Source organism: Nicotiana tabacum, chromosome 13 (assembly GCF_000715075.1).
Source record: "Nicotiana tabacum cultivar K326 chromosome 13, ASM71507v2, whole genome shotgun sequence".
Lineage (NCBI taxonomy): Eukaryota > Viridiplantae > Streptophyta > Magnoliopsida > Solanales > Solanaceae > Nicotiana > Nicotiana tabacum.
Genome location: NC_134092.1, coordinates 33,114,940 through 33,187,028, shown reverse-complemented (window position 1 = coordinate 33,187,028; position 72,089 = coordinate 33,114,940). Strand labels below are relative to the sequence as shown.

At 37.4% G+C, this 72,089-nt stretch overlaps 2 protein-coding genes across 8 annotated transcripts; one reads left to right on the top strand and one right to left on the bottom strand.

Annotated features, from left to right (window-relative positions):
- The first annotated feature begins 18,662 nt into the window (after positions 1-18,662).
- Positions 18,663-33,832, top strand: LOC107759344 (uncharacterized). 6 transcript variants are annotated; one of them, XR_012697983.1, is made up of 21 exons: positions 18,670-18,927; positions 19,078-20,544; positions 20,863-21,174; positions 21,261-21,419; positions 21,554-21,671; positions 21,742-21,899; positions 22,027-22,660; positions 23,527-23,591; positions 23,747-23,848; positions 24,061-24,203; positions 24,393-24,448; positions 25,739-26,400; positions 26,493-26,683; positions 26,840-27,134; positions 29,001-29,270; positions 29,350-29,459; positions 29,558-31,272; positions 31,682-31,991; positions 32,625-33,032; positions 33,139-33,379; positions 33,457-33,832. XR_012697983.1 is itself a non-coding variant. In XM_016577250.2 (20 exons), the coding sequence occupies exons 2-20, from the start codon at positions 19,138-19,140 to the stop codon at positions 33,480-33,482; spliced, it is 5,646 nt and encodes a 1,881-aa protein (XP_016432736.2). In that variant the 5' UTR covers positions 18,663-18,927; positions 19,078-19,137; the 3' UTR covers positions 33,483-33,832. The 6 variants fall into 6 exon arrangements, 5 of the variants coding, with proteins under 5 accessions (XP_016432736.2, XP_075084002.1, XP_016432737.2 ...); XM_016577250.2 differs by lacking the exon at positions 29,558-31,272 and having other exon boundaries at positions 18,663-18,927; positions 21,554-21,647; positions 21,739-21,899; XM_075227901.1 differs by lacking the exon at positions 29,558-31,272 and having other exon boundaries at positions 18,663-18,927; positions 20,844-21,174; positions 21,554-21,647; positions 21,739-21,899.
- A 19,080-nt stretch (positions 33,833-52,912) lies between these two features.
- Positions 52,913-56,127, bottom strand: LOC107759343 (nifU-like protein 3, chloroplastic). Of its 2 annotated transcripts, none has more exons than XM_016577240.2 (5): positions 55,983-56,127; positions 54,753-54,895; positions 54,198-54,300; positions 53,457-53,755; positions 52,913-53,335 (listed from the first exon to the last, which is right to left on the bottom strand). In XM_016577240.2, exons 2-5 carry the CDS (start codon positions 54,840-54,842, stop codon positions 53,144-53,146), a joined length of 684 nt encoding a protein of 227 aa, XP_016432726.1. In that variant the 5' UTR covers positions 54,843-54,895; positions 55,983-56,127; the 3' UTR covers positions 52,913-53,143. The 2 variants fall into 2 exon arrangements, with proteins under 2 accessions (XP_016432726.1, XP_075084001.1); XM_075227900.1 differs by lacking the exon at positions 55,983-56,127 and adding an exon at positions 55,899-55,922.
- Positions 56,128-72,089: the final 15,962 nt, after the last annotated feature.

Sequence of the window (72,089 nt, the reverse complement as noted above, 5' to 3'; positions counted from 1 at the left end):
AGTAGTACGTACTAGCATAAATATTATTTGTTGATGTGTTAGAATTTCTTATTTGTTTGGACTTTAAGGCCCGGTGGTTGCTCATAGAGCTCGAAGCTGGTGTTAGCTAGTGCGTCGAATGGACTCATTTGAGATATTAGTAACTTGGTGGAGTGGGTGAATGCATGAACATTGGAGATTAATTATATTGTTTTGCTGGATAAAATGGAAGGTTTTCTATATATAGGTGCTGGTATGTAAGGAAAGATTTAGGGATGTTGTAATAGTGAGGAAGGGCTTGGTTCATCCCCAACTACGGGCCGGGGACTAAGACATATATTGCCCATTTAATTTATACTGCCCATAAAAGTTTCAAGGCTAGTCTTATCCCCTATCTGCAGTGGCGAACCCAGGATTTTGTGCAAGCGGGTTCAATCTAAGAAGTATATAAATTTAGTCGTAAAATAGTAGTTGTCAAGTGGATTCAAATAAAATATTTATGCAAAATTTACACAATTTTAATCCTAATTTATACATATACACAGTATTATTTTTTTGTGAAGCGGGTTCAGTTGAACCCGCTAGCCGCCACCACTTGGGTCCGCCACTGCTCAGTACCATGTAGACTTGCTGATAAGCACAGTTTGATTATCAACTCTTGGTTGTTCACCATCATTGTGAACGTGAGAACATATATGATTCTGGAAATCTAGCAGCTTGAGCCACTCCTTGGATTTGATGATTTAAGTTCTATAGGAATCAGAAGAAGATCAGTTAAGCATGTAAGTGTGTAAGTTTAGGAGGAAGCTAGTAAATGCAGGACAAGGAAGAATTGTTTTAAAGAGAGGGAGGAGACCCATTTCACTCTGCATGTTAAATAATTGATAAGTCATTGATCATTGTTATTTCTGATGAACAAACATATATTTAATTTAATCAAGAAATAAAATACGGGATTTGATTTTAAAGACTAATCTATGATTTTTATGCAGGTAATTAGACAAGAAAAAATAATTATGAAAAAGGTCTAAAATCACATTTCGACGAATTGGATATAGAAAATAATAAAAGTAAAGACTAATATAGTGACCTAACTTTTGTTTAAATGTTGATTAAGCATAAAAATTACATGCTACTTATCCCAGAATTTCATTGAATGGGATAAAAATCATTCAGCTCATACTTGTCTACTAAAAAGGAAAAAAAGGGGAGGAGAGGGTGACGGGTAGACCGAAAAGGAGGGGGCTAGGAACTATATATATATATATATATATACGAGATATTTTTTAATGCATGCGCACATCAGGGTGTACATGGACCAGGTTGGTTTTTTTATCAAAACCAAACCAAACCAACTATATCGGTTTGGATTGGTTCGGTTTTGTCGGGTTTTTCGGGTTTTCGGCTTTTTTGTTACTTAAATATTATTTCAATCTTACTTTGTTAAATATTTGATAAGTAAATATATATTTAGTACAAATATAAAAAAATTGACAAACATATTATCGATTAAAATATTTTTATGGGAGAATTCTATTAGTAACACATAATAGTTATTTTTTTAGTTGTCGACAATAATTTTTCGTTGATGTACACTTTCAGGTTAACTGAATTTAGTAATAAAACATAAAAATTAAAATGATATATAAATATTTATAATCAGTTCACATTTGAGAAAGATATAAGAATTTAATAGATCTTAGCATATGATATTAATATGGAAGAACAAAGAGATAGACGCATTTCAGTAACACTTGATAAGAAAGTGATCATACAACCCATTATTTAAGGTCAATAAATATGGAGCACTTCATATTCTATTAAAATTTATATCCCGCAAGAGAATCCCAAATATTTTTAGATATTTTTTAAAGAAAATTCTATATAAAATCTTAAAAGTATATATAAAAATTATATATTTATATGTCGGGTTGGTTCGAGTTTTTTTACTCAATATCAAACCAAATCAAGTCGTATTTTTTAATCGGTTTGGTTGACTTTTCGGTTTGGTCAGATTTTTCGGTTCGATTTGTACACCGCTACGCACATGTATATATGTATGCATTATTTACTTTGTTCTACTAATGTGTCTGTTTGAATATATTCGTTGGCTTCATTTTTCATAATCAAAAGGATTGAATTTGTCTTTTTACTAGGCGAAAAGGTTTAATTTTATCCTCTGTTATGCTATCCGCACGAAAATACCTCTATTATTATCCAAGTGAGTTAAATATACCCCTCCTCCATTAGGGCTGTATAAGCTGGATGTTCAATCTCATGTGGTACTAGCATTCAAATCCCAGTAAATGTCACGTGACATGTCATCTCATTGCCTCCAACTCACTTACTCCTCCTCTTCACTTCTTCTTCTATCGTTAGTACCTCATGCTTCCCACTATTACTACTGTTAGGGGCTGGCTCTTTGAACATTAGAAGGTAATGAGAGTGTTGTCACGAGAAACAAAAGTATTGCTAAGTTGAGGTGTGTGAGCTAATTAACATTATGGCACAAAGGGAAAGCGGGCAAGAATAACCGAAGTCTTGAGGGAGACAAGGCAGCTTGAAAAAGACTTGACAAACGAGTAGGGCTACAGCAGCATAATGGCATACCATTGGTGCAGGGGCATCAGGCATGCGACAAACGAGTTGGCAAGACAAGTGGCATCAATGTATGGCGCAACAATGCCAGGGCATGACAAAGCAGCTGATAACTGGGACAAGACAAGTTCGATCAAGACATGTGCAAGATCAGTTCGTGGCTATGTTTTAGGCTGTATGCTTGTATTATTTGATCATGACCAAGTAGTTGTGGATTTTCAACTGCATTCGTATGGCACCGTCAGACAGAGTCGATTCGGCGCGTACGACTGGCCAACAGAAAGCAAACATCAAGGAGGACCAAGCTGGGGATCTCAATCAAACAAAAAGATCTTCTGCTATGACTATTACTACAACAACTCCGACGCCTACCCCCAATATGAGACACCCTAGGGAATCAGTAATCGCCAAGCATACCACCCACAATGGAATGCCAACAGTGATTTTTAAAGTCAAAGACTACTACGGAATCATGGAGGATGAATGTAGATTGACAATTGTGGGTCGATTCTTGAAACCTCAGCCCCAAATTGAAAAAAATGGGTCTACCTTCATAGAAAGATTTCCGGTAAAAGATAGAGCCAAAATTGGTGTTTATGATAACTATAATATCTTTCTTGACTTCACAAATGAGGATGATTAACATCTCGTATAGAAGAGTTGTAAAAATCGACGGCCTTCAAATATGGCTGCAAAAGTGGACTTCGGACTTCAAGCCGGACGAAGATATCCCAATAGTTCTGGTATAGATTTTACTTCCTGGGCTCCCTTTTAACATGCATAATTGGCATTATGCTAAATAAATTTGTAGTGAAATTGAAACCCCTTTGGCGCTGGATGTTGCGACTGGTGGTAAAACGAGACCGAGTATGGCAAAAATTAGAGTGGAGATAGATCTCCTAAAACTTCTTGTTAAGAGTGTGTTTGTAGGATCTGAAGATGCGAATGCTCCTCTTAAAAGATTCACTCAAAAAATTGAATATGAAAATATTCCTAAGTATTGTAAGCAATGCAAGAAGTTGGGGCACAATTTGATGAACTGTAGGGTCCTTGAAAGAATGAAAGCTACTGAAACAGGGAAAACAGAGAAGTTGATAAACAAGAATGAGTATAACAGTGGAATCCAAAAAGAGGAAAAAGAAGGGCAAGGAAAGGAAAAACAAGAGAACCATCTATCTTTGGAAAAACAAGAAGGCTATTACTACTCAAAGTCAGAACAAAGGCAAGGAAAAAAAGAAGCAACTGTGATTATACTAATGAGGAAAGACAAGTAAAGACACAACATAGATTGGAGACTACTCAAGGACACTATATTCCAAAAAATAAAGAGGGAAACCAAACCTCCATTAAGGATAGAACAAATAAGAAAAAGAAGAAGAATAAGAGTAAGCAAAAGAAGATTCCAAAGAAAAAGAGCAAAGTAGTTTCAAACCTGCTCAATTTCAAAGAAATACTAAACAATATACTAGTTCCAGGAACTCTACCAATCAGGAGCAGACAATAGAAATAGGGAACAAGGAGACTAATAACAATTACAATAAAGAAAGATAAGAGACCAATAATCATAGCAATCTCTATGGTTAAGGAAAGCTATATAAATGAGAATGCTCAAGAAGATCAGTGTCACAAGGTTGTTATCGACGGTGAAGAGTCCAGTAATGTGAAAGAACCATCGGTCATAGTGGTTAACCAACAGACTAATCACAATACTCAAACAAGAGAGGAAAACATGAATGCAGAAGTTGTACATATTGATAGCACATGCTCGACATGTTTGCCAACCAATATCATTGAACAACCTGGTATTCAACTGATGGTGGAACTTTATGCAATTCAGGAACAAGGCTTACACAATAAATTGGATGGAGTCATTACACATCCAGAGCAAGATCCTACTTTAAATCAGAATAAGAAAGAGTCTGAGCAACAAAAAAAATTACAATCAAGAAAACAAAATTTTTGAGGAGGACTACATTCGTACTAGAAGGGGAAGAAGCAGAGCAAGACAATCAAACAAGAAAAATAAAGTCAGAAATACATCCTCTGTAAAGAGGAAATAATAGATAGACACCTCCCCTAAAATTGTTCCATGATTAGTACAATGTTCTCGAATATTAGAGGGGTAAGATCAAAAAAGTCCATTCAAAGGCTTAAAAAGCCTATAGACACCAACAACATTATCTTTACAGCAATCATGGAACTTATGGTTGACAAAAACAATATCGAAGGCTATAAGAAATTCTTGGAATTTAAAAATTGTATCTCCAATGACAATAGGTAGATATGGTGTTTCTGGAAGAACATTAGTAATGCCATAGTCACTTTCAACGATGAACAGTAAATCATTATACAGGTTGAAGATGGTACTAAAAATTCTCCCATCAGTATCACATCTATTTATGCTAAATGCACTATTGCGGAAAGAAGAGATCTTTGGTGCAATCTTGAGGAAATAAGTCTAGATGTTAAGGGTCCTTGGTGCATTGGAGGAGACTTCAATGTCATCTTAGATCCGAAGGAAAAACTGGGTGGCAAACTTCACATAATGCACATGAGTCTTGAATTCAACAATTGTATGGACAATTGTGGCTACTGATTTAGGATACGCTGGTCCTAAATTCACTTGGTGGAATAATAAGTATACAAGAAAGAGAATTTGGAAAAGACTTGACAGAATATTCATCAACAACATGTGGAGTCAAAAATTCCAAATAACTAATGTCAAACATTTGATGAGGACTGGCTCAAACCACAGACCCTTACTCATGAAAGCCTTTGACCAAGCAGGTAAGCACACTTCTTACTTCAAATTCCTTAATTTCTGGACTAAGCAGGAAGACTTCTACAATATTGTTAAGGAAGTCTGGAGTACCAATATAAATAGGAACAACATGTGAAGACTCCAATCCAAGCTAAAGCTCCTGAGCAGAAGACTAAGTCAAGTCTAGAGAGGAAGTAAGTGACATTCATAAATATATTCTTAAATGGGAATAAAAAATTCAATGCCTTAGTAGAGATTGAGCTAACCAATAACTCTGAATATGACAGAGAAGAAACAAATAAGGCTCATGCGGAGTACATGAGATGGCTTCATATGCAAGACTCCCATCTTCTTCAAAAAATCAATATAAAATGGTTTGAGGAAGGACATAGAAATATGAGGTACTTCCATAGTATGCTTAAAGAAAGAAGAAGAAGAAAGCTTCATATGAACATGATACAAAATCATAAGGATAAATGGATTTAGGAAGAGGAGAAAATAGAAAAAGTAGTTATCAGATACTTCAACAAAATTTTCAATCTCCCAACTCCATGTCTTGATCCTACTATTCTAAATTGCATTACCAAAAGGATCACTGATGAAGATATATACATGATGGATGAGATTCCTAGTGAGGAAGAGATAAAAAATGCAATCTTTGATCTGTCGGCTACAAGTACTGCTGGGCCAGATAGATTCAATGGTACATTCTTCCAAAACTGTTGGGACATCATCAAGGAAGACATCAATGTTTTTGTGTAGGATTTCTTCGAAGGCATTCCTCTTACTATATTCTATACGCATACTTGTTTGGTTCTAATTCCCAAAACAGATGCCACTACCACTTTTAATGAATTTAGACCTATTAGTCTCTCTAAGTTTGCTAACAAGATTATTTCTAAAATACTCTCTCTTAGACTAAATCCCCTGTTAACAAGATTAATTTCTCCAAACCAGAGTGGTTTTGTTAAAGAAAGGCTTATTTATGAAAATGTATTGTTAACTCAAGAGATTATTCAATCTATTTCTCAAGTCAATAATGGTGGGCAATATTGTTATAAAATTGGATATGGCCAAAGCATATGATAGAATTTCTTGGAACTTTATCATTGTTGTGCTTAGGAGATTTGGTTTCTCATAGTATTGGATTAATTTGATAATGAGCATTCTCTCTGGTGTTTGGTACTCTCTGATAATTAATGAAAATAGAAATGGTTTCTTCACATCTAGTCAAGGATTAAAATAAAGTAATCCATTAGCACCATCACTTTTTAACATTGCTGCAGAAGTTTTCACATGTTCCTTAAATAATCTGTTTTTTGATAGCTCTTATACCCCCTTCTCTATGCCTTCCAATGGTACTAGTATTAATCATCTTGCATATGCAGATGACATTGTTATATTCACCAGTGATAACAATAATTCTATTAATCTCATTATGGATGTCATTAGGAAGTATGAAGATAGCTCTGGGCAAAAATTCAATAATGATAAGAGTTTCTTTTTAACTGCTCCTAATACTTGTGCCAATAGAATTAATAGAATTAGAAATATCACAGACTTCATGGATAAGAATTACCCTTTTGATTACTTAGATTGTACAATTTATATTGGTAGGAAGAAGATTGCTTATTTTGATTATTTGTTAAACAAAATTGTTAAGAAATTGAATGGTTGGTATGGAAAAAATCTTTTCTATGGAGGTAGAATTATCTTAATAAAGCATGTTAAGAATGTCCTACAATCATTACCTATCAATACTCTTTTTGCTATGTCCCCTCCCAAAGGTACTTTTAATCTCATTGAAAAATATTTTGCTAATTTTTTATGGGTCTCTCTGGTGAGAAAAAGAATTTTCATTGGAGATCTTGGAAGAAGCTATGCTATCCTTTAGATGAGGGAGGTATAGGTATTAAGAGGATGAAAACTTTTGATAACACGTTAGCTGCTAAAAGATGATGGAGAATTAGAACAATTCTTTTTTTGTGGGCAGCTGATTATATGAAGCATAAATATTGTCCGAGGTCTCATTTGGTGAGTAAAAAAAATCTAATAAGGACTCACATGAATGACAAAAATTGAGAAAAAATAGAGACAAAACAGAATCCTATATACTGTGGCTTATAAACTCTGGGAACTCGAGCATTTGATGGGATAACTGGACAGGTAAGGGCCCTTTGGCAACTTTACATGAGGATAACAATACTAATCCTAAGGTGCAGGTTAAAGAGTATATTCAAAATGGAGAGTGGAACATGAATAAACTAGGAGGCATCTTCTTTGAAAAGACTATGGAACATATCATGAAGATTAACATTGGGGACCAGAACATTCTTGATCAACCTATTTGGGACCTCGTAGAGGATGGTAAGTACTCAAATAAAACCACTTACAATTTGCTCATAAACAACAGAAATAAAGATCAATTCCTACACAAGATATGGCACTCTAGCATCCCTTTTAAAATATCATTCTTTGTTTGGAGATTATGGTTATCTAAACTTCCATTTGATGAAATTATTCTTAAATTTGGAAAGCACATTGTTTCTAAATGTTCATGTTGTACTAACCATGTCAATGAGTCTATACAACATGTCTTTATGGAAAGTGATGTAGCTAAAGATATTTGGAAAGACATTGGTGACCCGACGAGGATAAAACATGTGCAAATGCCTGTCAAAGGATGGTTCAATCACTGGTGGAAAATAAAATACAATAATGAAGTCCACAAACAGATTCTTTAAATTACTCCAACCATCATTTGTTGGGAAATTTGGAAGGCTAGATATTCTTGGAGATATGGAGATCAAAAGAATTTAACTATTACAAGATGAAGCAACAAATAGTTTGGAATATTCAAGAAGTTTTACAAAGAGCTTCCCTAAATGCAAACCGATATTGCCCTGGGTCAAATTCTGTGATGATATGACAAAACTAAACAGCATGTTCAAGAGGCTATCATTGTCATTTGGTTGAAGCCTCCTCAGGGAACACTCAAGTTAAATACTGATGGTAGTTATATCCAAGGTAATGGTAAAGTAGGTCTCGGTGGCACTCTGAGAGATGATCAAGGTGACTTTTGTATGGCCTATGATATCCCAGCTAAATGTGAAAGCCACACTGAAGCTAACACTCAGGCAACATTGTTCGGGATTAAATGGTGCATACAAAATGGGTCACTGATTTTACAATCAAACTTGACTCTCTTTTAGTGACAAACATGCTGAAGAACAACCATACTCAACTCTACAAATTGTGAAGAACTATGGAGAAGATCTCACAATACATGAACCATGCCAATATCACTCCTACTCATTGTTATATGGAAGCTAACCAAGTGGCGGATTTTGTAGCAAAGTATGCAACTAATGCTAAGGAGGATAATATCTACCTCTACTATAATCAAATGCCAAGGGGAGAAAAATGCCCCTTTCTTTTGGACAAATTCCAAGTTCCTAGTATTAGAACTAGGTATGAAAAATCTGTTTTCCAGATTTGCAGCAATCTCAGAGATTTCTTCAGATGTAATTTTAGGGGCAGATGTTACTTGCTTTGTTTCAGAAGAAACAGTTTCTTCCCCCTCAGTTGCAGACTTAAAAGAATCTTCAGATTTTTGGGGTTCATCTGCCTGACTTGCCTTCAGTGGCTCATTGATTTTCTTGATTTGTTCTCCTCCGATGACTACTTTGCGAGCAAGCATCTTAAATCTTCCTTTATTAGACATAGGTGTGATTGAGGGTGTGGTTGAAGGAGTGGGTACGGATGTTTTGGGTGGTGATGAGGGATTTTCAGAAGTATTATCCATTTATGGTTAGAGGATGAGAGAAGATGATTATGTGTTTTTGGAAGATGGGAGAAGACTAGAGAGAATTGTTTGGCGGTTGTGAATTAGAAGTGAAGAAATGACTTAGGCCAAATTAATTTAAAGAGAGATGCTTCGATTAGGTAACAACCACCTTTGCAGAAGTTCAGGAGTCTAATCAAACTGGGAGTTAGTTTGAAGAGACGTTGACGACTCTCCCTAGATTCTAGGCATTTATTGCGTTTTTGGGACTCTTTTGGATGAAACTGGTTCATTTCGTAACGGATAAGCTCAAGGAGGTTAGGATAAAATGGGACTCTCCTTTTGATCATAATCCAAATATAATTATTTTAAAATATTCAGAGTAGAGAGTACGTACCATGTAATCTGGATGAACCAGGTTCTTCACTAAGAAATCTCTTGTGTAAGTCTGAATTTTTCAAGAAAATAAAGATAATATCATTAGAGATAAATGAGATATTTTAGCACATGGTACAAGAGTATACTGATGAAAGTATGAGACTGAGCAAAATCTAATATGTACAAAAATTCACAAATTTTCTAACTAATTCTTTTGAGTTAGAACTCATTTCTTTTAGATGATCTAATCATCCTTAATTCTAACCTGTTCCTTTTAAAGTGATCTCTACTTAGAGATTTTGTAAAGATGTCATCTATTTGCTTGTCAGTAGTACAAAATTTCACAACGATCAAACCTTTTTCATACTTGTCCCTAAAAAAGTGATGCCTAACATCTATGTGTTTAGTTCTTTTGTGATGAACTGAGTTCTTGGTTATACTAATTGCACTGGTGTTATCACAAAAGATGAGGATACAACCTACATCAATTTCAAAGTCCATTAATTATTGTTTGATCCACAATAATTGAGAACAACATGAGGCATCAGCAACATACTCAACTTCAGCAGCAGATAAGGCCATATAATTTTGCTTTTTGATGGCCCAAGATACAAGACATGAGCTAAGAAAGTGTGCCATACCTGAGATGATATTTCTATCCACAAGAAAACCTACATAATCAGCATCATCATATCCTACTAAGTTGAAATTACTACCTTTCGGATACCATAGATAGAGGTTAGTGGTGCCTTTTAGGTATCTCAAGATCCTCTTGACAGCGTCAAGTGAGACTCCTTTGGATTTGCCTGAAATCTAGTACAAAGGTATACACTAAAAATAATGTATACTACCACAGAGTCTCCGGTGATTGATTCAATGCCCGTAGTCCGGGAGTTCTCAGATATGTTTCCTTCTGATTTTCTAGGTATGCCACTAGATCGTGATATCGAATTCTGTATTGACTTGGCTCCAGGTACCCAACCTATATTTATCCCACCGTACCGTATGGCTCCGAAATAGTTGAAGGAGCAGCTTGAGGAGTTGCTAGCAAAGGGGTTCATCAGACCAAGTGTATCACCTTGGGGTGCACCGGTATTATTTGTGAAGAAGAAAGATAGGACTATGAAGATATGCATTGATTACCGCCAGTTGAACAGAGTTACCATAAAGAACAAGTACCCGCTGTCGCGTATTGATGATTTGTTTGACCAGTTGCATGGTGCTAGGGTATTCTCTAAGACCGACTTGAGATCGGGGTACCATCAGTTGAAGATTCGGGACTCGGATGTTCTGAAGACTGCTTTCCGTACTAGATATGGCCATTATGAGTTTCTAGTGATGTCCTTCGGCTTGACTAATGCCCCAACGACGTTTATAGATTTGATGAACATGGTGTTCAGGCCATACATTGACTTGTTTGTCATTGTCTTCATTGATGACATTTTGATCTACTCACGTAGCACGGAGGAGCACGAACAATAATTGAGAGTGGTGCTTCAGACCTTGCGGAAAGAGAAACTATATGCTAAGTTCTCTAAGTGTGAGTTTTGGCTATATTCTGTAGCATTCTTGGGGCATGTTGTATCAGGCGAGGGTATTAAGGTGGGTCCCAAGAAGATTGATGTAGTTCAGAGTTGGCCTCGTCCTACTACGGCGACTGAGATCAGGAGCTTCTTGGGGTTAGCAGGTTATTATTGCCGGTTTGTAAAGGGCTTCTCATCTATTGCAGCACCTTTGAATAGATTGACCCAGAAGGGTGCTCCGTTCCGTTGGTCCGACGATTGTGAGGCGAGCTTTCAGAAGCTCAAGACATATTTGACTACAGCACCAGTTTCAGTGTTACCTTCTCTGGAATATATACTGTATATTGCGATGCTTCACATGTTGGTTTAGGTTATATGTAGGAGGGGCGAGTTATTGCATATGCTTTACGTCAGCTGAAGCCCCATGCGAAGAATTATCATGTGCACGATTTGGAGTTGGCCGCGATTGTTCATGCTCTTAAGATCTAGATGCATTATCTTTATGGGGTATCCTGTGAGGTTTACACTGATCATCGCAGCTTGCAACATTTGTTCAAACAAATGGATCTCAATTTGAGGTAGCGCGGATGGCTTGAGTTACTGAAGGATTATGACTTTACCATTCTTTATCATCCGGGCAAGGCGAATGTAGCCACGAATGCCTTGAGCAGAAAGGCAGAGAGTATGGGTAGCTTGGCCTTCATTTCAGTAGAGGAGCGACCACTAGCTTTGGACATTCAGTCTTTGGCTAACAGACTTGTAAGGTTGGATATTTCAGAGCTCAACCAAGTTCTTGCATGCGTCGTTGCCCAGTCTTCACTATTGGAGCAGATCAAGGATCGATATCTTGATGATCCGCACTTGTTGGTCCTCAGAGAGACGGTACTACAGGATGGTGCCAAAGAGGTTACTATCGGCGAGGATAGTGTTCTGCGACTCCAGGGTCATCTATGTGTTCCTAATGTCGATGGCTTGAGGGAGAGGATTTTAGAGGAGACACACAGTTCTTGATATTACATTCACCTAAGTGCTACGAAGAAGTATCGCGACCTGAGGTAGCATTATTGGTGGCGGTGGATGAAGAAAGACATAGTTGAGTATGTAGCTAGGTGCCTAAATTGCCAGCAGGTTAAATATAAGCACCAGAGGCTAGGTGGTCTACTCCAACAGATGACTATACCTGAGTGGAAGTGGGAGAGCATTACTATGGATTTCATAGTTGGGTTGCCGCAGAACTTGCAAAATTTTGATGCAGTTTGGGTCATTGTTGATAGATTGACCAAGTTGGCACACTTCATTCCGGTTGTGACTACGTATACTTCAGAAAGGTTAGCCCAGATTTATATTCAGGAGATAGTTCGGTTGCATGGTGTGCCAATTTCCATCATATCAGATAGAGGCCCTCAGTTTACTTCACAGTTCTGGAGAGCAGTACAGAGTGAGTTAGGGACCTGTGTAGAGCTCAGCACAACCTTTCATCCGCAGACCGATGGGTAGTCAGAGCGGACAATTCAGATTTTGGAGGATATGCTCAGGGCATGTATGATTGACTTCGGAGGTCAGTGCGATCATTTCTTGACTTTGGCCGAGTTTTCTTATAACAATAGTTACCAATCCAGCATCGATATGGCTCTATTTGAAGCTTTGTATGGTCGGCGATGTCGTTTGCCTATCAGATGGTTTGATCCTGGTGAGGCTAAGTTATATGGTACTGATTTGGTGAAGGATGCCTTAGAAAAGGTAAAGTTGATTCAGGAGCGACTTTGTACAGTAAAGTTGAGACAGAAGAGTTACGTGGATCAAAAAGTGCGTGATTTATCATTTATGGTGGCAGAGAAAGTTCTCTTGAAGGTTTCGCTGATGAAGGGAATCATGAGATTCTGGAAGGAGGGCAAGTTGAGCCCAAGGTTTATAGGCCCATTTGAGGTGTTGAGATGAGTTGGGAAGGTCACTTACGAGCTTGTCTTACCTCCCAGTCTATCGAGAGTTCATCCGGTTTTCCACGTGTCTATGCTCCGAAGATATCATGCCGACTTGTCACATGTGTTAGACTTCAGCACAATTCAGCTAGATAAGAGCTTGGGTTACGAAAAGAAACCAGTTTCCATTGTTGATAGACAGGTTCGCCAGTTGAGGTTCAAAAATATTTCTGAAGTGGAGGGCCGAGGAAGACATGCGGAGCAGATATCCACACTTATTCAACACTCTAGGTATGATTCTAGACCCGTTCGGGGACGAACGTTTGTTTAAGAGGTGGAGAATGTAACGACCTGACATGTCGTTTTGCTTTTTAGAACCCTGTTCCTCTAAATAAGACTCCATGCACGTGCTTTTACTCTTTTATGACTTGCGGGGATAGTTAGTTCGAGATTTGGAAGGGTTCGGGCTGAAATTAGAATACTTGGTTCCTTAAGTTAGCCTTAAAAGGATAAGTTTGACTTCGGTCAATGTTTTAAGTAAACAACCTCATAATTGAGATTTGACAGTTCCAGTAGGCTCCTATGATAATTTCAGACTTGGGCGTATGCTCGGGTCGGGTTTTGGATGACCCGGGAGCGTTTCGGCGCCTAATAGTGAAAGTTGGTTCTTTGAAGGTTGTTGAAGTTCTTTAAATTTGGTTTGGAGTAGGTTTTGGTGATTTCAAGTCCAAATAGAATTCCGAGACCGGGAATAGTTCCGTAATGTCATTTAAGACTTGCACGCAAAATTTGGCGTCATTCCGAGTTGATTTGATAGGAATCGAATGTGCGAAAGTATTTTTAGACGTTTTTGAGTTCATGAGTTAATCCATGCGTTTTGGCGTCCGATTCGTGGTTTTTTTTATATATTATTTCAGTATTTCGATCGCTCGAGTGAGTTTGTATGATGTTGTTAGACTTGTGTGGGTATTTGGTGTGGAGCCTCGAGGGCTCGGGTGAGTTTCGGACATTCGAGAGGATGAGAAAAACTTCAGTTTTTCTAGTGTTTCTTGCTAGTTGTTGCAGGTCTCACAAATGCGAGAATTTGTTTGCATTTGTGAACCTCGCATTTGCGAGGAAGGCTTCGCAATTGCGAAGAAGCCTGAGTTAGGCAGTGTTCACATTTGCGACACTTTGGTCGCATTTGCGACCTCAGCAGTGTTTGCATTTGCAACCCCTTGGTCGTATTTGCGAACCAGGTATCGCAAATGCGACATTTGCGACATGTACACAGCCTTATTAAATGCGGGACTTAGGTCATTTAGCTCATTTTCTTTCATCTCTTGGGCGATTTTGGAGCTCTTGGAAGGGGGGGGTTTCACCTAGCACTTTGAGGTAAGTAATTTCTACACAACATGAGTTAAATACAGATTATGGGTAGATTAACATATAAAATTTAGTAAAATCAAGGGTTTAGATGAAAACCTAGATTTTGGATAAAAATAGGATTTGACCACGAAATTGGTTATGGAATGTAGTAAAAATTATATATTTGAGTTCGTGAGGTTATGGGTAATAACTTTCTTCAAAGTTTTTCAAAAATCCGGGCACGTGGGCCTAGGGGTGAATTTTAGGAATCTTACATTTAGGGTTGGGTAATCACTTTAATAGTTGGAATATGAACTTTTGAACATGTATTGATTAGTTTATATACTATTTGATTAGTTTTGGATTGTTCGGTACCAAATTGAGGATTTGAGCATAATCTTGGATCGGAAAGTAGACTTTGAGGCGAGGTAAGTCTCTTTTCTAACCTTGCAAGAGGGAACTAACCCCATAGGTGAATTGAATTAAAAATGTTCTTCTATTTATGGGGGCTACGTACGCACGAGGTGACGAGAGTCCGTGCGTAGCTACTATTCATGCTTATGCCCAGGTAGATTTAGATTCACAATATGCTTTGTTAATACTGCTGCTTGTTTATGCTTACTAATTGTCTAGTATAAAGTTGAGGTTGAGGATTTCAATACTTTAGAAGCTTCTAGTTGAATTTCTTATTTTAGAAAGAATTGAGAGATATTTTGATAACTTTAGAAAAGTCTATGTTCAACCGCGTCGCAAGTATATTCCGCGAGCGGTATAAATTTTTACTACTCTCATGGGAGCGGGTCGTTCACCTCGACAGATTAATAGATGCATTTATGGTTCGTGTCGTTCGACCCTCGATAGTGCACAATATATGTATATGTATATTTGGATCGGACCGTATGTTCACGACATAATTCGTGCGTAAAGATATTGGAATCCTTTCTATATATTTAATATTGTTTCATGGGCTTGAGAGGTGAAATGGTTAGATGAGAGAAATGACTTGGTTCCTACTCGCGATAAAAGAAATTATTTATTTGCTTCCTGCTCGGAGTTCTATTATTATTTTTATGTATCATGTTTAATTAGAAATTTATATTTTTATATTGTTGGGCCACAGTAAGTGTCGAAGTCGACCCCTCGTCACTACTTCTTCGAGGTAAGACTAGATACTCACTGGGTACACGTTGTTTATGTATTCACGCTACACTTCTGCACTTAATGTGCAGGATCTAAGGTGGGTGCATCTGGATATCAGTCCGGCGCGCACGCTTGACTCCTAGTACGACACTACTCGGTGAGCTGCCCTTCTGAGCCGTTCTGCAGCAGCCGAAGTCTTTTTATTGTTATTATTCTGTCTATTTTATTTCAGATAGTAGAGTAGTAAATCTTATGTATATTCTACTAGTAACCCGTACTCTTGTGACACCAGGTCTTGAAAATTTATGTTAGTAGGCACTTGATGGTTTTGGGTTATATATCTTATCTTACTCGTTTTAAAATTTTGATCTCTCATTTTTTATAAAACTTTCATTTTTTATTATGTGCATAAATTAAAAATCAACTATTTTAAACCGTTAAAAGAAAGATCGCGGAGTTAGCTTAAGGTTGGCTTGCCTATCGGTAAATGTTGGGCGCCATCACGACCTATTGGAGAAATTGGGCCGTGACATGTTTAACCAATAAATTGGTATAAAAATATTTAAACAAGGATCATCATGAACTTAGATCTTATTGTTACATAAATTATTTATAATAAAATCAATTTATAGTGGTTCAAGATAAGACAAATCTCAATGGAAGTAATAATTAGTTTAATCTCCGACTCCTTTGATTACCATGAAGACTTGGAGGAGATAAAAAAGAAAAAATGATAAGAAGGAAAAAAAAAATAGAATTAAAACAAAAAAAGAGCTACGAAGTACAAACTAAATACGTAGTATTATATTAATGTGTCTCCATGGGGTCTTGACCGGAGGCACCAGTGCCAATATTTGAGCATGGGTGCCATCTACTCTATATGGCTAAATCAATAAAAATTTATACATAAAATCTGCTTTTACTTGGCAAGAGGATGGGTGCATATGCCCCACATTTGCTAACATAGATACGCCCTTGTTTATAATCCGATAACCGATAAGACGAACTGTTAAGCGTAATTATCCGTCCGATAAGCACCCTTATTCCAAACACATTCTTTGTTGTAGTTCAAACAAAACAATGATATCATTTGCATTAACATACTAAAATAAAGCAACTTATAAATACTTAATAACACATTTAATGTAAACCTATATATAAGTTAAACTTTAATTAGTTAAGTAAATTATTTAGAGAAGCATGGTTTTAATAAAGAAAACTTCCAAACTAATCATTTTACAAGGCATAAAGTTTCATCCATCATAACATAATCGATAAATTCAAGATGTACTCCTACAAATGAAGGAATTTCAAATAGAGATTGGTTGTGCCCGAAAAATTATGAATATATTTACAAGTCCAATGCCTATATCGTGGTTGTACACATTAATCTAAAATTTCAACTTTAATCTAAAACTACACAAATAGTGTAAATCAACTCTGCATCGGTAGCATTTAAAATTATAATCAAGATAAGGGATGTATATTGTAGCCCCAGCAATTACTGTAAACTTATCAAAACACTTAACTTAATTAAAGTAGTAAAAAAGAAGAAATAGTAATAAATGCTTCTCATTCTTTGAACATTAGCTACAGTCCGATAGTAAGCCCAGGCTTTTATTTCTTTATATAATTAGCCTACAAGATTTCTTATTTATTTTAGTCGGTATACATAAATTATATATTAATTATATTAATAATATTTTAAAAATAAATTATACTTATATTATATACCTGTTGGCTATCTTTACCTTAACGGTTGGGTAGACGGCCATTTGGTTTAATTCGTCTCTATAATAATAGAGGAAAAAATATAATTGTCCAATATTTTAAAAACTTTTACAATGTCATAGCAATAGCACTGATTAACATTTCTAGCAATTACATATTTATATTTATAATAAAAATTCGTAACAGTTATCCTACCCATGTTCCTAAATTTTAGGAAATTACTATGTATTTAAATGCTCAACTGACTTTTCCTTGTCTTTTATCTCTATTCCGAAGAATGATTTTGTCATAGATGATTTATTGATGAATGTGATTTTAGTTTCTCTCTCTCTTCCAACTATGCTTCGATAAAAATGTCTACTTGGATAAATAGTTGAAATATTGACATTATAACTATTACATACCGTATGTGTAAATGGTATATGCATGCTAAACAATTATTTTATGAAGTATATAGTATTAAAATATTATTGGTATAAATTATAATATTTGAATATATTATACTAGAAATATAAATGGCATATAAAGTTACATTGTTAGTTTTGCTTTGTGTCTTTTATATTCAGAACTCTATGAGGTGCTAATTATACCCTATGTATACATCGCATATATTTGAATTGAAATAAATATATATAGATCCAAATCAGATGTTATATAAATCTAAAATACCGAATCCTGCAAGGCTAAAAAATATACTATATGTATCTAGGGTACAATCACTTTATAATCCGTATAAAATATGTATAAATTTTAAAAACTTACACCGATAACACCTTCCAATTCTGAAAAATACACACAAATATTTCAATTATATGTTGTGAATATAACATGTATGGTAAAAATAAGTCATCACCAAATGGTATTCAGAGATACAGAAATATACCAATAATATATTGTATATATAACATGCATGGTATAATTCACATTTTATACAAGTACGTTCTTTTCTCGCCAAAAGTTTTGCTAGAAAGCTTCCATGGTTTCTCACTTATAATTTGAATTTTGTAATGATTTTGGTGAACCTAATTATGGTCATGAAGAAAGGATGGTGGTGTCTAGAAGGAGTGGGGAGAGACATGGAGAGACTTTGATAGAATATTGAAAGCAAGTGATATGGATGAATAATAAAGAAAAAAACGAAAGTTGTTAGGGGTGATGAGAGAGAAAGTATAAATTGATCCCTTAATTTGTGGATAATTGATTTTTAAATTTGTTAGTCATTTAATGTCTAAACCTTTAATGTGCTAGACTTGTAAATGAATTTGCTATTTTATAATAAATCAAAAGTGATGTTATTTAAACAAATAAATTTACATAAGTGACTTATTGTGTAAAAATCTCTTTGAAGGATAGCTATATAAATACTAAGGCCCATTTCAGAGAGGGGCTACCTTGGGCTGACGAAACGGTCTGGTCCCATTTCATCAGTTGTGAAAGTCCGCCTTGTTTTGGCTGAAGAATGAAGTATTTTTAGCCCCGGAATTCCTGACAAATTTCATTTTTATTCTTCTTTTTGCTCTTTTCACATTGTTTTCACATATATATTGAAAGAAGAAAAACGAAAAACCCAACTAGGGATAAATAGATTATTTTGGTATACCAGTTAAGGAAACAATTTCACCTTATTAGAAAGGAGAAGGCCGAAGGAACCGGGTTGAAACATACACCCATTGCTATTCTCTAACTTGGCAATACTCTTCTTCTCCTTACTTATTCTGGAAAATAAACCGAAGAAGAATAAATTTATGAGTTCTTGTTCCAATCAAGGTAATCTCTTGCTTCAATTTCTTAGTTTTATGGTAGAATTTTGGTATTTAGTAGATTAATTTCAGTTATTCACAATAGACCTGCGATAGCATTGTAGACATAGTACCTTGTATAAATCTCCTTTATAATTTCACTGGACCTTGTTTACAGGGACAAAGAGCTAATCGGTTTTGCAACATAGATAAAAGCAGTAGTGAGTGAAGACTTGAAATGGAGCTTGACCTCGATTCGTTTTTAGAGTCACATGCTGATGACGACGACGATGATCACTTACTACATCATCGCACTGTTGATGAAATTCTCCTCAACCACTCCTCCTCTTCTTCTTCTTCTTCTTCTTCTTCTTCTTCACCTTCTCCTCCTTCTTCGCCATCTGCTGCACATGGACACAATTATCTAGATCGTCGCAGTCGCTCTGTAGACTCGTCTTCCCAATCTGCAGAGCCAAGACCTGAGTCAATTAGTAGCAAACAATCCAGTGAATTTTTTTCACCACCGGCAGGCCAGACTGTGTTGCCACCATTTTTTAATGGGGTCATCAGATCAAATTCAAAGCCCGGGGATGCCTTCGCTGCGGCAGCTGCTGCATCACGCTCCATTCCTGCACCTCGTGCAGCAGCCATCAAATCCAGAAGAGCAAGCTCTGCAGTGTTGCAAAGGGCTTTGGAAACTGATGCATCGGCTTCCATAGCTCCTCCATCCCGTAATGATACCAACGTTTCGGACAAAAATCTTGATACGTTTGGGCGCTCAGGGTTTTTACACGAGATTGGTTCTGAGAATATTGACTTGACTAGTAAGGAGGTTTCTACAGTGGATGCAGGTCAGGATAATACGAGCGTTGCTGGAGATGATGTTTCTGAGATGGATGAATTTTCAAATAAAAGTAATTTGAAGGAAGCTCCAAATTATACTGGATCTCTAGTGGAATTTCCTACTAGAACTGAAAAAGACTTTATTTTTAATGAGAGCTCTCGGCTGGATGAGATTGAAGATAGGCAAGTTCAATCTTTATCTGGAGGTGAAGATAATGTTACAAGTGCTGATAGCAGTGAAGAAGCTGCTACAAATGAGATACTCTCTTCTCCAGTTTATGGCAGTCCTTCTGACAAAACTGAAAAGGATGGTGTTAAACATGAGCTTGAGAATGTAATTTCTCAATCTAAAGAGGAAGAGACCTGTTCCCCTAGAGATGAAAACGATTCTCTAGATGATGCTGCAAGTATCATTGAGGAGTTAGTTCTACAAGGGGAAAGTATGAGGGATAGTACAACGCCTCTGAAAAAATACCACTCTGCCTTGAAGCCCTTAGAATTGGCTGAGGAAGCTGAAAAGAAGCAGGCCTTCACGGCTATGCACTTGGAAGAAGGTGCTGCTGCTCAACCAATGAGGCTTGATGGAGTTCATAGGGGTTCTAATGTCTTGGGTTACTTTGATGTAGATGATAATAACACTATTACTCAAACCCTGTTATCTCAAGCTTTCAGGCGAGAACATGGATCTTCGCAGGCCTTGGCTGTTCACCTCAACTACATTGCTGTGGGAATGTCCAGAGGATCAATTCTTGTGATGCCAAGCAGATACTCTCCACATCATGCTGATGACATGGATGCTAAGGTTTGTTTTTCTGCTAATTAGCTTTGTGCACCAGTACCTTATTACAGTGACTGACCACATTCTCAGTTAGGTTTCAACAAAAAGTATTGGTCTATTCCAAAATATATTATTCTTTCTTTCTTCTTTGAACTTATGTGAATGTAATTTAACAAATATTTAGCTATATGCACTTCTGAGAAGGAAATTACTCATTGCTTATTGTAGAATCTCTATATCTGTATTGTGGATTTTTTCTTGTTACTTAAGTTAAAGGTTTTAGATGCTACTGAATTATTAAATATGTTTCTTTCTGATGGCAGAAATGTCTATATATTTCAGATGTTGATTTTTGGGTTGCCGAGAGATAGACCTCAAGTCCCTGTAACTTCCTTGAGCTTTAATCAGCAAGGGGACTTGCTCTTTGCAGGATATGGTGATGGGCATTATACTGTATGGGATGTGCAAAGGGCCTCTGTGCTTAAAGTTGTCACTGAACATAAAGCTCCAGTGGTGCACCTTTTATATTTAGGGCAGGATTCTCAAGTTACTCGTCAGTTTAATGTGCTCAGCGGTGATACTAAAGGTGTAGTTAAGTTAAGCCGGTTTAAAGTGCTTCCCTTGATCAATATGATCTCCCTTTCGAAGTCACAGGTAAAAATATCCTTTTTATGCTTCTCAATTGACATGAATTATGGGAATGGCTAGATTGAATAATATACTTTAATACATTTAAACAGGAAATACTAACGGAAAACAATAGCACTACAATATGTGCTGTGCCACTACTATCTGGTGAAAGTTATGGAGGTGCAATGGTGGCTTCTCTAGATGGAGGCAACCCTTCTTTGATTGAGGAAGGTGTGGTCATATTTGGCACACACCAATATGCTCTAGTGGTATGAAGTTTTTAGAAGATTCATTTCCTTGGAAGGACCTCACAATCTCCTCAAACCCAAATTCTTTTTAAATGATCAGTTTAACCTTCATTCCTACTTCTTGCTCAGGACTTTTGTTTCACTGTCTATTGCAGGCAAAAATAAGCCCCACATTTAAAGTTTATGCTAAAATTGCACGCTCTGATGGTGCTAGGGAGGGTTCAATGCCATATGCTGCTTGGAAGAAATGTATGGGATCACTTAGTTCTTCAGGTGTTATGTGTGAATTCCGCCTATGGTTACTTTGCATTGAGGCTTGCTAAGATTGTTTTTCTTGCAGCAGAAAGTATGTCCATTGAAACATCAGAAAATGTTTCACTGCTTGCAATTGCTTGGGATCAAAGTGTTCAGGTTGCTAAGCTGGTGAAATCAGAGCTAAAAGTTTGTTGGAAATGGACTACAGATAGCTCAGCAGTTGGGCTGGCATGGTTGGATGAACAGGTGTATAAATTTCTTGGTGCTTTATCAGGAACTTCCTTTTTTTTGTCATTTATCTGCAATATGTGGTGTACTTGCATTTAGTTTTTGACAGAAGTACAAAGATTACAAGGGTTTTTTACTTGTCCAGATTTTGGTAATTCTCACGGCAACTGGACGACTTTGTTTGTTTTCAAAAGATGGGAACTTGATCCACCAGAGAAGTTTTGCTCTGGATGGATCTTGTGGAGATGATGTCATGTCATACCATGCCTACTTCAGCAATGCTTTTGGAAACCCTGAGAAAGCGCATCACAATTGTTTAGGTATCAGGGGGGCAACTTTGTACATTCTGCGGCCATCCCAGCTTGTTGTTTCACGCCTTCTTTCCTGGAAGGAACGAATAGAGGTTTTGCATAAAGGAGGTGACTGGACGAGTGCGCTGAACATGGCAATGTCTCTTTATGATGGTCGAGCACAAGCAGTTATTGACCTTCCAAGTAATTTGGATGATGTTCAGAAGATTCTTATACCATATCTTGTACAGTTGCTGTTGTCATATGTAGATGAGGTATTCTCCTACATAGCAGTGGCATCTGGCAACCAACATGGGCAGTCAGGCCAATCAAATGAATCTAAGTATGATGCTGACTTTGTGCATCCTGATATTAAGGAGCAGTACACTGTGGTTGGTGGTGTTTCCGTTGAATTCTGTCTTCATATCAAGAGACTTGATGTTCTCTTTGATGAAATTTTTCCGAAGTTTGACGCTGTGAATCACAAGGGTATGTTGCAATGTGTTTAGACTTCAACTTTCTGCATTATGTCTCATGTCAACTATTTGCAAGCTTGCCTCTTTGATGCCTCCTTGATGAAAAAGAAAATTGCTTATCATAACAAAACTATAAAATATTAGTGATGCCTCCAGTACCATAGTGAATTAACTAGGTAACGATTTATGAGGAACTGATGATAATAGGGTGAACATATTGTTAAGCAGAGAGTTTGAATCGAAGGGACAAACCATAGTTTGAATAAACAATTATTTCACGTCTGTTTAGTAACTTTTTCTTTCCCCCCAGTCCCCTCCTCTCTCCTGCCTACTAACCTCTGGAACTCAACTTTCTGCAGTAACTGACATCCAATATATTAGAAAACATACAATATCCATTTTTCTGGCAGTATAAAACAAATAAAAAAAAAATTCTTCCAGAAACTAGCTATATATTGATAAGAACAATAGGGAAAACTGATGCATATTGGAGCCCCAACGGATTGGCCTTGTAGTCCCTGGTCTGACAACCTTGAGAGTTCAATTTCTGACAGAGGCAACACAGAGTAAATTCTTCTCATCTGCTTAAGACTTAGCCGGCAAAGTTACCTGTTCCTGTGCTGGTGGGAGTTAGCAGGTACATGAAAGATTAGTTGGTTAGTTGGTCTGCTCAGGCTAGTTTGGACACCACTGTTATTAGAAAAGGTAATAGAATAGAGACATTTAACAGACTGTTATTTAATCCTTTAATTCCATTCATGTTCCCCTAATGGAAGTCTGGGCTTTTGCCTTTTTCTCTTCTTATTTTACTCCAATTTGCAACATGTGTTATCGTGATGAAGTTAATAGACTGTTCAAACTATATGTTTTGATGTACAGATACTTTTTTGGAGCTTCTGGAGCCATATATTTTGAAAGACATGTTAGGATCTTTACCACCTGAGGTATTTCCGTGGTTTTGATTTGTGACGAACTTTTGAATTGGGGGTTTTTACACTCTTATTACTTTACTGTGCCACTGTTGCACACTTGCTTTGTGGTTCATTTATCAAAGCTTATAATATGGTTGTTGATCTACTTTGATCTCTTATTGCTGAAGATAATGCAAGCACTAGTGGAGCACTATAGCACTAAAGGTTGGTTACAGCGTGTTGAACAGTGTGTCCTCCACATGGACATGTTGTCCCTGGATTTCAATCAGGTATTGCTGCATGTTTTATACCCGTCATGAATGTTTTGGTTAATAAGACAGAAGTGCAAAGGAGATTGTCCTTAAACAGGGGAAATATTGCATGTAAAAAGTTGCATGAATGAAATAAAGCTTCCATTATAGGCTTGATCTGCAATTGTTTTTTTCTCTCTTTCCTGTGAATTTGTTGGACTTTAACTGTAAAATTTTAATCTACTTTGTAGGTTATTCGCCTATGCAGGGAGCATAGGCTGCATGGTGCATTGATCTACTTGTTTAACAAAGGTCTTGATGATTTTAGGACTCCTTTGGAAGAGCTCTTTTTAATTTTGCGGGATAGCAAAAGAGAAAGTGCTACTACTCTTGGGTAAGTTGATAAATGTGTATAATTGTTTGAACATGTCTCATAACTTCTACAAATTTAATGCCCCCATCTAATGTAAATTTCTGCCTAAAGTAGGTGATCCAATTCCTAAAGTTTCATCCATTTTTTGACATCTTTTGAAATGTACTTGGTGTTTCAAGTAAACAAACTTTACTTTCCTTGTGGAAACAGGTATAAGATGCTCGTTTACCTCAAGTACTGCTTCCAAGGTCTTGCTTTTCCTCCAGGTTGGTCTGCAGTATGCTATTTGTAACATATACACAATTAAATTTGAGATGGTTTACCGCTTGATAAACTTCTTTTTTCTATGCTTGCTTGAACACTAAACTGCCGTTAGTTATTCCGTGCTTTAATAGATTGATAGCAGAAGAAAAGGGGTTATATTTTGGGTTTCACTTCCTAGCAACTCTATTATTTTTCTCTATTGTGGTGGTTGATTCTTGTGATATCAGTTAAATTTGAAAAATTTGACGGTTAGTTCAACTGAGGAAACGAGCTAGATTAAAAGAAATATGGAACTGTCAAATATTGTATGCACATATAAAGTTAAAGTTAAGACATTCAGCTTCATGTATTTTGAGGGCAATTGAATGCATTTGACATTTCCCTTGTTTGTGTGAGCATCAGAGTCTTCGAGGAGGCAATTACTTTGGTTGGTATATGGTTGTGTTGGTTCTTTTGTTTGAAGAAGTTGAAGTACTTTAAGGAGAAGTTTTTAGATAGATAGTAGTTCACGGAGAAGTTGAAGGATAGGAGCAAGAGGTTTTGGGGACGTAAAAAATGGGATAAAGAAGGTGTTAAGAGAATCTTGAGAAAGTTAAAAGATAAGAGGAATATTCCCTCAAGACATATGGGGTTATTCTCAAAATCAATTTTCAATAGTTTTGCTATCTCCATTACCTATTTCCCCACAATATCCACCGTGACATGTTGCATTGCCTATATCCTGTTATATTTTCATATTTAGTCTTTGAAGACTGGCACAGTAGATCTCCTAATGATATGTGCACCTCGGCATCTTATCCAGGGGAGAAACAAGGACTGGGGATGGGGAGTTTATGCTGAAGATAATGAAACTTTAACTAAAAAGATGTTTTAGCTACTCTGCATTTCTGCCTTTTTTCTATATGAGAAAAGTGTATTGAAAATCAGCACAAAGGCTGTGCTGGAGCCAAATTTGCAATACAAAACAGCAAAAAGATGTGTCGTTGTTCATCTTACAAGGACTCAATAATCTCTATTAAAGGTTGAGCATCTTCTAAAAAGCTTTCTTTACACCAAAAGTGAAACAGAAATATATAATTCATTTTGATTTTCTGGATTAAATTACCGCTTCCTTATGAGCATCTTGCATTTCTTTCCCTCCATATCGTTCACCATATGCATGCTGGAGTTGTCTTCCACCACTTCTCTCTGCTTCTTGTGTGGACCTTCCTGTGGTATTTTCACACACTATCTTTTACTTAGCTGTTCTTTTTGTGTTTAGCCTCAAGCAATTGATGATGAACTGTGTGCAGGGCGTGGAACTCTCCCTCCCACACGTGTGCCGTCTCTTAAAAGAGAGCTTGTGCAGTTTTTGTTGGAGGAAGCGAGTTCTCCAAATTCTTCTACAGCAATGTGCTTACCATACAGTGGACCGCACCCAAACCTGCTCTCTCTGTTAGAGCTCGACACAGAGGCCACCTTAGATGTTTTCCGATATGCATTTGTAGAAGGTGGAAACGAAAGTTTCAGTCCTGCATGGAATCCAGCTAATTTAAAGACGGAAACAACTGAAGTAGACATTTTAGCTATTGAAGGCGAAAACTTAGTTCAGAAAGTAGTAGATGTTCTTGCTGCCATTCTTGATATGAGTTATTTCCAAACTGGTGGTTCTTTTAACAGTAAAGACGAAAGATGTACTGACATTTGGCCTACAAAGAAAGATATCGAGTACATATTAGATTTTATTTCCTTTTTTATTACCTTTGAAAAAGCTACGGTTTCAAAAGATACCCTTCGTCAAATTCTTGAGTATCTGACACTGGGGAACGAAACTTACCCCAATGTGTCTAGGCGGATTGTTGAAACCTTCAACAGAAGACAGAAGCAACTGACTGCACTTTTAGAAGTTTTGCCAGAGGAAGACTGGGATGCACATTACTTACTGAATTTATGTGAGAAGGGTCAACTGCATCAGGTACTTTTCCTTGTTAACTGTTTCTTTTCCTCTCTCTTCTATCATGTATCAACAAATTCAATTTATTTAAGAGGACATGCTTATTATTTTAGGTCTGCGGCTTAATTCATGCCATCCGACATCAGTATCTTTCTGCTTTGGACAGTTATATGAAAGCTGTTGATGAGCCTATTCTTGCTTTCATATTTATTGATAGCATGTTGCGGCAACCGAGAGGCAAAGAATCTGATGCTTTTAGATCAGCAGTCATTTCTCGAATCCCCGATCTACTCAAGTTGAACAGGTTGCTATACAATTCCACAAAGCTTGTCCTTCATAGTCAAGCTGGATTTTCATGAGATGAAGTTCATTCTATGCAAGCGACAAGTTATCTAACCTATTATTTTAGAGGAGAATCACACGGTGCTGAAATATCTTTGCTAATTTTGGTATTCTGCAGGGAAGGAACCTTTTTTCTGATTGTCAATCATTTAGGAGAGGAGAAGGATTACATTTTGTCTCAGCTGCGGTCTAATCCGGAAAGTCTTTTCCTTTATCTGAAGACGCTCATTGAAGTTCATTCAACAGGCACCCTAAACTTCTCTTCTCTAAGAAAAGATAATGCTTCAGACTTTCGTGGAAGCAAGAGACTTATGTCCTCTGAAGTGTACCTGGAAACCTTGTCTGACTTACCTAAGCTCCTGCAGAATTATCCAATTCACATAACTGATGAAATGACAGAGCTTTATATTGAGGTGAGTATTGTTCTCAACTGGGTAATGTGTACATCGAAACTTGTTCAGGGCATCTTTTGCTCCTTCGCATGAATATAAGTTGCATTTTGCTTTTATTACACTTACATATTTTCAGCCTTCTGTCACTCTCTCCTGTATATATGAGTTTGGCTTATGTGCTTGTTTGTGCTGTCCTAATGCCAAGTCTTTCCTAGGCTCCCTCCCTTGTTTATTCACATCCTTCCTGTACCTTCCGCAAAATAATTCAACATATTATCAGAAAAGCTGCCTCTGGATGTTCTGAGCAACAGTCAAATGTTGTCTAAACATAGAAGAAAAATTTGTTTCGTACTGACCTTTTCGTCGGGTACTCATACATTGGTAAAAACGCTCCATATTAGAGGTCTACCTTTTATCCTATACAGGTAAGATAGCCTTTCTAGTTCACTTTCTTTTCCTTCAACTTTAGCTCATCGTGCATGAACTTTTCTCCTGATATGCCCTGTCTTGATGGAATACCTCCTCTCTTCTTTTTTTTTTAATCAAGTAATTGGAGTTTCACTGAAAATGCATCAAGAGGATGCTAAAAATTATGGCAGAGAGCAAAAGAGAGAAGCTCCTGTATGGCGCTTTGCTATATGTGGTCTAAGGAACTCAAAGTCAAAAAACTGATTAAAATTATTAACATGGAATCTACACCAGCAAAAAACGTTTACAAGGCATCTAGGTTTTAGAATATTTTTTTATAAGGACTCCATCAAATCATCCGCAATTTCTTTCCGTCCATAAACACCAAAAAGTGATGGACTTACTGACTTTCCACTGCCCCCAACTTCTGTAGGCTTCTTTGATTTGAAAGGGCATTAGCCAGTGTACCCCAATAGGCAGAAGAATATACTGCATATCTCTCTCGCTATCTCACAGTGAAGTAGGAGGTGACATGTCAGATGCTATAGGCACATATAGCATCTACTGCTGAGAGGCTTCTTATCAAATTTTCATGTGTTAAACAACCACCAGATAAGGCTATCCAACTGAAGCAAGCTATTTTGGTAGGATTTATGACCTTCCACACTATCTTCCATGTCAATCTTCTCTGACTCTGCTGCTACTGGACATATTGAAGTAGCATCATTTCACAGTAAAAATACCATTGTTACCACAACTCCACCCCAACTTACATCATGAGGGGTTGACTCTTACTTCTAGCCTTGATAGAAGATTTACTACTTCCTCCAGTTCCCTGTCATGAATATTTCTTCTGAATAGTAAGTTCCAGTTGCCTTCTACTCTACAATGACTTACAGCAGCATGTGGGGATGAGGGCAAAAGGTATAGTTGCTGGAAATTTCTCTTCTAAAGAGTTATTTCTAAGCCATCTATCTTCCCAGAACATGACGTATTTACTATTACATATCTTGAATGAGTGTTTTGGCTAAATTCATCCCACAACTAACTGATGTATTTTCCATGGACCCTCTCTTTTGCCTCCAGCAGATATGACCAACTACTTGTCAGCCTATTTCTTTAGAGCTATCTTAGTTTTTTATTCTCAATCAGTGTTTTATTGCATCTAAATAAAGTAATCTGGCAACTTTGGTACAATCCCCTGCTGTTAGTGATAATAACTACCAGACTGTGTTGTAAAAACCAGAGTATAGAGATTTTCTTAAAAGTCTGCTTCAGAATATACAATATAGAGCTCTGCAGGACCTTCATGCTTCACAACTAAGGCTCTAAATGAAAGTGGCTTCTTTCCATGTCAAAAAGAAGCCACTTCCATTTAGAGCCTTAGTTGTGAAGCATGACTTAGGTCCTGCAGATGCAGTTTAGTCTTATACTGCCATTTAAGTCCAATGTCTTCCTTATACAATTTCTTTTGTGTAGCTGTTATGTAGGTATGAGCCTAAGTCAGTCCTTGGATTTTTGGAGACTTTTGAAAGCTATAGGGTGGAACGCTGCTTGCGTTTGTGCCAGGAGTATGGAATTGTTGATGCAGCTGCTTTCTTGTTAGAAAGGGTTGGTGACATTGGAAGTGCCCTTTTGCTTGTTATATCTTCACTTAATGAAAAATTCATCCTGCTTGATACTGCTGTTGAAAGTAAACACTCTGATGCGGCTCCTGAGCATTTCAAAGCTACTTTAAGCAAGAAAGAGGTTTTTTTCCTCTATTACTCTTTTATGATAAAGGTTTGTCTTGTTAGGTCTAGTCCTTCAACATCTTATTTTCTTGCAGGTCACTGTCATACTAGATATTTTGCGCACTTGTATTGGACTGTGCCAGAGAAACAGCCCCCGATTGGACCCTGATGAAGCAGAGAGTCTCTGGTTTCAATTGCTTGATTCGTAAGCCAATTTCCTTTATTTGCTTATTTTCTTGCTTACCTTAACTATTCGTGTTCGCCAAGTTTCACTTTAGTTCCATTTTTCATTTACTTTGACAGGTTTGTATTCCCGTTGGTAACTTTACGCCTTCTGAACATTGATCTCTTATTTTATGTGAAAATATCAAGATTCTTGATTAGTAATCTCCCTGTTTAACCGTTTCACTGAAATTGAAAATAGAAACAAGTTCTTTAACAATATCTAACTACTTAATGTTCTGCATTAATAGAAATTCAATCTAATAATACAACTTATGGAATTGGAAAGATTACATTTTTAAAGTTCCACTGGTATCCAGATTACATAGCTTTTCATCTACGACTATTATTTCTCATCAAAATAAGTATGCTCCATGTGTTTGGTTGATCTGAAATCTTCTAAAAAATATAACACTTATAAGTTATAACACTTATAAGTTATACTCCCTCCGTTCAATTTAGATGAGGTAGTTTGACTTGGCACAAAGTTTAAGAAAGAAAAGAAGACTTTTGAAACATGTGGTCCTAAAAGCTTAAGGGGTAAAAGCTTTGTGGGGCCATAATATTTGTGTGGCTATAAAAGCTTCTCATTAAGGGCAAAATGGGTAAAATAAAAAGTTCCAAGTTAAATTGTTTCTAAATATAGAAATGTGTCATTCTTTTTGGAACAGACGAATAATGAAAGTGTCATTTAAATTGAAAAGGAGGGAGTAACTAAGTAACTCTGTTGTTATATGTACACTTGAAAATATAAAATGTTTTTAATCTATGTTTTGTTTGTAAAACAAGTACAACTACAAGGATTCCAAATTAAATTGAAATTCAGAAATTCGAACCTAGTATAAATTACTCATTAAAATAACCAGTTAGAAACTCACTAAGTTGCTCGGACTCGGGTGCGGGTGTCCGATATGGGTGCGGATCTAGCGGTCAGATCCTTCATGATCTAAATTTTAAGATTCGGGGGTACGGATCCATGTACTTATACGGGTTCGGGGATTCAGCTAAAAATAATTCAAATATCTAAAAATAGAGCTATAAAATATGCCTAAACTATGAGACATTATGTGAAAAACTTTCATGGTGCTTGTAGAGCGCAGGAAAATTCATTAACCATAAAAAGTGAAGAATATTAACATTTGAACTAAGCTAATAAGAAAACAGAAAATATTTTCTAACTGGAACTTATAGGCCTCCTACATTTCCAGAGGAGAATCCAAGAAGGAGATTGTTTATGTCCCGAATTTCTATGTTGATTTGGTCAAAGTACCCAAAATCGATTGACCAGGTACGGATCTACACCCACACCCACACCACACCCATGTCGTCGACACGGGTGCGGCACCGAAGGTGAAGAGTCCGAGCAACTCCGGAAACTCAGGTCTATTTGCATGAGAATGACATTTAATGTCAAGCAAGAGTTAGAACTCATATTTTTTATGCCTAAAATATAAGTAATAGCATTAAATTAAAGCGTGATAGTTGGAAGTCATGTTTATTCTAAGTTGCTTGGACTCGGGTGCGGGTGATCGATACGGGTTCGGATCTAGAGGTCGGATCCTTCATGATCTAAATTTTAAGATTCGGGGATATGGATCCAAGTAAGGATACGAGTGCAGGGATTCGACTAAAAATAATTCAAATATCTAAGTAGATTTATAAAAGTATGTCTAAATTACAAGACATTATGTGGAAAACTTACAAGGTACTCCGAGAAGGAGAAAATATTGATCAAGAGGAGAATCCGAGAAGGAGATAAAAGGAAAAGGATTGGCATAGAAATTTCTATATAAAAGGTATTACATTTCTTCAATTTCACCCTAGCTTTTGTTTTGATTTCAAAAATCATTATATCTGTCTCGAATATCTCCGTCGATTTTGGTCAAATATCTCCGTCGATTTTGGTCAAAATTGACCAGATCTGGTACGGATCACACACCCACACCCACGTCGCGTCGACACGGGTGCGGCATCATAAGTGAAGAGTCCGAGCAACTTAGTGTTTATTTGTGCCTGAAAAGTAGCTTTTTTAATAGGTAAAGAAAATTCCTTTCAGGCACAAATAAAACATAACTTATAACTATTTTCTGTCCATAATAATCTTTTCTATTTACCCAATGGATTTCAAATCGCCGGAACAAAAATGGATCGTTACATCATCTGCATCACCTGCTTATTGATTCCCTCTTTTTATTCCTGATACAGTTTTTGTGAGCCTTTGATGGATTCACATGATCACAGTAAAATAAGGTACAAAGAAGAAGAATGCATGCAAGAAGGTCAGCAGGCTTGCAAAATTCAGTGGAAGGTGTCAAAATCTCATAGAAATGCTCACATCCTCAGGAAATTGCTTTCTGTGTTTATCAAAGAGATTATCGAAGGAATGATTGGATATGTAAGCCTCCCAAGGATCATACTAAAGCTTCTTTCAGATAATGAGACACAGGAATTTGGTGATTTCAAACCTACTATACTGGGGATGCTTGGAACATATGATTTTGAGAGGCGGATTTTGGTAGGTTTCCTTTTATGTTTCTTCCTCATCTCTCCTATCTTGTGAGTACGGCGTGTCAATAAGATTATCATTGAACATCACTCATTCACTCTATGTAAATTGCTTGTGATGTTTACTTAAATAGGTTTTTACTTGTTGTTTGGTGTCTGAATGTATATCCTTTGGCCTACACCTTTTTCTTCATTTGGTTGCAGAAGAATTCCCATATCTGGCTAATCAATGTGTTAAACCCTTCAAACCTGTGAGTTCTCTCAAGCAAATATTTTGATTAATTGATGAAAATATGAGAAGGTGAAAAAATAATAAATGTACACTTGTGCATGAGTCATCGAAGTCCGTTTTCTTCCTTTTTTGTTGTTCTTTTTAAAGGTTGTATTCTTGCGTCGGTGGCATCCTGTGCAAGTAACTCTTTCTGTTTCTTGGATCCCAATTTCAAAATGTCTCAACTTCTATGTAGAAACCTCAATGTGGAAAACTGATTTGCTTCGCTACTTGATGTATTTTGTTTGAATAACTGGAGAGGCGGCAAAACCATCAATCCTGACTTCTAACCAGAACAGCTAACTTGAAAAGAACAAAAAAATTGGTAATTTGCAGTATTTTCATAGTGACTACTTCCATACTCTGTTACAGGACACTGCTAAATCATTGATTGAAGATGATACTTATTCCTCCTTGAGCTTACTGAAGAGAGGAGCTTCTCATGGATTTGCACCGCGGAGCCTCCTATGTTGCATTTGTAACTGCCCCCTCACAAAAGATTTCTCAGCTTCTAGCATTCAAATTTTCAGCTGTGGTCATGCAATACATCTCCAATGCGAACCTCAGGGAAATGAAGCTTCATGCAGGGGCAACTCAGCTGGATGTCCTATTTGTATGCCAAGAAAGAATTCAGAGAGGTTGAGAAGTAAATCCGTGCTTGTGGAGAATGGATTGGTGAAGACTCTATCAAAATCCCATCAAACACATGGGATGACTGCTCTTCATCCCCATGAGAATGATGGTTTCGACAACTTCTATGGACTCCAGTCCATTTCAAGGGTATGCAAATATTTCACTTTAGTATAATTGTGTGGTTGAGATTCCCATGTGCCCCCCCCCCCCCCCCAAATTTAGGCTCCAGTGATCACATGTGAAATTTTTACAGTTTGACCTCCTGCTTAATCTTCAAAAGAACAATCAGTCAATGCAAATAGAGAATATCCCTCAGTTGAGGCTTGCACCACCTGCTGTGTACCATGAAAAGGTTAAGAAAAGAAATGTTCCCTCAGCTGGAGAAAGCAGCAATGGTCTGGCGAAAATGGAGAAACCCAGCAGGAGCAAGCATCTCAGAGATGTAAAACTTAAAGGATCATCTTTAAGGTTCCCCCTAAAATCAAAAGTATTTGGTGAGATTGCTATTCTGCACATGCTTGATCCTTAGATGTGTACCTCTAATTTCTAAAGCTTGTTTAAATGTCTATAGGTAAAGAGAAGAACATTAAGCTGTGACCAGCTCATGGACGGCCAAGGTTAGGTGATTTTTCCTCTCTGGAAGCTGCAAATCTGATCATTATCTTCTGGGTTTATCTTCATTAAGCTTGTTGTTATAGCAGAAATTGAATTCGCAAGAGGAACTAAGTGTGGCTAGTACTGAGCCTGAGGTTAGATATTAGGATTTTCTGCTCTGTACATTTGGTATCTGCCCCATTTTATTTGTGAGATTAGGGGGACAAATGAATTGGAACTGAACTCAAGTTCTAAATTTGATTAAGTTTCTTCAGTGAGCCTTTAAGATAAACTCAAAGTTGATTGTAAAATTTTATCTAATTTTCAACACTAATGAAGTGGTATAGATGATATTTTGGTAGCAAATAGTAAAAAGATGGGAGGAAATAATATCAACTAATTTTGAGAAAGAAGCACTAAGATTTTTAGTTGTATTTGAATTTTAAGATGTTGAATTGGTCAAAATAAAATAGGTTCCCTGTAAGATAATACAAATACTTATCATCAACACCATGAGCTAATGTGTTTATTGGTAACAGCAATTTCACCAGAATGATTATCGGTTTCTCAACGTATGACCTCTCATAGCCAAGACAAATTTTAGCTAAGCATCTTCGAGCTCCTATATTCAACTGAATTTGATTGAGAATTTAGGAACTAATTGGTAAAGATAAGGAGAACTATATCCTGACAGTGGTATTCTATTAAGACACGATGGCTTTATAATATTCTTGAAGTCACACAGATCTATTATAGCAAGCTTTAGGAAGAATATTGCCACACAAATGGCTGGATCTTGAATGGGTTTCAAATTTAAATGAAGTGATAAAAATCTATTATGCAAGCTTTAGAAGGATGTTACCCCACGTGTATGGTTGGATCTTCAATGAGTTTCATTGGGCCCCACCGCAGAGCAGCGTTATCAAAGGTGCGCTTAAAGCGCGCTTAAGCCCTAAAGCGAGGCTCAAAACACGTTGAGCGCTTCGCCTCGCTTAACGAGTGCTTCAATGTTGTCATCAAGGCACTAAGGCATGCTTTTCCTTGCCAATAAGCGCAATCCTGAAGTGGCGACACTAAACAATTGATATTTCACTTTATCGTAAATTATCTTCAATTTGTTTGCCCATATTTAGTATTCATGCTTATAGATATTAGTCTTGGACTACACACATATTTGTAGTTTTACTCTATTTGCGCCTTTCTTCCTTAAAGCCCATGCTTTCTTTGCGCTTAAAGGCCCAACAGACCTTAGAGCTTTTTTGCGCTTTTCGCCTTTGATAACACTGCCACAGAGTAGTGAGAACACTTCCTCTATTGAGAAATGGACTACCTGAAACCTAAACGAACTCCAAAAAGAGAGGATGATAATCACCTTATGGGACTTCTTTGTTTGTTTTTTCTCATTTTCGATGTTAGTTTGAGCTTAATAGTCATAGTAAATGTTTGACGCATGTTATGGTGATGATGGGGGCTCATCGTTTTGGTCGTGAGATTATTAGTGGCAATCTTGAATGTAGTGTAAAAAGCATATGTATATCGAGTTGCAGTAGATAGAGCAGTAACAACAACTTACCGTTGCTGGACTTCTATTGGTTTCCTCCGCTATTTATGTTTCCAACCTGAACATAGGAAAAAAGTAAAGCTTCTAAAACCAACAATAATTTAATTATATGACATGGACGAAATGTTTTTGAAGAATAATTTTTAATTAAGCTAGGCTAGCACATCAAGATAGAACAGCAGGAAATACAATCTTCTAGCTAACATGTTTGACAAGTTATTCCTACTATAATATCTTGGGTGAGTCAGAGATTGAGAATCTAGTTAGTGCTATTTGAACTAATTCAAAGCAGTGGGCATGCTTAAGTAAAGGACGATGCTGGAAAACAGCCTATAGGAAAGAATATGAAAATAGCAGTTCTTAAAGTTTTCTGGAATGACTTCTAGTAATCACGTTACTTGTTGCAGTACAATCCAACTTCATCTCCTGAATGAACTTGCCAATCTCTTTCCAAGTCCATCCATCCATGGACATAGAATTCGTCACTAGACCCTTTCTCTATGAAGGTTGTCACATTTCTATATCTTACTGGTTGATTTTCATCACTCACATACCATATGGCAGCCTTATTTCCCAGCAGCAAAATATAGTTGATGTTGATCATTTCATAAGTCCAGAACCTGAAAACATAATTGAACATGTTGTCATGTGACACCGCCATCCTTCTGCTGGTGATATCTCCATCCACTGATGTCTGGAGTTTCGGCCAAGGCCCGGCTTACCTCTGCAACATTACCCCCTACCCGTCGTTGAGTTATTTTTGGAAAAGGGTCATAGTTACCCCTCTACTTTCAAATATTGTTCAAATATACTTTGGTCCAAATATACCCCCTATCCGTTAAATAATCTGGTCCCCGCCTAAAAATAGACACGTGGAGGGCTAAGGATTAATTTAAAGGACCCTTCCATTTTGCCCAAATCAACACCCAAAATTCCCATAACCCGACCCATTTGAATCCATTTAATCACCAAAGAAGGGTCTTCTTCACGAAAGACTTTAGTTTTCACTCTTTCCCTATATTTCTCATTCCAAGTGGAGCTGCTGCTTACATTGTTTTCTGAATTTACATCATTTAAATCAACACCCACCACATCGTATTGAAAACTGTCAAGACTGAGAAGGACTATGTCATCTTCTTCAGAGGAAGAAAGACCAGTGCTTGCGGGGGTGGTCTTGTTGAGGTCGGGCTGGGTCAAAGCGAAGAAAAATGGTTGAATAGAAATGGGTTTTGCTTGGATTTGAAGATAGTGACAAGTTCAATGTCCTAAAAATCTCAAGTCTTTCATATCAAGATTTTCACGAAACTTTTCAACTTGAGCTTGTGCAGAACCCAAATGGTTGAATTGAAATGTTTTTTGCTTTTGCTTTATTCTGCTGGAGAGGGTGTTGGGTGTGTCGGTGTGGGTGGTTGCAGCGAGAGCGTGTTGAACTGTGAAATGGAGAAAGGGTTTTTTGAAGAAGGGATAAATGGGGATTTGTTTTGTCATTTTGAAATTGTTTGAATTTGGGCTTATGATCAAATTCAAATTTGCTTTTTGCTTTTACTTGTTGTTTTGTCTGAATTAATGGGTTGGGTTAAGAGAGTATTTTTAGGGAGGTAATGGGTCGGGTTACGGAAATTTTGGGTATCGATTTGGGCAAAATGAATGGGTCTTTTAAATTAGTCTCTAGCCCTCCACGTGTCTATTTTTAGGTTGGGACCAGATTATTTAGCGGATAAGGGGTATACTTGGACAAAGTATAACAGTAGGGGTTTTATAGTCGAATAGTGAAACGGAGGATAAATACGAATAATATTTGAAAGTAGAAAGGTAGATATGACCTTTTTCCTTTTCTACTATATACTTCACATCCCTTCTAAACTTACCAACCTCACTTCTTCCTCTTCCTCATCCTTGTAAAGTTTCCCATGCTTCTGTTTCCCTTCCTGGAAAGTAGGAAATCCTTTCTTCTGATATGAACTTATTTGGCCTATGCAATATTGGAAAATCACTAGAAAAACAGCAAACTTGAAATGATAACGCAGCTAAGGTCAGGAAAAGTGGGACAAGAAAAAGGTGGGATTCTTGTGTCTTTTTCCCATTTCTCAGTAACATTAACCGGTAAATGATTTTGAGGCATTTCCATTTCTTCTGTTTTTTTTTAGGAGAAGGTGACCTTTAAGGCTCCTGATCAGTCAACACAGGATATCAATGAAAACTGTGGAAGCAGTGGCTTTACGTGAAGGTTAGGAAGGTTCTTCTACTTGATTATCTCTCCAACTCTACAATTGAACTTCAGGCCACTCATCAAATTGAGTGTCCTGAACATTATATAGGTGGAGGAGTGTATTCGATGATGGGTGTATCAGTGGTTTTTATGTGATTTCTGAAGCTGCTATGATAAAAAATGGCGGCAGACTTGAGGCAAACGGATCTGTCATCAAGAAGGTTTAGTGGGAGTAAATGTGAATCTAGCTTGTAATGAAAAAGAACTCTTGGTGTGAACATCTGTTACTCGGTTAGTGCTTTTACCAGAGAACTTCTTCTGTTTCTGATTATTTTCTGTTGCATCCTTGCGACGCCAAGTAAGTACCCATAACAACTTGGTTGAGCAGATCAGGGAATTACCACACCAAAAAGTTTTTGGACTGGTTTTAGGCTCTTTTTTCCTGTGCGTTTTCTGGGAGTAAAGTGAGCTTTGTCTGTGTGAAACTGTAAATAGCTCTGTGAGAGTTAGGTGTTTTGAAGTTTGAAATAAAGAAGATAGTAGAAGAAGAATAAAAAGAAGAGGGAAGAAGAAGGTACAGCGGAAGAAGCAGTTAATAGTTTTCCGTATTTGGCTAAATTTTCAGTGGCTATTGGTGCACCTAGCCCTTGTCAGCTCTTTTGCTTTAGCCTAGTTTTTTTTTTTTTTTTTTTTTTTGTATCAAAGCTGACTCTTTCTCTCTCTATTGTACTTCTTACATCTTCTTGATGCCTTTTCCTATAAAACTCGTTTTACTTCATCAAAAAAAAAAAATTAAAATAAGAATGGGTCTGAATTGAATACTGTTAAATGATAACAATGCATGTAAAGACACATGGTGATGCGTTTTGGTGTACTATAGGTGCGAATAAGTTTTCTTTTATGAGGCATTTATAATAGTTAGGCAGCTTTGATTACTTTGATCTGTTACTGTGCTAAAATAGGACAAGTTCATCATCATATTGTTGCATTTTGGCCGTACAAGTGTTTAAAACTTTCTTTTCTTCTCTAGTAAAATGGTTAGCAACTAGGGCTTTTGCTCCTTTTCTTCTATGGAGGAGTTGTCCCTGCGCTCACCATTTCCATTTTTACAGTTGTCATCTCCAAAGTAGTTTCTTTTCTTTAGTGGGTCATTCATTTTCATTAAAGAAGACGGAAAAAAGACTGAGTCTTTATTGTAAAAACAACGACCCAGTATAATTCCACTAGTGGGGTTTGGGGAGAGTAGTGTGTACGCAGACCTTACCCCTACCCTGGGGTAGAGAGGCTGTTTCCGATAGACCCTCGGCTCCCTCCCTTCAAGAACTCCCCACCTTGTTTTTGGGGTGACTCGAACTCACAACCTCTTTGTTGGAAGTGGAGGGTGCTCACCACTAGAGCATCCCACTCTTGTCTCTTTATTTATTGTAAAAACAAAAAGAAATTTCTGGGTTTTGAAGAGTGAGTTGAAAGATTGATGGCTAAGACTAACCTGGGAAGAAAGACCCTGATTCTTACACTTAAGGGCACCAACAAAGTCGTTAGACCTGGTGATTGTGTTAATGAGATTCTTATTCTGATAAGCCTCCTTATGTGGTAAGAGTGGAGAAGCTTGAGGCTGACCACCCCAACAATGTGATAGCAGTGTTATCAAAGGCAAAAAGTGCAAAAAAACTCTAAGGTCTGATGGGGCTTTAAGCGCAAAGCGCAAATAAAGTGTGGGTTTTAATGAAGAAAAACGTAAATGGAGAAAAACTACAAATACGCATGTGTAGTCCAAGACTAATATCTATAAGCATGAATACCAAATATATGGACAAAGAAAATTTACAATAAAATGAAATATCAATTGTTTAGTGTCGTCTTCAGGATTACGCTCGTTGGTAAGGAAAAGTATACCTTAGAGCTTTGATAACAACACTAAAGCGCCCGCTAAGCGATGCGAAGCGCTCAACATGTTTTGAGCCTCGCTTCGGGGTTTCCTTTGATAACATGGTGTGACAGTTAGAGTTGGACGGTATTACTGACCTGAGGAGTCTATTGGTGGTTGCAGATTAGGTACATGGGGCCAAAGAGCTGTTCTTGTCAGATCACTTTGATATGCAGAGTGCACACACCATTGAAAGGAAGTGCATAGTTCTCTCGTTTTAGAACTACACCAAATTGGAGAATATGGGTCCGAAAGATTACTTTTGTAGGTTGGGGTACAAAGCTACAACAGGGGTTTTTACTGCTACCTTGTCGCTGGGTATAAAGCTAACACAATGTGAAGGATGCAAAGACTGGTCAAGAACTGATCAAGAATCGTCTTGACAAATAAGAACTTTGCGTGATCTTGAGTTGCAATAATCTCTGGAGTCCTTATTTCACAGCGCTATAACATTTTCACTCTCTATTTTAAATAGCAACCAAAAAGAAGTAGCACTTGTCAGTTCTCAGATTCATTCTAGGCTAGCCTCACCAGCTGAGTTGGGCGTCTAGGCCATGTGCTAACAATTGGTACATAGAGGAATGGTATCTGCAGACGCATATCGAGTTGATTGAAATTGGTTACATGAATTGTTATCTTATTCAATTAGATGTTCTGGGAACTCGTTGACCAATAGTGATCTCTTGATGTTGGTCCCTGACAAAATGCTTGTATCTGATTATTGCTTCAGCAGCTGAAAATAAAGTTATTTCTGCTACTAAAAGAAATAGTTTGCAGGGTTTTTTGATGCATGAAGGTATCACCAAGTGCACTATCAATCTATTAAATTGAGATGTCAGTTACCTTCAAGGGGCTGGCTTCTATTCAAAATTTACTGATTTTCTTATCTAAAAAATATTTGCTATGGATAATCACCCTCCACCAGAATTACAAAAAGTAAAAATAGAACTAAAAAAGTATATAAAATAAGATATACAATGACATGAGGGGAAAAAATCATTTCTTGACACGTTTTATTTCATTCTCATTTCCGTTTTACAATGATTCTTCTGATAGCTTGACATTACTTATGATATCTAAGTAGGCGATATTGTTGAATTTACCGGTCATGTAAGTTATTAATCGGTTAAAATAATTAAAAAAAACTTGTTTGGAGGTCAAATGTAACGTAAAACTCGAGATGCGTGGGAGCAATTGAGAAAGATTCATCAAGTTTGAGGGATTTTCATAAATCATATCACTTGTATATATAGCATGTGTCAACGAATTAATACAACAAAGGCGTAATGGGTGTATAAAAAGGATATATCGTCTATTCGTTAGCGCAACCAATACAATCAAGGTGAAATATAGAAAAATAGAATGCTTTTGTTAAGAGTCGAACATAAGACCTCCGCTTACTAATCGGGTGCTAACCAATTGAGCTGCAAGAGCTTGTTGTGCTCTTATTTCAGTTCAAAATAATTGATCTCGTGTTTCAGTACTACAGATGAATTTGCTATAAGATTCAAACATAGCTACGAATGGTAATTTTTGGAAAGTATAGCTACGAATGATTAATACAGTGTATATGTTTACCTTGTCTCGTAATTTTTTTTTGACGAGGTGGACGCTACGTGGCATATCACCTTACCACCTTATTACCACCATTGCGACCATCAACACCACCACGATCGCTACCACCTTTACCACCTCCACATTTACCATGTTGGCGGTATGGAAATTTAATACTGTTGTATGGGAGCACATAGAACAACGACATCGGGATGCATGTAAATACCAAACACTGCAGATCTACACTTTTGTTTTTTAAAATTATTATTATTATTATTATTAGCGGAAGCTAAAATTGTATGTACCGATTTGTTTGTCTTCATCATTAGGACACTGTCAATTGAATTTGAAGTTTTACGCAAATTTTAAAATTCACCAAATGCAGCTGTCACTATCTGCTTTAAGTTCATCACCATTGAAGTTTTTATCTAGGATAGGAAGTCTAGTTTTAGAACCCCCAGTCTTATATCCAAATTCGTGTGCAAAGTAGGTTATAATAGTATTGATTAAGGGATTTAGTTTATAGGAAATCATTAAAAGTGGGTTGCATGTCAAACTATGCCATTGTTATTATTTTAATTGTTTGTCATGCTACTTGTATATTCTTGTCTAGCAATATATAACTGCAAATTTCTTTCAATATTTCTCCAAGATCAAAAAGAAAAGAACGCGAAACAAATCAATAGGATATATAGATCAGACTTGGAAGTGGCGGTGAAAATCTATCAAATTAAATGAACTACCATTTTATCACCTCACCTTCACCATGACGGAAGTTGTCATAGGGGTAAACTTTCTTAGCCTGAGGTTTGTCCCGTGCGGCAGTCAAATCGCTCGCTTGACTCAGGTTTCCCAATACTTAGCCAAATTTCAATGTGTTTGGCCTTAACTTATTCTAGGTAGCATTTCACTCAATTTAGCTGTAGGAACAGTATAGTGTTGGCCCAAATGAGGTTTGTTTTGATGATTGACAAAGGAACTCAAGCATGAATTAGGTCCATACATAGTGTACATAGACACGGGCAGATTCAAGCACAAGGTATGTACGTGAAGAAGATAAGCTTAAGTGGTTATATCTGATATCTCCTGAACGAAAAGGTTGCATAAATGATAAGGAGAAGGACTCCTTACTCGAAGAGAACTCTATCCTAGATAAGGGAGTAGTTAGAAGTTGAAGATAACTAGAACTCTTCCACCATGGAAGAGTATAGCATTAAAACTCTAGTATACATATTCTACTAACTCTATAAATTACAGGATGTTCTCATTTTACAGGTGACACACAAACGCTGAAGTTAAACGTGAGTTGAGAGAAAAATAGCAAGGCATTTTGCAAGCAACTCTTGTGTGATTTAAGTGTGCGAACCTGAAGCTACATGAACATGATAGAAGAACCAGTTCCAAGTATTTGTCTTTTATTCTAGTTCAATTGTAGTAGGGCTTTTCAAATTGTACCTTTCAGCTTTATCTAGAGGCAATTGTATTAGGTACTCTGAGTATTCAAGTTAGAGTTAACTTAAAATTATCGCTACAGTTAGAGGTTGGTTACCACAACGGGATTAGAGGTAATCCTTTGGTTTACAAAGAGTTTTGTAATGCTGTTTTGGCTCAGTGATTTAGTGAAGTGTTGGGAAAAATCCTACTGAATAGTAGGTTGTGATTTTTTCACCTTTTGAGCCGGGTGTTTTTCAAGTAAAAATACTTGTATTCTTTACTTTTCGCATTTACTATTTCCGCGACAGTAGTATAAGGAATACATAGAAGAACCAGGTCCTTCTATAATTAGTGCACGCGAAAATTGGACATTACACAAATCACCTCTCTCTCTCTCTCTCGTGTGGCATTGATGTATAAAATATTAATTGGTATCAGAGCTGGTTCTCCTTGAAGAGGCTTACACCTTAGGAGAAGATCAACATGAATGCACCACCTGGAAACTGGGAAAGGTAATCCATTGCTAGGCCATCACTCTTTAACGACCAGTACTACTCTTGGTGGAAAAACAGGATGAGAGATCACATTATAGGAGAGGACTATGAGCTATGGGACATTATCACCGATGATCCACTGGCTACCTTGAAGACAAATGCTAAAAGAGTAGATGTGCCAAAGACAAGAGCAGATTGCACTGCTGAGGACTTGAAGAAATGGGAGAAGAATGCTAAAGACAAGAAATGGCTTGTTTGTGGACTTGGTCCAGATGAGTACAACATAATCCAAAGTTGTACCACTGCTAAGTAAATTTGGGACACATTGCAAGTGGATCATGAAGGAACACCTCAGGTGAAGAGATCTAGAGGAAATCTACTTTATTCTTAATATGAGAACTTTGCTATGAAGAAAGGAGAAACAATTCAAGAGATGTACACAAGGTTCACTATACTGACAAATGAGCTAAAGTCTCTTGGAAGGATTATTCCTGAAAAAGATAGAGTCGAGAAGATACTGACTAGGATTTTGCCTATCACTTGGGAGAGCAAAATCACTGCCATTCAGGAATCAAAGAATATTTTCGCTCTCCCACTGGATGAATTAATTGAAAATCTCATTGCCTATAAACTTAGGAGACAAACTATGAAAATGGATATACGTAAGAAGGAAAGGAGTTTGGCACTCAGAATCACTGAAGGTTCTGATCTAGAAGATGATGAAATGGCTATGATCACCAAAGACTTCAAGAAGTACCTGAGAAGAGGAAAAGGTTCTTCAAGAAGTAGAAGTTATAGCAAGTCAAAAGCTCCTGAAAAGCAAACCAATAATGGCTGCTACAATTGTGGAAAAACTTATCACCACATCAAGAACTGTCATTTATGGGAAATCGAATGGAAGAAGAAAAAAGCTGAACGAAGGAACAGGAAGGAGGAACAGGTTCAACCCAAGAAAAAATGATCAACCAAGGCTATGATCGCTGCTTGGGGAGAAAGCTCAGATGAAAGCTCAGATGATGATGATGATGATGATGAACAAGTACTTATGGCCATTGGAGAATCTGATGAAGAAACTGAGGTAAGTGTAATTCATCTCAAAGACAAGATTAAATTATTGTCTAAAGAAAGGTTGTCTGAGTTAATTCTAGAACTAATTGATGAATCTGAGGATGTAAACAATGAAAAGGAACAGTTGTCTAAAGAATGTGTGATTTTGAAGGCTAAGTGCAAAAACCTGGAACTTAGGGTTAGTGAAACTGTAAGTGAAAATACTGTATTGAAGAACTAGGTTCATGCACTTGACCCAACTGTCCTAGAGCTTAGATCTGAAAATCTAAAACTGAAATTAGGAACAGGTAAAATGACAGCTAATCACACACAACTCAGTCTAGAAGAAAATGTAGGAAAAATTAAAGATGAGTTGTATAAAAGGGATGAGCAGGTAAGAATCCTAAAAGATGATCTAAACAAGGTCAAGCATGAGCTAGACAGAACTTGTAAATGGAACTCAATCCGCACTTGCCTCGAGTGACCCCATTTCACGAGCCCACAATGTGTCATAACCCACGAACCGTCTCATACCCTCCATGTGCACACATTTACATCTTCAACTGGTACACCCTTTGTGATAATTCCTCTATGAATCCGAAGTCTTTTTCTTCCATTCCTCTAATGTTACGCCGCAGACCGAAGAAAACATAGAACACTCCAAACCCCTTTCATAATCTGTTGCAAAAGATCGATACTTAACCATACTACATGCTCGAAATCCTTAGGCACCGCACTTTAACTTTTGAATCCACTAGGACCGTTGTTGAGAGTTACCCATTCTGACCTGGTCCCGAATATAATCAACTCCAAGGCTCTGCTAGCACATGAACAGTCTCTCAAGAAGCACCCGGCTGAATCACTTTCCTTGTACATCATATCTACACGAAACATAAACTCTGAGTCTTCCCAAAGCCTGAACATGCATCGATAAGGCCAAATATAGCACACATTCCCCAAATCCTTTGCTCAAATTACCACTGATGTTTTCTTTCCTTAGTTGTAATAACCCACAAATACACTGATAGCCAGAAACCTCATAAGTAGACAACCACGCAATCAAATTGTAGACAGTGGGGCTCTCTCATTTAGTTTGAAGCTACCATTGCATAACCCTGGAACCTACCAAGATTCCTTCTTGCTCACTAACATGACCTCGCGTAATCGACCCACCCAATTCCTCGAAATCTTCCTGTTAACCATTTCATGAGCACTCCGAATTACTAGCCACATTCCTAGGTTCAACCTTTTACCGGATAGCCAGTCGAATTCTTTGTGGAAGCTTCGTCAACACCACGCAACCGTTAACCTGCTCACAGGAGATAACTCACCAGTGAAAATTTCCATGCCGACACCTTCCAACGACACTGCGCTAAATAAAATTACTACGAAATCAATAAACCATCCTGAGCCCGTGCTCATTCACTAGTTATACAAGTCCATTCAGTCCCCATTGACATCAACTAAAGGTGCGATGATACATTCCAATCCAAAGTCATGTTGCATTCCTCTTCATATCAAGCAGACTCATTTCTGTTGTATCCGATCTTTCCCAGTATATCAGCCAACATACTAAATTAAGTCCGTAGACTTAGTCACCGTCCACCATGAATCCCAAATCGCTCTAACTTCTCCCAAGGCGTGTGGCTATCCTACCACAGAACCCGTATGCTACTCTGCCACTCTCCCACCTTAGTCAAACCCTCTCCTTTAAGAAATTACTCGACTTCTGTTTCTCACACTTGGCCTTCTAGAATTTTAACCACCGCAAGACATCTCCTACATGTCCTTCCTCATCCTTCGCTTCTCAGTTGTTGCCTTAAATAAAAATCTATCTCTGTAGCACTTGTACCAATCGATCGCTACCAACTTTAAACCTCTCCAAAGATCATCCTTCTCGAGCCATCAATATTAGGAACATCGCTTCGATCCTGAATCAATGCACACCGCGACCTCTGACAGCCGCTTCCCCGACATTATTTCACAATACCCTGCCCCAAGAAGAATTGAAGAAGACCATAACACTGACAAACTTAACACATTCCATCAAGGACGATGTCACCACATCAAAAATGAAAATTTCACCACGCTCGAAAACACCAAGTCTCGTTACCCCATCGCCCCAAATCTGAGCATTCGTAGTCCTATTGCCTTTCCTCCGCCGAAAATAAAATACTGAATCTATGAATCATGCACTGAGTAAAGCCTCCTTTCAAGTCATTCACTGCCTCGGCGCATAGACAAACATCCTACCATTACACAACATTGTGTGATAGCAATGCACGAATCGTCATAACAATCAATGCCCAATCTCAAAACCTTAAGTAATACTGATACTGAGCTGAAATGACAGAGCGGCCTTCCGCAAGGCGACGACAATAGCCCAATCAAATACACAGGGAGAAACATCCTGTACCACATTTGTAGTACCATTAAAATTTCCTCGATTCCAAATTTATAATAAGCACTTCACGTCGTATAAGATTGAATAAGGAGGAAACGAAGGCATAAGCCTCAAGGAATCGAATAGCACGATGAGGAATCAAGAAGGGAAGTGTTCCTCACAGCCCTGTAGCCTCTCGAAGATAAGTACAGACGTCTCCGTACCGATCCGCAAGACTCTACTAGACTTGCTCATGACTCGTGAGACCTAAATGAACCTAGTGCTCTGATACCATGTTGTCACGACCCAAAATCCATTAAAGGTCGTGATGGCGCCTAACACCGCTGTCAGGCAAGCCAACCATAATTAATTAACTTAATTACCTATTTTAGTATTTTTGAAATGAAAATTTTCCTTCAATTAAATAATAAGGAATAAAATTTACAGAGTACATGATAATATTTTGCCAACTACTCTACTGAACAAGTCATAAGTGCCCCCAAAACTCGGTGTCACAAGTGTATGGGAATTTACTAGGGAGTAAAATAAAATACAGCATCTGTTAGGAATACAATTTAGACAGAAAAATATAAATAACTCTGAATGAAACTCTGTTGGCTGCAAATAGTAACATAGAATGGAGCTCATCTAAGTCCCCGCATTTAACCACACCTCTGCGCCCACAATTCAATAATTTACACAAAATTCAAGTATATGAAGTTTTGATCTTTTACTATTTCTTCTAATAATTTACAATATAATTTCAGTAATTTTATTAAATAAAAGGAGTAATTATCACAAGTAATTCATGATTTGAGTCCTAAACTACTCGAACATAGCATAATTAGTAGCTACGCACGGACTCTCGTCACCTTGTGCATACATAGATCCCACAATTAGCAACAATTATTAATTTAAATCACCTATGGGGTAAATTCCCTCTTACAAGGTTAGACAAGAGACTTACCTTGTCTCAAAGCCCACTTTTCGATCAAAATGTCGCGAAAAATCTCAATTCGGTGCCGAAAAATCCGAAACTATCCAAAATTTATATAAAATAATTAATACATGCTCAATAATTTGAAATTAGACTATTAAATAAATTACCCTATCCAAAATGGTAAAATTCTTAAAATTCACCCTAGGCCCACGTGTCCGGATTCCGAAAATTGTTAGAGGAAATCGTTACACATAACCTCAAGAACTCAAATATACCATTTCCATCCAATTCCATAGCCATTTTCGTGGTTAAAATTCAAAAATATCAATTTCTAGTTTTTCCTTCAAAATCCCAAATTTTTACAAATTTTCATGTCTAAATCCATATATAATCCAAGTATTAAACTTGCAATAGGTGGGAATCACTTACCTTGACATAGATGATGAATATGGAGCTCTAAAATCGGCTCCCATGGCGGAAATGGCCAAAATCCCATTTAAAACAACTCACTGCCCAGCACTGTCGCCCATTCTTCGCGTTCGCGACCAATACCTCGCGTTCGCGTAGGCCAAATGCCCTGCCCCAAAATTGTTCTTTGCGTTCGCGACCTCCTCGCCGCGTTCGCGATGGCCATCTGATCTTGCTTCTTCGCGAAGGCCAACGACCTCAGGCCCATCTCCTCCATTTTCTTCTAAGCGTTTGCGACTGGCCCACCGCGTTCGCGTAGGTTCATCAAGCACTCTTCCGCGTTCGCGAGCCCTTCTTCGCGTTCCGAAGCACAAGATAGAAGCCACCATTTTCCCTCTTCGCGAACGCGCGACTCTCTTCGCGTTCACGAAGAACAAAACCAGAACTAGCAAACCAGCAATAGCTTTTCATCTAAATTTGATCTGAAATCACCCCGAAACATACCCGAGGCCCCCGGGACCCCGTCTAATCACACCAACCAGTCCCATAATCTAACAAAAACTTGCTCAAGGCCTAAAATCACGTCAAACAATAGCAAAACTACAAATCATACCTCAAACCAAATTGATTCAACTTAGAATTTTCAAATTCTTCAAACTTACTCCGAACGCGCCGAAACATACTTAAACTACTCGGATTGACACCAAATTTTGCGTGCTAGACTTAAATCACCATACAGACCTACTCCAACTTCCGGAATCGGAATCCGAACCCAATATCAAAAAGTCCACTCCCGGTCAAACTTCTTAAAAACCTTCAAATTTCTAACTTTCGCCAAATGACTCCGAAATGACCTACGGACCTCCAAATTAATATCCGGACATGCTCCTAACACCAGAATCATCACACAGAACTATTTCCAGACTCGAAATTCCAAACGGACATTAATAATATTAAAATACACTTCAACCCAAATTTATGAAATTCTTTCAAAATGCCAACTTTTACAATAGGCGCTGAAACGTTCCCGGGTCATCCAAAACCCGATTCGAACATACGCCCAAGTCCAAAATCATCATATGAACCTATTGGAACCATAAAATCTCGATTCTGAGGTTGTCTTCTAAAAATATTGACCGAAGTCAAACTCGCCCTTCTTAAAGCCAACAAAGGAACTAAGTGCACCGATTTCAACCGGAACACTTCTAAATCCCGAACCAACCATCCCCGCAAGTCATAAATTAGTAAAATCACATACGGGGAGTCTTATTTAGGGGAATGGGGTTCTAACATTCAAAATGACCGATTGAGTCGTTACAAAAATCTTCAACTCGATCTCGCCGGAAAATATGGAGAATGCTGGAGTTAATTTACGGCCAATCTATAAGTAACAAAACTAGATGAAAGAAAAGGAAAAGAAAAAGAAAAATAAGAGAAAAAAAATTGTAAATAGTACTCCTATATTTTATAAAAATGTTATAAAAATAAAACTTTAGCTTTCTCTCTCTTTCTTAGTCTCCCAGTGAGAGTGTGGCATACACTCTCTTTTGCCATATCAGCACTAAGGGTATAATAATTCCATTTAAAAATAGTTCCGGGGGAGGGAGGGGGGTACTAGGACACCTGCAAAGATAAAGTATATAGTTGAAAAATCGGCTATAGGTCAGGGGGGTACTTTCCAGCATATTCACTAGCAAGACACAAGGTATTGTAGCGATTATGAGTAGCAAACTACAATGTATTGAATATGTTTCCTTTCGTATGATTTATGTTTATCTTTTTGAATATTTAATCTTCTATAGACTTTATTCTTGAGTCCCAACTTGGTTAATTTTCATCTATGTGATTTATATTTTTATTGTATTTGCTTAATTTCTTTTACGTTGCTGTAGAATAATTGGTGGATCTATACTCTAGCCATCTTTCATATTTTTTTAATTCATCCCCTTTTAAACTGTAAAAATATCTAGAGTGTTTTGCTAAGTCTTATAAAAGTACATATATTATTGCATTCTACTTCTATTAGTGACTTTTCCATGACATTTAAAAAGAATTACCAAAAATTAACCGAACCGTACCGATACCGAAGAAAAACCGACATGATTGAGACGGTTTCGAAAAGTCTAATTTTGGTTATTCATAATAGAATAACCGAAAAATTAGTATGGTACAAATTTTATAAAATAATCGGCCGAACCGAACCATTGACACCCGTGATTGAGGGTATTGGTATGCTAAAAATATATGTTTTTATTTGGTAGGTGGTGTAGCTACCAAAACAGGCATATTCTGCCAAAATTATTCCTAGAAAATCGACCGACTTCAGTCGGTAATTAAAAAAAAATTGTAAAATACTGACCAATGTTAGTCGGTTAGTACACAGAATTCACAGAAATTCAACATTACCGACCAACTTTGGTCGGTAAGTTGGCTGCTATGTCCAGATTACCGACCAACGTTGGTCGATACTGTTAAATTGTAATTATGTAAAAAAAAATATTTTCTAATACCGACCAACATTGGTCGGTAATTAAAATATTATATTATTAATTTATTTTTTTACCGACCAAAGTTAGTCGGTAACCATAATTATTAAATTTAGCACACACACCAACGTTGGTCGGTAAAATTAAATTATTAAAATAATATTCTGACCAATAATGGTCGGTTAGTCAATTAAATTGTGAGATGGTCGTGTAGAGCATACTGACCGAAGTTGGTCGGTAATTTTCGACCGAATTTGGTCGATTTTTTCGGACGGTTTTAAGTGAATTTTTAGTAGTGGATCACAGTTTGATTTTATCGATTTTTTCGTTAAACTGTGACCAACGTTAGTTTTTAAAATATTAAAATCAAGCCAAACTAAAATAAAAAAAGAAAATAAATAAAGTAAAAATACATATTTATAATTAGAAAATACTAGAAAAAAATAAAATTTTAAGCTTTTTTCTTCATTTCGCGTGTTGCACAGTGCAGACATTGCTCGTGCCACATGGGCTTCAAAGGTGGTACTTTTATCATTTTGAACAAGTTTAATGGGTTTAATAAGACCCATGCAAAGTTAAAGTGCGTAATTATAAAACAGATAAAGTTCGACAAGATCCGCATGTGATAATAATAGCGTATAAAATAAAACAGATGGACTATTTTAAATTAAAAGTAACATTTAAACACATATAGAGATATGGTGAATTATTGAACTGTTTAAAAAGTGTATAAATTTCAAAAGAGAAAATTATGTATGGAAATTAAAATCTAAAATATGTTCTAGGTCACATAGGGAGTATAATTCAAAATGCAAAACGTGCACATGGCATTATCAGAGCATACATAAGGTATTAAAGTGTAATTTCGAATAATCTAAGACGTACATTGTACATGAGTTGCTAGTGGACTTGCTTGATTTATTCAAATGTTGCTTTAGACTTCTACCACATGTTCGGCTAACTAAAGATCAGTTTTGATTTTAAGCAAAGATCTATCAGTAGTGGTTCCTAAGTTGGATAGTATTAAGTATTGGTTAAAACTTCAACCTCAAATTAGTGCCTAGAGCCTATTGAAGTGTTACAAATTATAACAACATTTCACGAATGAAGGCCTAGGTGATGAGCTCATCTTTGTTGGGATAGCGCCATTAGAAGCAATTCCATTTATATTGAGACAATAATATTAGGAGACTTTAACCAATAAACACAAATGGTTCACATAAATTCTACTCCATAGTAATCTCGTAAATAATTCAAACTCATATATTACAACAACAACAACAACCCAGTATAATTTCACTAGTGGGGTCTGGTCACTAGTGGGGTCTGGAGAGGGTAGTGTGTATGCAGACCTTACCCCTACCCTGGGTAGAGAGGCTGTTTCCAAATGACCCTCGGCATCCTTACCTCCAAGAATTTCCCACCTTGCTCTTGGGGTGACTCGAACTCACAACCTCTTGGTTGGAAGCGGAGGGTGCTTACCATCAGAGCAACCTACCTCAAACTCATATTACACAATGATAAATTAACATTGCTTCCTTCTTTTTAATTTTTTTCCTGATGTTAAGTGATATAATATACTCTTCACATATCATATAATTAGTTGAGGAAGAGTTGTTTGCCTGACCCTGTGCCACTGTGCATCACAATGATCATGGTCAACTCAGGTCTATTTTTGTTTTTTGCTTTCGGAAAAACATACGTAGAAAACAAAAGAAAAGAAGAAAATGTGGAACGCTATCTTTTAAGTGACTGTTGGAACTATGCAATACCATTTTCGAAATTTAAGTTTCTGGTTCTAGTCCAAATTAAATGACTTAGTATGACTTTATCATTAAGAGTAGAAATAAAAGGGTGAACTTTTTATTTAACTTTCTTAGGTGAGAAGGTTGACTTATTTTAATTTTAAATGATATGATGGATAATATTTCACATTGGCAAAAAAGTAAAGTGCAGCTGTGTAAATTTAGAGCTATATAATATAATACTCCTACATGATATTATTATAATCACTGAAGTAAACATTTTCAATGGACTAGAAAAGGAAAATGGAAAGTCAAATTTGCAGAATTACATTATTGAATGAGAATCCAAGTAAAATGCGTATATTATACAAAGCATCTGTACGTAGCTAACCTTCCATTTGCTGCTGCTATTGGTGCTGAGGATATTCATATGTGATATGACTGACATGACCATAGAAGACATCAATGTTCCCATCAATATGAAATATGCTAAACCTATACTACTATATCCACTTCCACTTCCACAGTATATGTTGAGGAAATTCCAGTTAAACTTGCCATCCAGAATTTGAATTTTATGGACTGAGATCGAAAGTCTACCACAACTCATTTGATTTACACAGTTCAAAATTAATTATTTGTACTTATTCAGTTGGAGTGTGCCACTTATGTCGCTGATCTGGTACTTATTCAGTTGGAATGTGCTATTTATCCTCTTAATTAAGGTCTGGTGCTTTTGTCTGGAATGTTTCCCTATCTTAATCAAAGCATTGTGCATTTCTAGCTATACTACTGTAGGAGATAGTAAATAGAGGGTATAACTTATATATAATGGGGTTTAGTTTCTGCCCTTTTCTTCAGCTAAGAGTATTGGAGATAGTTAATAGAGTTTGTCCATCGAGTTACTAAGAAACTGACATCTGTCTGTAATCTGCAGTACTGCTTTACTGGTGTGAAGTGCTTTCAGTATGAACACAGTAGATATGAACTTCTGAGTTTGTTTTGATATGGCAGTTTCACATCTATGATCCTTATTGATCATGATGTAGGTTAGTCTTGTCGACAGTTTAACTATTTACTGCTTCAGGTTGTGCAGAAACAATAGGTAGTTTCGCATCCGCTGCAGAGTATTAAGTACTGATCTTGCTTCTTCAGATGCAAAAGGAGTCAGTAAAATGAACTAGACCACCATATAGTTCCATCATGTATCTTTTAAGTTCCTTTTACTTACAATTTGGAAGAATGTTCAGGTGAGAAGTCTCCCATTACTTGGCACATTATAAGTTCAAGAAAACTTATAGAAGCTTCTGTGTTACATGCAATATGCTAACATGCAGTCGCGGATAAAGAATACTACATTTATACCAAAAATGATGTTACTGTAAAGAGAGAACATGTAGCCATACTTACTGTCTAGAAATCTTTAGTCACTGCTGAAATTCTTGCAGAACGTCGTCATATGGCTGAGCATTTCCTTCATTCTATCAATTGAACTGCAGCAATAGCTGGTATTGCATCTCTTAATTTTTGAGTAAGAGCTACACGAACTGTCATCACGGAAGCTGCCGGTCCACTCAGTCGAACCTTAACAATGTAGTCATTAATCTGAACAAGCTCAAGTTCTCCACCTCCTGCTCCTACCAGATATGGTCTAATCTCTCCAAGAAGCTGATATAATTGGAAATATTGCATTAGTTTAGTGTCTAAATACTACTCAGAACAAGCTAAGAGTAATTACAAATGTTAATAGATTATTGGAAATAAATCTCAAAGGTCATGTGTCTTGTACCTTCTCAATATTTTCCTCATTTAACTCAAGGCCAGTCTCGGAGTCCTGAATCTGCTCTACTTCCATTATTTCAGGGATTTTATCCCGAAGGCGAGTTTCAATTCCCATTTTAAGTGTCATTGTTGAACTTGGACAAGATCCACATGCTCCCTGAAGCTTAAGAATTACAACTAGGCCATCGATCTCATGTAGTACAACATTCCCTCCATCTGCCATTAGGCCTGGCCTGACTTCATCTAGAACCTTCTCAACATTTTCTTCGGTTAGTGGAAGGACACAACTTGGTGACACTACAATACCTACAGTATCAACAAACAAAATGGATAAAATATGACGACTAGTTTAGGTACATTAGTAAATCGAACAGGATTATACGACAATACTACAACTCCATGGAACAGAGTAATTACTAACACACAACAATTTCAGAAGATGCATCGCGAAAAATAAGACCTTAGTAAGATAGATCAAGACAAGAATTGATGTAAGTTAGTTCAATAATTTCATTGGATTCTGAAGGCAAAAATTACAAAGATGATACAAGGAATTCACAGAACATTACTGAGTTGATAACTCTGAATCAAATAAAAGGCAAAAATTGAAGGCATGTATTTCCTGTTTAAAGTGTGGAAGTGTTTCAGTAGTGGTAGTAACTTCAGCCGAAAAAGAAACAAGACAGTCAGCTGCCTCTAAATTTAAACAAGCAATAAAAACCAAATGAGATGAATCAGCATCATTTACCTGCATTATTTCTTCTTTTACCAGTTTGATTAAGCCCAAGGAATCGTCTAACATGAAATTGACCTCTTTGAAAAGAACTTTGCTTTGACGAGAATGGACTGCCCTGTGAAACACAGTAACTCTATGAAGAGATATTGACATCAACATTACGTCAAGGGAAATACAGAAAATTTCTCCAGACACACACACAATTTAACAATGTAATCAGAAACACAAAATTGTGGAAACGAGGAGAACAATTTTATATCAAAACACACGTCCATTGGATAAATATGTTTTGTAAGTTAGAGTTCAGAATTCTAGCTTCCTTGATTAATGTAACCACAGAAGAATCTCATTATGTAGAGAAGAATTTACATACATTAATGTAACCACAGAAGAATCTCATTATGTAGAGAAGAATTTACATACATAAGTGTACAAGTACAAAATTGTGTCTGAAACTAAATTAAGCTAACAGTATTCTAAGATATGCTGAATACGACATTCATCCTATAACACGAGTTAACAAGATATGTTTGATATTACTCTTAACAAACAGAACAGTGGTAATACCTTTGGAAAGGAAGTCGAGGCAGGAGAGAATCGTTCTGATGATGACACCATCGGTTTGAGACCTTGCGTTTGGGTTGAAATTGCAAACATTATGTACTTAAAGTATCACCAAGTACGAGGGCTCATTTTTCTTGAGTATATTCCTGGAGTAGTACATGGTTCCAACTGAGTTAGAACTAGAACTAGAACTTACCTAGGAGGAAAAGACCAAGGTTTAAACAACCATGATTAACAACAACAACAACAATCCATTGGAATCCTACGAGTGAGGTAGTATTTACGCAGCCCATACCCTACCATAAGAAGGTAGAGAGCCTATTTCTGATAGACCCTTTAAATGGAAATAAATTATGAACACCTCCTTCATTTACTCTAACTCTCCCCCCCCCCCCCCCCCCACAACCCCCCACCCCCACCCACACCCGTCCACCCCAACATAACGCCAACAAGTGAAAGAGTTTTCTGAAATCCTAAACCACAATTGATTTTACTTCTTCTCCTGCAATCCACCTTCCAACTCAACAAAAATACTTTGTTGCAAGTTATTAAAATGATTCCATGTTAACATTTTCCTATATATCAAAAACAAGAACAACCACGCCTCAGTCTCAATATTTTTTATATAACATTTCCCTATTAAATTGTTCAAATTTTAAATCACTTTTGTCATCTTTAAGGTCTCAAGATGTTTGACTCCATCCTATTAATAATAATATTCGCATATATAACTTTCACAATAACAACAACAACCCAGTATAATCTCACTAGTGGTGTCTGAGGAGGGTAGTGCGTACGCAGACCTTACCCCTACCCTAGGGTAGAGAGACCGTTTCCGATAGACCCTCGGCTCCCTCCCTCTAAGAACTCCCCACCTTGTACTTGGGGTGACTCAAACTCACGACCTCTTGGTTGAAAGTGGAGGGTGCTTACCACTCTTGTCCCATGTATAACTTTCACAATATACAATAATTCAAATTGTATAACTTGAAAACAATATTTTCCTATCAACTATCATTTCAATCATTAATTTTTATATGCTTTATCACTACCATTTGCATTACTATTGTTTCCAGCGAGGCAAACATATTTGAAGAATCAGAGAAGAAAATTCTTTAATTAACACTTTAATCTAAAACCATCACCAACCTCAGTTCCAACACACTATGAAGCAAATATATACTTAAATATTTCGTGGAGTTAAAAGGAAGATTGATGGTGAAAAGTGAGTACCTGGTACCATCAGTCAACCAAATTAAGAAGCAATGGAGTTTCGAATCCTTTAACTCAAGTTGGCGTTCGTAGGTAAGGCAGTTATTTAGAGGGAATGGATGTGGTTTGGACACGGTTTCACTCTTATGTGGCCTTTTCACTCACCATTTGCTGATCTGTCTTTCCACCTTCACTTTTTATTTTAAAAAAAAATATACTACTTCCGTTTCAGTTTACGTGAACCTATTTTTTTTTTAATTCGTTCAAAAATGAATGATCTCTTCCTAAATTTGAAAACTATTTTGTTTAAACTTACAATTCTACCTTTAATGAGAAGCTTTTATAACTACACAAAAAACTCTGAGCCCCTTTTTGAATTGTTTAGGACCACGAATTCCAAAAGACTTCATTTTTTCTTAAACTCCGTACCCAATAAAAAAGGTTCATATAAATTGGAATAAATTGGAACGGAGAGAGTATCATTTTTACTTCTAGCTAGTACTCATCCCTTTTTTCTTTCAAAGTTTTTATCATATTCATGGGACATATCTGTGCAGAGATATAGGTGATGTAAATTGATGACTAGTTATCTAACGAAATTCAATTTCTAATAATTAAATACATTTAAGTTTAATTAGAAACTGAATACTGAAGAAATAAAAGAAGAAAAAATTGTGTAAAACGTTTCTGTACTATTTAAGAGCGACTTTTTTTCTTTCTTAATTAATTATATTATTTTTTGATGAATACAAGAATTTTACATGGATGTTATATTTTCATTTGGTTACTCGAGTATTTAATAATCAATAAAATTAATTAATTTGTTAATTAGTTTAGATTATATTTTATTTTGCATAAAAGATGCAATATAAATAAATCTATCCTAAGTATTTTTTGTTAAAAGGTATCGTTTGATACTGTATTTATATGCGTATTAGAGTTTTGATATTAATTTATGAATTGTATCTTTGAAAATGGATGAATAAGAGAAAAGCGTTGACGCCTTAAAAGGCAAGCAAATAAAATCTGGTCATGTGTGTTGTTGCGCGTGATTTTATTTTATCCAAAAGTTAAAATCGTTTGGATGATACCTTATTGTTTCAACTCTCACGATATATAACAAAGTTAGGTTACCTTGTGTACTGCAAGAAACCAAAAAAACTAGGTACAAAAATGTAAATGTTCCCTCAAACTCAGCTGAACTTCTTTTGTTTTATGGTATAATATGAAATAAGCAAAATAAGAGAAATTTAGAGAGATAATACTAGATCTTTTCTTGATGATATCCTTACAAATGAGTAGAGAAGTCTCCTATTTATAATAGAGTTACCAAGTAACTAGATTAGTTTATGACTAACTAACTTGCTCCCAAGTAACTTCATAATATATGGACATTCACTCTTAATATTATTTATAACACTCCCCCTTGAATGTTTATTAGTAGATAGTGGAAAAAAATTCTAGTGAAGGAAAAAGAATATACATGTTTAAAAAACGCTTTTTGGTTGCCTCGTTAAAAACCTTGTAAGGAAAACCCAATGGGACAAAATCTTGTAAGGGAAAAAGAGTACAACACGCATTAACTCCCCCTGATGAGAGCATCAATTTACATCTTTGAGCCTTCATATCCCAATCTTGTACGCTAGCTTCTTGAAGGTTGACGTCGGTAGAGATTTGGTGACTAAATCAGCCATATTATCACTTGAAAGAATCTGTTGCACATTGATATCACCATTCTTTTGAAGATCATGTGTGAAAAATAACTTTGGTGAAATGTGTTTTGTCCTATCTCCTTTGATGAATCCTCCTTTCAATTAGGCTATGCATGTTGCATTATTTTCATACAAAATGGTGGGTAGTTTGCCACACCTCAAACCATATTTGTCTCGAATATGATGTATTATACACCTCAAGCATACACATTCTCGACTTGCTTCATGAATAGCAATTATCTCAGCATGATTAGATGAAATAGCCATAATTGATTACTTAGTCGAACGCCAAGATATGGCAGTGCCTCCACATGTAAACACATAGCCTGTTTGAGATCGAGCCTTATGCGGGTCAGATAAATACCCAGCATCGGCATAACCAACAAAATCGGGACTGCAATTATTGCCATAAAATAAGTCCATATCGGTAGTCCCTTTTACATACCACAATATGTGTTTGATTCCATTTCAATGTCTCCTTGTAGGAGCAGAGCTATATCTTGCTAAGACATTAACTGAAAAAGTTATGTCAGACCTTGTAGTGTTAGCAAAATACATTAGTGCATCAATTGTACTAAGATATCGTACTTCAGGACTAAGAAGCTCTTCATTTTTTTCTTGAGGTCGGAATAGATCCTTATTCACATCAAGTGATCGAACCACCATCGGAGTACTTAATAGATGTGCTCCATCCATGTAAAACTGTTTCAATACCTTTTTTGTGTAGGAAGATTGATGAACAAAAATCCTGTTTTTCAAATATTCAATTTGAAAGCCGAGACATAATTTTGTCTTTCCGAGATCTTTCATCTCGAATTCCTTCTTTAAATAATCAATTGCCTTTTGGAGTTCTGTAGGAGTTCCAATAAGGTTTATGTCATCAACATATACGGCAAGTACAACAAACTCCGATATTATTTTCTTTATAAAAACACATGGACAAATGACATCATTTATATAACTTTTCTTTAATAAATACTCACTAAGGTGGTTATACCACATTCTTCCTGATTACTTTAGACCATACAAAGATCTTTGCAATTTGATTGAAAATATTTCTTGGGACTTTGGGTTATGTGTGTCATGCATTTTAAATCCATCCGAAATTTTCATGTATATTTCGTTATCAAGTATGCCATAAAGGTAGGCTGTAACCACATCCATTAAATGCATGCCAAACTTTTTATGGACAGCAAAACTAATGAGATAACGAATTGTTATTGCATCCATAATAGGTGAATATGCCTCTTCATAATCGACACCAGGCATTTGTGAAATTCTTTATGTAACAAGGCGTGCCTTATATCTTTGTACTTTATTTTTCTCATTTCTCTTATGTACAAAGACCCATTTATAGCCAACAGTCTTAACACCATTAGGTGTTTGGACTACATGCCCAAAAACTTCATGTTTCGCAAGTGAATCTAACTCAGATTGGATAGCTTCTTGCCATTTTGGCCAATCACGTCTTTTTCGACATTCTCCAATATATTGAGGTTCAAGATCCTCATTATCTTGCATAATTCTAGATGCAACATTGTATGCAAAGACATAATCCACCACTATATTTAATCGACTCAAACATGTCCCAATATCGATTGAATTTATTGATAGTTCCTTATTTTCTTGAGTCTCAGGCTCATTGACTTTCTCATGAATCTCAAGATTGGTTAAATCTTGAGTTTCTTTATGAGACTCATTCGTAGTGTCATCTTAATCATTTATTTTTCTTTTTCAAGGATTTCGATCCTTAGAACCCAATGGTCCGCCACGCTTTAGGCGTGTGTTTGACTCATTAGCTATGACACTAGAAGATTGTCCAACAGGGACATCAATACGGATTGGAACATTCTCTGCAGGGATATGTGATTTCGTTATCCTTTTCAGATCCGTAAATGCATCTGGCATATGATTTGCTATTTTCTGCAAATGGATAATCTTTTGCACCTCTTTTTCACAAATAGAGGCACGTGGATCAAGATGAGACAATGATGAATTTTTTCACAAAATTTTCCGTTTGGTTTCACCAATTTCTCCCCTATTTTTGGAAAAAATGCCTCATCGAATCGACAATATGCAAATCGAGCAGTAAACAAATCTCCCGTTAATGTTTTAAGGTAGCGAATAATGGAGGGCGGTTCAAACCCAACATATATTCCTAACATTCTTTGGGGACTCATCTTGGTGTGATATGGCTGTGCTACAGGCACATATATTTCGCACCCAAAAATTTTTAAATGAGATATATTAGGTTCATGACCCAAAATTAATTGCACCGGGGAATATTTATGATAATTTGTCGGCCTGAGACGAACTAGCATTGCTGCATGTAAAATGGCATGACCCCAAACAGAAGTGCGTAACCTCGTTTTCATGAGTATCTTGCTATCAATTGCAGATGTTTAATCAAAGACTGTACAATTTTGAGTGTGAACACGAGCTACAGGATGTTCCACTTTTATCCCAACTGATAAGCAATAATCATTAAATACTTGAGATGAAAACTCAGCAACATTTTTAAGTCTAATAGACTTAATTGGATTATCGAGGAATTGTGCCCGTAATCGAATTATTTGTGCCATTAATTTTGTAAATGCCAGGTTGCGAGATGACAATAGGTACACATGAGACCATATAAAAGATGCATCTATTAAGACCATAAAATATATAAATAACCCACTAGGTGGGTGAATAGGTCCACAAATATCCCCTTGTATACGTTCCAAAAATGCAGGGGACTCAATCCCAACCTTTGTTGGTGACAGTCTAATAATTAACTTGCCTTGATAACAAGAAGTGCAAGAAAATTCATTAATTAAAAGAATCTTTAAATTCTTCAATGGATGCCCATTTGAGTTCTCTATAATTCGTCTCATCATAATTGATCCACGATGTCCCAATCGATCATGCCAAAGTGCAAAAGTATTGGGATTAATAACCTTTTGGTTTACGATAGAATGTGCTTCAATTGCACTAATTTTTGTCCAATACAGGCCACAAGATAAAGATTGAAACTTCTCAATAACCCTTTTCTGGCCAAACACATTCTTGGTAACGATGAGATATTCAAGATTATTCTCATCTATTGTCTCAATATGATATCTATTTCGGCGGATATCTTTAAAACTCAACAAGTTCCTCTTGGACTTAGAGGAGAACATTGCATAATCTATGATAAGTATTGTTCCCCTAGGCAGGGTTATAGTACCTCTTCCAGAGCCTTCAATTAGATTACTACTACCAGAAATCATAGTAACATCTTCCTTACACATACTTAAATGAGAGAAATATTTCTTCTCTTTGAATATTGTATGTGTCGTATATGAATCAATTAAATAAATATTTCTACAATTAATCTTTGATCCAGGTTTTCTTTGTGAAGTATCCATATCTGCTTCCCATGATTTGACATACAAAATAAATATACGAATAAACATTAGTATTTTCAGAGAAAAAGGGAAAAGAAACAAAGTTAAATTAATGATTCAATAATGACCTTTTAATGCAATTTCGAGCAACTCTGATTATGATACTAATAACTACTACTCATGTAAAGAACTATGATTACATGATGTTTATTCACTGGTTACATAAATAGATGAAAATAAAAACCAAACTACTCAATCATCTTTAACCATGGATCCATCACTGATTAAGTGATCTATTTTTCCATCAGGGTGCTCAAAGAAGTCTGCCACATCTAAGTGGGTGATGTGATATTCATTGTCAGAGACAAAATTGGCTTCTGGGTCTTTATTCTTTAGAGATGCTTGATAAATCTCAACCAAATATTTTAGTGTACGACAAATATTTGCCCAATGCCTTTTTCCACCGCAACGATAACATTCAGTTTCTGAACCCTTTGCATTTGGCTTCTCATTTTTCCCTTTCCACTTTTGGTGGTTATTTTTCTTTGGGGGATGATTAACACCACGAAAATTTTATCCTTGGCCACGACCACGAACAGAGCCATGACCTTTTTCGCGCTTAGCATAATGGAAAAGCACCTCATCCACTTCAGACAATGGTGTAGACCCAGTGGGTCGATTATCGTGATTTCTCATGAGCAAGTCATTATTTCATTCAGCCACAAGGAGAAGAGAAATCAACTCAGAGTACTTCTTGAAACCTTTCTCTCTGTACTGTTGTTGCAGGACCATATTGGAGGCATGAAACGTTGTGAATGTTTTTTCAAGCATATCATAGTTAGTGATACTATCTCCACAGAGTTTTAATTTAGAAATAATCAAGGCGGATAAAACAACAATCAAGGCAACCGGGTGTCGGATTTTTAAAGTCCCCTGATGTATCAACAACCGAACAACCCGCCTCCTTATCGTCCCCATGGTTTAAGTTCTTCAAACAACGATATTTGGCGTATTGAAAATATGTTCAAGAAAATGATGGAAAAGAATGTTGATTCGGATGCCCAACTTGCCTCACACAATACATCAATCCACAACTTAGAAGTTCAAATGGGGAAAATCTCTCAAGCTCTAAATTCTCATCCTAAGGGGGCACTACCAAGTGACACGGTAGTAAACCTAAAGGATGGAAACAACACGGGTCATGCCATGGCCGTTACTACAAGAAGTGGAAGATGTGGGAATGCACCCACCTCAAGTCAAAGACAACTTGTGGATGATGATCAAGTGGTGCAAGAAGAAGAGATCCCGGACAATGTGGTGCAACCTAATGATGAAGTTCGGATTGATATTGATGATAGTGTGGAAGAGAATCAAGAGGAGGTGAACCCGTCTAGGGATCACATTATTGACATACTGGAGCCGGTAGTGCAAAAGGCTAGGGCACCATTGCCTTAGCCTCCACCTCCATACTCTCAAAGACTTTCCAAGAAAAATGGTGAGAATTAATTCAAGAAGTTCATTCAAATGATGAAGAGTCTCTCAATCAATGTTCCATTAGTTGAAGCTTTGAAACAAATGCCCGGTTATGCCAAGTTTATGAAGTATCTCATGACAAAGAAGCAGTCAATGAATTTTGAAACTATCAAAGTCACTCATCAAGTGAGTGTAATTGTGCATTCAATGGCTCCTAAGGTGGAGGATCCCGGTGCTTTCATGATTCCTTGTACAATTGGAAATGTCGAGTTTGGTAAAGCTCTTTATGATCTTGGGGAAAGTATCAATTTGATAGCCTATATAGTTTTTAAGACTTTCGGGATTGGGCAACCCAGACCCACCTCTATGAGATTGAAAATGGCCGATCGTACTATGAAGAGGCCTTTGGGAGTGAATGAATATGTCTTGGTTCGTGTTGATAAATTCATTCTTCCGTCGGATTTTGTCATTCTAGATTGTGAGGTTGATTATGAAGTGCCGATTATTCTTGGGAGTCCTTTCCTTACTACGGGGAAGGCTCTTTGTGATGATGAAGCCGGAGAACTTACATTCCGGGTTGGTGATGAAAAAGTGGTATTCTATATGTGCAAGTCCATGCGGTAACAAAACAACAATGAGGTGTGCTCTTTTGTGGAATTGGTGACCGATGTTATTATTGATGATACACATGCTACAATCAATATTGGTGATATGTTGGAGGCAGTCTTGCTCAACTTTGATGATGAAGAGATGGATGGCTTCATGAAATGTGTGAACTCTTTGTAAGGAATGGGGTCATACAACTATGCACCCCAAATATTATCTTTGGATCTTAAAAATAGGACAACTCCTCCTACAAAGCCTTCTATTGAAGAGCCTCCTACCTTGGAGTTGAAGCCATTGCCTCCACATCTTCGGTATGAATTTTTTGGCCCTTGTTCTACTTTACCGGTTATTCTTTCCTCTTGTTTGACTAACATGCAAGTAGATTCCACTTCGGCGGTGCTACAAAAGAGGAAGAAGGCTATTAGATGGACTTTGGCGGATATTCAGGGGATAAGCCCCGCCTTTTTCATGCATAAGATCAAATTGGAGATGGTGCCAAACCATCTATTGAACATCAAAGGAGACTCAATGAGGCTATGCAAGAAGTTATCAAGAAGGAGATTATCAAGTGATTGGATACCGGGGTTGTCTACCCTATTTCCGATAGTTCGTGGACTTCTCCAGTTCAATGTGTCCCAAAGAAGGGTTGCATGACGGTGGTCACCAATGACAAGAATGAGTTGATTCTTACAAGAACGGTGACCGAATGGAGGGTGTGTATGGACTATCGCAAGCTCAACAAAGTCATAAGAAAGTATCACTTTCCACTTCCTTTCTTAGATCAAATGCTCGATAGATTGGGCGGCCATGCTTTCTATTGCTTTCTTGATGGGTATTCGGGCTACAGCCAAATTCTTATTGCTCCGGAAGACCAAGAGAAAACAACCATTATATGTCCCTATGGTACTTTCGCCTTCAAGCGGATGCCATTTGGTTTGTGCAATGCACCGTCGACTTTTCAAAGGTGTATGATGGCTATCTTCACGGACATGGTGGAGGACTACCTTGAATTTTTCATGGATGACTTCTCGGTGGTTGGAGATTCTTTTGATGATTGCCTTGCAAATTTGGATAAAGTGTTGGCTAGATGTGAAGAAACAAATTTGGTGCTTAATTGAGAGAAATGCTATTTCATGGTCGAGCAAGGCATTATCCTTGGACACAAAATCTCAAAGAATGGAATTGAAGTTGACAAGGCAAAGATTGAGGTGATTTCTAAACATCCACCTCCAACTTCGATGAAGGGTGTACGGAGTTTCTTAGGCCGCACGGGTTTTTAACGGGGCTTCATCAAAGATTTCTCTAAGGTTGTGAATCCGTTATGCAAGCTTCTTAAGAAGGATGCTAATTTCAACTTCAATGATGATTGCATGTGAGATTTTGAATTGTTGAAGTTCAAGTTGACAACTACTCCCATCATCATCGTTCCAAATTAGAGTATCCCTTTTGAACTCATGTGTGACGCAAGTGACGTAGCGGTTGGGGTTGTTTTGTGTGACGCAAGTGACGCAAGACCATGAATAGTGCCCAAGTCAACTATACTGTTACGGAGAAAGATCTCCTTGCCATTATGTTTGCAATTGAGAAGTTTTGCCCGTACTTGATAGGTGAAAAAGTCATTATCCACACGGATCATGCAACGCTTCGGTATCTTATGAGCAAGAAGGACTCCAAAGATCGGTTGATTAGATGGGTGCTTTTGTTACAAGAGTTTGATATTGATATCCAAGATAGAAAATGGAGTGAAAACCAAGTGGCGGACCACTTGTCTCATTTGGAGGAGGAGGGGAGGCCGCATGATGGCCTTGAAATCAATGACTCCTTCCTTGATGAGCAACTCTTGTCTATTTTAATGAAAGAGGTGCCATGGTTCGCGGATCTAGCAAATTTTCTTGTGTGTGGAATCATTCTGGATGAGTTCTCTTCAAACCAAAGGAAGAAGCTCAAACGGGATTGTCAAGATTATTATTGGGACGAACCATACATTTTCCGGATTTGTATGGATGGGGTGATTAGAATATGTATACTGGAAGAAGAGCAAGGCGAAATTCTTGGGGCTTGTAATTCTTTGCCATATGGTGGTTATCATGGTGGAGCAAGAACGGCGGCCAAAGTGCTTAGTTGCGGCTTCTATTGGTCCACTCTTTATAAGGATGCTAGTGAGCTAGTGAAAATATATGATGAATGTCAAGGGCCGGTGGAATCTCAAAGAAAAATGAAATGCCTCTCACAACCATTTTAGAGATTGATATTTTTGATGTGTGGGTTATTGACTTCATGGTCCCTTTTGTAAGTTCTTGTGAAAATACCTACATCTTGGTCGCGGTTGATTATGTGTCCAAATGGGTTGAGGTTGTTGCTTTATCCAATAATGACACGAGAAGTGTGGTGACTTTCCTAAAGAAGAATATTTTCACAAGGTTTGGTACTCCACGTGCTATTATAAGTGATGGGGGGTCACATTTTTGCAACAAGGCTTTCGACACTTTGCTTAGCAAGTATGGTGTTACTCACAAAGTTATGACTCCTTATCACCCACAAGCTAGTGGGCAATTGGAAGTCTCCAATCGGGAGATAAATAGTATCTTGTCCAAAACGGTGAATGCTAATCAAACGGATTGGTCCAAGAAGCTTGATGATGCATTATGAGCTTATCGGACGGCTTACAAAACACCTATCAGAATTTTGCCATACCGGTTGGTGTTCGGAAACTCTTGTCATCTTCTGGTGGAACTAGAGCACAAGGCCATGTGGGCTTTAATGAGGTTGAATCTTGATTGGGATGTAGCCGCTAACTAGAGGGTTGCATATTTGAATGAATTGGATGAGTTACACTACCATACTTATGCAAGTTCGTCCTTGTACAAAGAAAAGATGAAATATCTTCATGATAAATACATTTGGAACAAAGAGTTCAAGGTGGGAGATCGTGTATTGTTATTTAACCCAAGGTTAAGGATGTTTCCCAAGAAGCTAAAGTCTAAATGGAGTGGTCCTTTTGAAATTATGGGTGTAACACCTTTTGGTGCATTAGACTTTAAGAACCAAAACAATGAAGTATTCCGAGTCAATGGTCACCGTGTGAAGCACTATTTGGGAAAGGTTGGAGATAGCCACGTTGTGGCGGTCATTTATTTCAGTTGATGGTATTCTGCGTCGTGTCGCGACGTTAAATCTAGTGCTTCTTGGGAGGCAACCCGTGCTTCTTTTCCTTTTTTCTTTTATAGTTAGGCGTTATTTTTGTTCTAACTTGATTTGTAAGTGTGCTACAGGACTGAGTGTGACTTACAGGAATTGTGGACCAAAATTTGGCTAAGTGCTCTAAGAATTGCGGACCGCACAATTATGGGTGTTGTAGCAAAAGAGCAATGCGGCCACACAATTAGCTTGCGGACTGCACAAATGAGAGGTTGAAAATACCAATTCTCTGAAGTTTTAGCCTGTCACAAAAAAGGTCGATGTGCGACCGCACACAAAATTGTGCGGACTGCAGATGGAAAACTGAGATAAGGCCCTCAGGTAACAGAATACGGAACACATATGAAATTGTGCGGCCGCATTCGACTTTCTTCCCCTTAGCGAATGACTGGTATAAATAGAGGAACATGGCCATTTTTACATTTTTCACTCTCTGAAAAACTAATAGTGCTCTCTTGAAATTTCTTGGTGATTCTATCTGTCCACACACATAGCCAACTTGATCATTCACTCATTACACTCATTCATCTGGTATGCTTCAATTTGATGTTAATATTTTTATTCTAGCTTAATTTGTAGATTTTTAGTTCTTTTTAGGCCATTTGTCGTTAGAATTCAATTGTGTATCCATGTGAGGTAAAATCTGAACTAAGTTAACTAATACATGCTCTATGGGGACTGGGTTAGCATATTTTCATGTTTCTGTGATGTTGCCATGTCAAATTGTGCACGAAATTGAAAAACCTATATAGAAAACAAATTGATCTGTACATAACGTTTGAAGTCTGTGGTTGCCCTTGAATTCGTGCGGTCCGCAGAAATTGATTTTAGGGCAGCATTAGTGAAGAAGAGATTTGCGGCCACAAGATAAAATGTGCAGACCACAAAATTCCTATTGCAGCTGCAGAATAGCATTTTTACTGTCATCAGAGAACCCCTACATTGAGACTCCAATGTGTGGCCGCAAGTCTAATTGTGCGGACCGCAGAAATCATGTTGCGACCACACATTAACCAATTCTCTGTCATCAGAGAGTTGGCATTTTTTTTGTTTCAGAGGTGCGGCCGTAAGTGAAATTGTTCTGACTGCACTTCACTTTTGCGGCCGCACAACAAAATTGTGCGATCTGCGATTCCCCATCTGCGGCCGTAAACAAAATTGTGCGGATCGCAGATCACTTCCCTGCAAGCATGATCTAACTGTGTACCCTCACTATGTCCTCTGGTTTATATTTTACTTGTATATCTCCTGTGTATGTTTGAACATTGAATTGCAACTAACAATCACCTTTGCTTGATACAGAAAATGGCTCGATCTAGAGGATGCGACGACACTTCAAAAGGGAGAGGTAAACCTTCTCGGGGTCGAAGCAAGAGTGCATTGCCCCTTGACCAACAAAAGATAATTAGAAAGAACGCAATAGCCGGCAGAGGGAGAGGTGCAAATCTCTCCGAGACGAGCTCATATGTCCCATCTAGGGAAGCATTAGAGGGCAACTCAGCCTCTGTTCAGGAGCAGTCGGTCGTACAGTCAAGGCCACAAGGGAGATACCAACTTAGGAACAAGCCATCCTAATCTCATAGCATTTCTGAGGGATCGAAGAGTGCTAGTCAGGCTTCAGAGCCAGCAGCTACACCAGTCCCTGAGGCATAGGATGCACCAGTTCATGTTATCCCTGATGATGTCATAGGGGGAGATGCTACAACTGCCGGTCTTGAAAGATCAAAGAAGAAAGGGGTTTGGGAGGACCGCTTTGTCATCCTGTCCGCCTTCACCAGCTTCCGTGTGTGGTGTCCCGTGAGGTCGCTAACTCTTGAGCGACAATTTCTGATTACGGATTTGGAAAGGTACAAACCAGCCGTGTTGAGATAGTTCAGGGGACGCAAGGGGTGGATGTGGTTCACCCAGAGTATAATGGATTCCAAAGAGTACCTTGTCCGTAAATTGTACGCCAATGTGGCTCATATCAAAAAGGGGACTAAGGTGACCACAGTACGTAACCTCAATGTGAGGTTTGATGAGCATACACTCAACATGTACTTGGGCTTCGAGGATGTTGAGCCGACGGAGTATTTGGAGAAATATGCACTAAAGGAGGAAGTCCGTTCTTGGCTAGCTGAGATTCTGGCACCACCAGGACCACCACCACTATAGATTAATGCTGGGGTTCCTATCCACTGGAACACCTTGAGCTTTGAGGCAAAAGGGTAGCAGACATTTGTGTGCAACAGACTAGACCCGAGCCAGAATGAGACTCACCTTCCAATCTATAGGGCAGTTTTGGTGGCTTCTATTATGGCCAGGTACCCAATCAATATAGGTGTCGTGATGTCGGCCAACATCTCAGTGATTTCTCGGCAAGATGACTCGTCCTACCCATATCCCAACACTATTACAGAGTATCTCACGGATGCAAAGGTAGAGCCGAGGGATTATGACACAAAGGTGAAGTCGAAAAAGCCTTTTACTTGGTACTCACTGATGGATGCGAGCAACCCGAAGAAGAAAGTTCAGCCTACTACCACCACAGGCCAGTCTGATGAGCCAGTAGTGGTAGCTCCTAAGAGAGTTAATATTCCATCCACTTCGGCTAAGCCTTCCTCCAGTGTCGCAGCTATGCCTCTACTATCATCTACAACCCCTATTGCAGCTCCTGCCACAAATCCCACCTCGGCTTTAAAGCCAGTGCCTACTCATCCACTATCTGCACTGCGAATCTCCCAGACATTAGCTCAACAACTGGATGCAGATAGCCACTGTAAAGGTGTCTGACTTGTCCAGTACTGTTGCAACACAGTCCACCTCACAGGCATAACAGGTTCCTTCTGACATTGAGGAGACATTGAAGAAAATTTTGGAGAATCAGAAGTCTATCATGGACATCTTGGTACAACATGGGCAGGTGATTGAAGAGTTGGAAAGGAAGTAAAGAAGATGAGGAAGTCCCAGGCAAGCAAGAAGTCAGTGGACAAACTCCGAAGAGAAGAGCCAGACCTTGTTGCCGACACTGCTGAGGCAATGCGTCAGATGTTCGCCAACCCAGCCACACCTAGAGTTGAGGATGATGAGATTCAGTTGGCTGATCCTGAGGGCGATGACATTGCTGGGGACACAGAGATGTCCAAGGAACCTTAGGGAGTTTTCTTCACTCTTCCCTCTTTTACTCTTATTTTTCTAAGCATTAGGGACAATGCTTACTTTTATTCAGGGGGAGGGGGGGGAGGGGGGGGTAGGGGTGGAGTTTATTTGACACATTTGTTACTTTGATACATTTGGCCTGTAATAATTTGATGATATTCTCTCTTTTCTTATTTGTATGTATATATCTTCTCTCTCTCTCTCTCTCTCTCTCTCTCTCTCTCTCTCTCTCTCTCTCTCTCTCTCTCTCTCTCTCTTACTATGTATATTCATTCTATCTTTAGTAGTTTTGCTCATTAGCTTCTTTATCTTTGTTTTTGCTTATTAGCTTCTTTTTATGTTTTAGTAGCGTATTAGCTCTTGTTTTGTTTAGTAGCTTATTTTTATATTTTAGTAGATAATAAGCCTTTGGTTTTCTTAATGCCACGGTTCTTTCCAAAGGTAGTTGTTGTGTGAACCGGGTGACTCGCCCCAACGATGGACGGCGTGACAACCTTCTTAAGGGAATGGGTCTGTTTTTGTATTTAGGTAATAATAGTAGCAGTAATGAATAAATAAACCTAATTAAGTCATACTCGAAGAGTCAACCATGCTTCAATTTAATTGTGTTCCCGAAACTAATAAAATTGTACAAATTGCAGGAATGCTGGAAGTTTGGTCTCCCATGATGAAATCCGACTCAAAAAGGAGTTTTCTGAAGAACAAGGCAATAAAGGGCGCAGAAGCAAAGATGTGTTGTCCGCAGAAGAAATTGCGGACCGCATAATTCTATTTGTGGCCGCAAACCAAGCAGCAGAACAAAATAGGATTTTCAGCAATGTGCGGACTGCACATGAATTGTGCAGCCGCAGAACTGGGCTTTCACTGACAAAGATTCAAAGTTCAGAGAATATGCACAAAAAAAAGACCAAGTCCTGACGCCTTTGTGAAGTGCGGATCGAACAAGAATTGTGCGGCCGCAGAAGTTGCTTCACAGCCGCAATCCAAAAATGTGTGGCTGCAAAACTCACCTTCCTGCCAACTGAAGAAATGTGCGGACCGCAAATAGAATTGTGCAGCCGCAGAACCTCCTGAGGGGCATTTTTGTCCGCGATTTTTGGCCCAGTATAAATAGATGAGTTTTACAAATTTAAGTCAAGTTTGAACATTAAAAGATGTTGTAGCCGTTTCTTTTTGCTACTTTAGAAAGTTTGACATTATTTTAGTGTTTAAACATTAGATTTTATCATTTTAATTTTTCATTATTAGTTTAATTAGCTTTTCTTCTTTATTTTCTTCAATTCCCATTATGAGTAGCTAGATTTGTACTAGGGTTGTGACCCAACCCTAGTGTGTTAACCTTATGGGTATTTAATTTAATGCTTGTTTATGATTGAGTGTTGATTATTTAGCTTAGTTCATGCTTCAATTTTAGAACTAATGATTGCAAATATTGATTAATGCCTATTTGACTTAGTGTCTACTTGAGAAAGAGTGACCTAGTCTAGGATAATTTGACTAACATGAAATTGGGTTAATTGAGAGATTGATTAGCCTAATTAATGGGTTCAAACTAGAGATAGTAAGAACCCGACTTAAGCTCATAAAAACTATTTTTCTTGATACCCATTTGGACTTGAGAAATCCAAATTGGGCAAAATCACTCTTTGACCGAGAGGTATTGAGTGGGTAACATAGAGTTGAGAGCTATAATACACCCCAATCAATAAAATAAGTGTTAACGTCTTTATCCCATTAGGCAAACACCTAGGTTATGGTCACATCCCTAGGCCTTAAACTATTTGGTAAAACATCAAAAATATTCATCTCTAGTCTATTACCTTAGCTTGCAATCATTATAGTAATAGTAGAAGTAGAAATCAAAACTCTGTTTTGGAAGTGCAATTTTAGGTAGTCCATTCGCTTGCTTTAAATATATACTCCCGACACCCCTTATAACTCCCAGTGGATTCGACCCCGACTCATAGTTGGGTAATTATTATTGCATACGACTGTATCATATCTCTTATTGCGATGTGTTGTGGACATCATAAGGGATATGGCTGGTCCGTTGTGGCTTATTTTAATAGGTTTCTAGTTCAAAATATCTATTTCATGGTCAATGCAATGTGTTAGAGATTAGATACAGATGATGAAAAGATACGGAGATAGCGGGTCTCCTTGACGGATGCCTCTTGATGGTTCAAAGAAATCAGTAGGTTTGCCATTGACAATGATTGAGGTTGTAGTTTTTGTAGATATGCAATTCATAATAAGCGTGATTAGGTCCTGTGGAAAGTTTAATGAGTTCAATGAGCCTCTGATGAATGACCATTCAAGTTTGCCAAAGGCCTTTTCAAGATCAATTTTTAGCATCATCTTCCCAATCCGACCCGTACAACTCTTAAATGAGTGAATTGCTTCTTGGACAATTATTACATTGTCAATTGCTCTTCTTCCTGGAATAAAACAACATTGATTAGGACTGATAATATTATTGAGGAAAGGGCGAATACAGTTTACAATGATTTTTATTATAGTTTTATAGATTGTGTTACAAAGGCTTATGGGCCTATATTGAAAGATATTGAAAATTTTACCTCCTATAGCAAAGGTATACACCCTATTTATTATAAACCAAAATCATTTTAAAA

Bases quoted from the DNA above. Each gene is read 5' to 3' on its own strand.
- LOC107759344 (XM_016577249.2), top strand. From the start codon at position 19,138: ATGGAGCTTGACCTCGATTCGTTTTTAGAGTCACATGCTGATGACGAC. The intron at 29,460-31,681 runs GTAAGCCAATTT...TTCCTGATACAG, and splicing joins TGGTTTCAATTGCTTGATTC to TTTTTGTGAGCCTTTGATGG. The intron at 31,992-32,624 runs GTAGGTTTCCTT...ACTCTGTTACAG, and splicing joins ATTTTGAGAGGCGGATTTTG to GACACTGCTAAATCATTGAT.
- LOC107759343 (XM_016577240.2), bottom strand. From the start codon at position 54,842: ATGTTTGCAATTTCAACCCAAACGCAAGGTCTCAAACCGATGGTGTCA. The intron at 54,301-54,752 runs GTATTACCACTG...TGTGTTTCACAG, and splicing joins CCTCGACTTCCTTTCCAAAG to GGCAGTCCATTCTCGTCAAA. The intron at 53,336-53,456 runs GTACAAGACACA...CAATTATATCAG, and splicing joins ATGAGGAAAATATTGAGAAG to CTTCTTGGAGAGATTAGACC.